General features: G+C 42.8%; 1 protein-coding gene across 1 annotated transcript; it reads left to right on the top strand.

The window, feature by feature from the left end:
* Positions 1-26017: 26017 nt before the first annotated feature.
* TM4SF20 (transmembrane 4 L six family member 20) lies at positions 26018-50497 on the top strand. The gene is made up of 4 exons (XM_073629063.1): positions 26018-26275; positions 43874-43939; positions 45816-45967; positions 49992-50497. Exons 1-4 carry the CDS (start codon positions 26093-26095, stop codon positions 50299-50301), a joined length of 711 nt encoding a protein of 236 aa, XP_073485164.1. The 5' UTR covers positions 26018-26092; the 3' UTR covers positions 50302-50497.
* The last annotated feature ends 8933 nt before the right edge of the window (positions 50498-59430 follow it).

Below are 59430 nucleotides of genomic sequence, written 5' to 3'. Positions count from 1 at the left end.
CTTGCAATGATCAGCTTTTATTTATTTATGTAAAAACTTTATCCCAAAAGAAAAAAAACTGTTTGCTGTTACTGCTTATAAAGCATTAGTTAGAGCAGTGTTTCTCAACCTTTTTTTTTCAGTCAAAGCACCCTTTAAAACTTATGTAAAAACTAGAGGCACCTTATTCTAAAATGTAAAAACTATTCTAATAGTTTTATCAGCAACATCCACAAGTCCAAGTAGGACACCCAGCGTAATGCCCCATACACACGGTCGGACATTGATCGGACATTCCGACAACAAAATCCTAGGATTTTTTCCGACGGATGTTGGCTCAAACTTGTCTTGCATACACACGGTCACACGAAGTTGTCGGAAAATCCCATCGTTCTGAACGCGGTGACGTCGGGACTATAAATGGGGCAGTAGCCAATAGCTTTCATCTTTTTATTTATTCTGAGCATGCGTGGCACTTTGTGCGTCGGATTTGTGTACACACGATCGGAAATTCCGACAACGGATTTTGTTGTCGGAAAATTTTATAGCCTGCTCTCAAACTTTGTGTGTCGGAAAATCTGATGGAAAAGGTGTGATGGAGCCTACACACGGTCGGAATTTCCGACAACAAGGTCCTATCACACATTTTCCGTCCGAAAATCCGACCGTGTGTACAGGGCATTAGAGGTGATTTATTCTTCCAAAGCAAATACAATTTTGCAAATTGGTACTGACTAGTATTCCAATGTTTCCTCTTTTTCTCCATCACTCAGCTAATGTGACCCCAACACTGATGGAGAGGGGCAGGGGAGGGTTAAACAAGGATGCTATGCAGGCAATTGACATCCCCCTTATCAACTGATGATGCCATTGGTCGTTAGGACGCCGGCAGCTAGAAGGTTTTAATGGTGCACCCAAACCATCCTCTCCGCTCCTCTCAAGACCTCCTACTTTCAAACTCCCTTGTCTGCTCCTCCCATGCTCATCTCCAGGACTTCTCTAGAGCCTCTCCCATCCTCTGGAACTCTCTACCTCAATCTGTCCAGCTATCTCCTACTCTGGCTGACTATTCAGACAGGGAACCCAGTAACAACCTCCTGTACCACTTTCCCCACCCTATAAGATTGTAAGCTTTTCTGAGCAGGGCCCTCTTAATCCTCTTGTATTTTATTGTATTGTAACTGTTTTGTCTCCTGTTTATATTGTAAAGTTTTGCGTAAACTGTTGGCGCTATATAAATCCTGTATAATATTAATAATGTAACTAAAAGGCAGCCTTCATCCACATGCCGGCTTGTATAGAATTTTTGGAAATTTTTAGGCATTTTGCCAAGGCAGCCCTGAACAAACATGAAGGGCACCCTGGTTGAAAAAGGCTGAGCTAGAGTTTGGCATGCAATTTGTTATTGTATTTAAGTGTACCAATACATCTAACACTCCCCTACCCCCAGACTGACAATGCTGCTATCTAAAGGTTCCCCCCGTGCTCCTTCATCCTGAGTGGGGGCACTCTAATGCAGGAGGTGTGTTACTGACCAGATTACCTGGTGAAAACAGATGGGAAAAAAAGGCCTAAAAACAAAAACAAATGCAGCCACCACATCTAATAATTGCATAGGCGTGCGCGCGCACACACACACACATATTATATTGTCAAGAGTATTGGGACGCCTGCCTTTACACACACATGAACTTTAATGGTATCCCAGTCTTAGTCTGTAGGGTTCAATATTGAGTTGGTCCACCCTTTGCAGCTATAACAGCTTCAACTGTTCTGGGAAGGCTGTCCACAAGGTTTAGGAGTGTGTCTATGGGAATGTTTGACCATTCTTCTCAAAGCGCATTTGTGAGGTTGGGCACTGATATTGGATGAGAAGGCCTGGCTCGCAGTCTCCATGCAAATTCATCCCAAAGGTGTTCTATTGGGTTGAGGTCAGGACTCTGTGCAGGCCAGTCAAGTTCCTCCACCCCAAACTCGCTCATCCATGTCTTTATGGACCTTGCTTTGTGCACTGGTCCAAATCATTTGGTGGAGGAGGGGATTATGGTGTGGGGTTGTTTTTCATGGGTTGGGCTTGGCCTCTTAGTTCCAGTGAAGGGAACTCTTAAGGCATCAGCATACCAGGACATTTTGGAAAATGTCATGCTCCAAACTTTGTGGGAACAGTTTGGGGATGGCCCCTTCCTGTTCCAACATGACTTTGCACCAGTGCACAAAGCAAGGTCCATAAAGACATGGACTTAGCAGGGGTGGTGGAAAAAGAATTTCAAGTGCAATAATTCACATTATAATAGTAACTAAAACATATACAATTTAGTGTAACAATCTTAAAAAATTTAAAATCCAAAGTGCTATAATGACGTAAACCTCCCAAGTAAAAAGTTGTTGCATTTGAAGTTTGTATTGCAATTATCTGTAGAGGGGTTTCCACCATCCTTGCTAAGTATAATTTGTTAAGTCTTCAGTTTGATGTGTATTATATGTGAAATTACATATCACATAGACCGGTATTGTGGTCATATTGAAGTTTATTGAGATTTCCATACATCAGAGGGTTCCACCATTATTGTTAAGTTATTGATTAATAAGTTAGCGCTACACTTTTTTTTTGTAGTGTGGGAACACATAACAGTGCTTAGCGACAGGACTTTCACTGACACTTTTTTATTATACCTCCAGTAGTTTATTGTAAATAGTAGTGTGGTGATTACCTTTTATACTAAAGATCGGCATGTGGCATTATGGGTACTGATTGGCAGCACTGATAGGCAGTACAGATTGTTAGCACTGATTGGCAGCACTGATGGGCACTGTTAGGCAGCAATGATTGCCACTGATTAGCAGCACTGATTGGCACTGATTGGCAGAAATGATGGGCATTGATTTGTAGCACTGATAGGCTGCACTGTTGGGCACTGATTGGCACTAATAGGTGGCACTGATTGGCAGTATTAATGGACACTGATTGGCAGCGTTGATGGGCACTAATTGGTAGCAATGATAGACACTGATAGATGGCACTGATAGGCAGCACGGATTGAAACGGATAGGCGGCACTGAATGGCAGCGCTAATAGGCGGCACTGATAGGCGGCACTGATAGGCAGCAATGATAGGCGGCACTGATAGGCAGCAATGATAGGCGGCACTGATAGGCAGCACTGATAGGCGGCACTGATTGTCAGCACTGATAGGCGGCACTGATAGGGGGCACTGATGGGCTTTGATTAGCGGCACGTATGGGCACATATTGGCACTGATATACAGCACTAGGGATGAGCTTCGTGTTCGAGTCGAACCCATGTTCGACTCGAACATCGTCTGTTCGCCCGTTCGCCGAATTGTGAACGATATGGGCCATTCGTGCGAAATTCGTGTGGCGCGTCACGGCCCATAATTCACTGCGGCATCGCAGTGCATTGCTGGCTGATGATTGGCCAAGCATGTACTATGACCCGCATGCTTGGCCAATCACAGCGCCGTCAGTAGTGAGAGCTGTAATTGGCCAAAGCCAGGGTGGCTTTGGCCAATTATGGCTCAGGGGGTTTAGAACACGCCCCACACTATATAAGGCCGTCTGCACGGCGGCCCAGTGTAGTGTGTTCCGCCGTGCTGAGAGATAGAGAGAGAGAGAGAGAGAGAGAGAGAGAGACAGTGTCATTTCATTTGAGTTAGCTAGATTAGGCAGGACAGTCAGTCAGTTAGCTGCACTTACAGTGTATTGTGTATATATATGCATCCCAGGTGTTGTATATATATATATATATATATATATATATATACACTGTATTCAGTTTAGCTAGATCCGTTCCTGTTATCCTCCTACTGACAGGCAGGCTTGTCTTGTTACAGTATTTACAGCTACCCGAAGAAAATTGCTGGTGTTCTTTTAATCCTATTAGTACCACAGTCAGGCAGCTGGACTATTTACAGTTAGTGTAGTGCGTCCTCCTCACAGTGTTCAGCTAAAGCTACAAGTTAGTTTAGTGTGACCTCTGCACAGTGTTCAGCTAAAGCTACAAGTTAGTTTAGTGCAACCTCTGCACAGTGTTCAGCTAAAGCTACAAGTTAGTGTAGTGCGTCCTCTGAACAGTGTTCAGCTAAAGCTACCTGTAGAAGGTTGGTGGTGTTCTCATACTGTAGGCAGGCAGTTGATTTTGCTAGCTGCAGTATATATATATATATATATATATATATATATATATATATCCCAGCTTAGTGCAGCTACAGGCCATTAGTATGTCTGGAAGGCCAACAAGGAGAGGCAGACAGTCACAAGCCAATAAAAGAGGGCAAGCAGGCTCTGTGTCTAGAGCCAACGGTGCTGGTCGTGGAGACGGTGCATCCTCATCAGCACGTGGCCGTGGGTCACGCTTGGCCTTTTTTTCGGCAGCTGGCTGTGTTGAGCCACAACATGCGGAAGACTTGGTCGAGTGGATGACCAAGCCGTCCTCATCCTCCTCATCCTCCCTCACCCATGCTCAGGGTACTTTGTCTGGCAAAGCAGCTGCCAATGTGGCCTCTTCACTCGGCTCAATGGCATTAGTGACTCCTTCCCTAGCCCCACCATGTCCTCCTGAGGAGTCCCTCGAACTGTTTAACCACAGTGTTGGGTACTTGCTCCAGGAGGATGCCCAGCGTTTAGAAGGCTCTGATGATGATACTGAGCTAGATGAAGGCAGTAACGTGAGCACAGACAGAGGGGGTGCCCAAGAAGGACAGCAATCTGGCAGTCATGCTCCCCCTGCTGCAGCATACTGCCAGGTTTGCTCCAGTGATGAGGAGGGAGGGGATGATGAGGTCACTGACTCAACGTGGGTGCCTGATAGGATAGAGGAGGAGGCACATCACCAAGGAGGCAGGATGCCCTCCAGGGGCCAGCCTAAGGGCAGCACACTGACTGCATCACACTGCAAAGCTCCGCATGTGCAGGGCGCTGCTGTCTCTACGCGTTATTCCAAAAGTTCTTTGGTGTGGGCCTTTTTTGAGACGAGTGCATCAGATCGCACTGCTGCTATTTGCAACATATGTCTCAAGCGTATCTCGCGTGGCCAAAACATCTCCCGCTTGGGCACCACATGCTTGACCAGACATATGTTGACCTGCCATGCAGTTTGCTGGCAAGCGTATCTAAAAGACCCACACCAAAGAACAAAGAGGACCTCTCCTTGCTCCTCATCAGCTGAGATCTCCAACCCCACTATACTTTCAGTCCTCTCTGAGACCTGCACTGAGAGGAATGAAGGTGTAGAATTAGGTGTGTCACAGCCAAGTACTTGTGGGCAATCTGCTTTCGGTACACAGACGTCAGATTGTACCAGGCAAATTTACCTGCCCCAGCTGCTGCACTCCAGCAGGCATGGACAGGGATGTTACCTAAGTTTCACGGCGCAATGGGTCACTCTGCTGGCAGCTGGGAAGGATGCAGGACAAGGTGCAGTAGTGTTGGAGGTTGTTCCGCCACCACGCCTCCAAAATGCCACTACTAATGATTGTGACACACCTCTCTCCTCCACCCCCTCCTCTCCTTCTTCCTCCATGGCCTCTTCCTGTGCCTCGGAACCAGCGGTGCTCCGTAGCCATTCAAGGGGCTACGCAAGTACGCAGGCCAAAAGATGCCATGCGGTGCTTGAGCTGGTGTGCTTGGGGGACAGGAGCCACACTGGGGAAGAGGTTCTGTCAGCTCTGCAGGGGCAGGTTCAGAGGTGGTTGACGCCACGCCAACTTAAGGCAAGAATGGTGGTTTGCGACAATGGCACCAACCTCCTCTCCGCCCTCCGACAGGGACAACTGACCCATGTGCCCTGTTTGGCTCACGTCCTTAACTTGGTGGTGCAGCGGTTCTTGGGCAGGTACCCGGGCTTACAGGATGTCCTGAAGCAGGCCAGGAAAGTCTGTGTGCATTTCCGCCGGTCATATAATGCCAGTGCTCAGCTGGCAGACCTCCAAAAGGAATTTAACCTGCCCAAGAACTGCCTAATCTGTGACATGTCCACCAGGTGGAACTCAACGTTGGCCATGCTGCAGCAGCTGCACACGCAGCAGAAGGCCATCAATGAGTACCTGTGCGACTATGGCACCAGGACAGGGTCAGGGGAGCTTGTTTTTTTTTTTCCCACGCCAGTGGGCCATGATCAGGGATGCATGCATTGTCCTGTCACCATTTGAGGAGGCCACGAGGATGGTGAGCAGTGACAGTGCATGCATCAGTGACACTGTCCCCCTTGTCCACCTGTTGGAGCACACGCTGTGTGGAATAATGGACAGGGCACTTGAGGCAGAACAGAGGCAGGAAGAGGAGGACTTCCTTAGCTCTCAAGGCCCCCTTTATCCAGACAGTGTTCTTGCGTGCCCGCCGATCACACAGGAAGAGGACGAGGAGGAGGAGGAGGATTGTGTCAGTATGGAGGTGGAGCCTGGCACTCAGCATCAGCAGCAATCTTTAAGGGATCATTTAGAGTCCCAAGAAACACATGGAATTGTACGTGGCTGGGAGGAGGTGGCTGCGGATCATGTCATCCTTAGTGACCCAGAGAACTCCGGACCGAATGCCTCAGCAAACCTACGCTGCATGGCCTCCCTGATCCTGCAAAGCCTGCGGAAGGATCCTCGTATTCATGGTATCAAGGAGAAGGACCAATACTGGCTGGCAACCCTCCTTGATCCACGTTACAAGGGTAAGGTTGCGAGCCTTATCTTGCCGTCGCAGAGGGAGCAGAGGATGAAACATCTTCGGGAGGCCTTGCAGAAAGGTCTGTGCAACGCGTTCCCAGAGACTGGGAGGTTAAAAACTCCTGTTTCTGGACAACGTGCTGCTGAGGCTTCGGTCAGTCAAAGAAGGAGCGGTGGAGAAGGTGGCCGTCTGACCGATGCGTTCAGACAATTTTTTAGTCCGCAGCCCCAAGGTATGATCGGTTCCAGCAACCATCGCCAGCGTCTGTTTTACATGGTGCAGGAATACCTAGGGGCAAGATCTGACTTGGACACCTTTCCCACAGAAAATCCTCTGGGTTACTGGATCTTGAGGATGGATCACTGGCCATAGCTTGCACAGTATGCAATTGAGCTACTGGCCTGTCCTGCATCCAGTGTTCTTGCGGAACGCACATTCAGTGCTGCTGGAGGCTTTGTAACCGATCACAGGGTGCGTCTGTCCACCGACTCGGTCGATCGACTGACCTTCTTAAAAATGAATCAGTCTTGGATCACCACCAGATACCAAGCACCTGATGCTGATGTAACCGAATAATTTTTTTTGGAAATGTCAGATCCCTTCAAAGACTGCCTATGCTGATGCTGAGTGACTATCCTGAGTAATTATCCTCTTCCTCCTCAATGATCATGCTGATAGCTTGTAAGAACATTTTTGGTTCTGGGCGCTGCCACCAGGGCCTAAGGCCCAATTTTTCAGCCCCTGTTTAACAGGGGCATGTAATTACAATTTTTGATGCAATACTTTGCAGCAGGGCTCGTTCCTGCGTTCCAACTAGAGTATCTGTGAGGGGTTGCAGTGTTGTGGCACCAGCACCAGTGCCTAAGGCCCAATTTTTCAGCCCCTGTTTAAGAGGGGCGTGTAATTACAATTTTTGATGCAATACTTTGCAGCAGGGCTTGTTCCTGCATTCCAACTAGAGTATCTGTGAGGGGTTGCAGTGTTGTGGCACCAGCACCAGTGCTTCAGCCCCTGTTTAACAGGGGCGTGTAATTACAATTTTTGATGCAATACTTTGCAGCAGGGCTCGTTCCTGCGTTCCAATTTTTCAGCCCCTGTTCAACAGGGGTATGTAATTACAATTCTTGATCTAATATTTCACAGCAGGGCCCGTTTCTGCGCCCACCAAGATTAACTGTGAGGACTTACAGTGTTGTGCCACCAGCACCACCACCACCAAAGGCCCAATTTTTCTGGCCCTGTTCAACAGGGGCATGTAATTACAATTTTTGATGCAATACTTTGCAGCAGGGCTCGTTCCTGCATTCCAACTAGAGTATCTGTGAGGGGTTGCAGTGTTGTGGCACCAGCACCAGTGCCTAAGGCCCAATTTTTCAGCCCCTGTGTTGTGCCACCAGCACCACCACCACCACCACCACCAAAGGCCCAATTTTTCTGACCCTGTTCAACAGGGGCATGTAATTACAATTCTTGATTGAATATTTCACAGCAGGGCCCATTTCTGCGCCCACCAAGATTAACTGTGAGGACTTACAGTGTTGTGCCACCAGCACCACCACCACCACCAAAGGCCCAATTTTTCAGCCCCTGTTCAACAGGTTCATGTAATTACAATTCTTGATCTAATATTTCACAGCAGGGCCCGTTTCTGCACCCACCAAGATTAACTGTGAGGACTTACAGTGTTGTGCCACCAGCACCACCACCACCACCAAAGGCCCAATTTTTCTGGCCCTGTTCAACAGGGGCATGTAATTACAATTCTTGATCTAATATTTCACAGCAGGGCCCTGTGAGGGCTTACAGTGTTGAGGCCACAACAACACCTAAGGCCCAAATTTCTGCTGAGTATATAGGGCAGGTCCCTACTTTCAAACATCCAACTTACAAACGACTCCTACTTGCAAACGGAAGGAGACAACAGGAAGTGAGATGAAATCTACCCCATAGGAAGGGAAGTTCTCTCCTGTTATGCCCTGTACACACGATAGGATTTTTCGACGGAAAATGTGTGATAGGACCTTGTTGTCGGAAATTCCGACCGTGTGTAGGCTCCATCACACATTTTCCATAGGAATATCCGATACACAAAGTTTGAGAGCTTGCTATAAAATTTTCCGACAACAAAATCCATTGTCGGAAATTCTGATTATGTGTACACAAATCCGACGCACAAAGTGCCACGCATGCTCAGAATAAATTAAGAGATGAAAGCTATTGGTTACTGCCCTGTATATAGTCCCGACGTATGTGTTTTACGTCACTGCGTTCAGAACGATCGGATTTTCTGACAACTTTGTGTGACCGTGTGTATGCAAGACAAGTCTTAGCCAACATCCGTCGGAAAAAATCCATGGATTTTGTTGTCGGAATGTCTGATCAATGTCCGACCGTGTGTAAAGGGCATAAGAGTTAATATGGGAAAAACTTTTCTCCTTTCCACTGATGCTTTATCACCAATCCTTGTTTCACTAAAAACCCCAAATTTTCAAAAAACATTTGTCATTGGGACAAAAAGTGAGGTGAAATCTTCTGAAGAGGAGCACAGACAGCAAAACAAATGTCACAGGGGTGATAACCATTCCCTATGTTTTCCAGAAAGCTTAAAAACAGATTTTTTCGCTGGAGCTACACTTTAAAAATGTACCAGTTCAAAATTATAAACAGATTCTACTTAACAACAAACCTACAGTCCCTGTCTTGTTTGCACCGCCTGTATACTGCTGTTCAGAGTATATAGGGCCTGGGGGCCCCACTCCTTTCCTTTTTTTAATTTGGGTGCGGGGTTCCCCATAATGTCCATACAGGACCCAAAGGGCCTGATAATGGACTGGAGGGTACCCATGCCGTTTGTCTCACTGATTTTCATCCATATAGCCGGGGCCTGACATTACATTAAAGAGGCAAGCAGTTTTTAAATTACTTTTTTTCCTTTAAAAATGTCATTTTGTGCAGGGACTGTTCTAAGCACGGGAAACACGCGCCACTTTACAGGCATACTATAGACACCCGCAGGTACGATATTTAAAGGAATATTTTTTTTTTTTTTTACTTTAAGCATCATTAAAATCACTGCTCCCGAAAAAACGGACGTTTTTAAAAGTTTTTTTTGCATTGATACATGTCCCCTGGGGCAGGACCCGGGTCCCCAAACCCTTTTTAGGACAATACCATACAAATTAGCCTTTAAAATGAGCACTTTTGATTTCGAAACGTTCGAGTCCCATAGACATCAATGGGGTTCTAACAAAGAAGTATGGGGAAAATTGGCGCTGCCCTATGAAATTTGTGTTAGTTGAGGATCTAAAAATTAAATTAAATAAATAAGTGATTATATTAGTGACTACAATTGTGTATATGAGAGAGTGTATGGGTGTGTAGTGACTGTCCCTCTATATATGCACCAAAAATAATTGATGTAAAATCCTACAAAGTGAATATATTTTGTATCATGTAGGTAAATGTAATTGCTCCACTACCGGTGAGGTGCTAAATTTACATAATAAAAAAAATAAAATAAGATGAAATAGAAAATGTTATATAGTATGTTTGTACAAAGGGTCCGTGAAACTACCCACTGGTTAAATGCTCGTGCTAACCATGTGTGGTTATCAATTAGCTCCACTAGATATAGTGATTAAAGTGCACTGAGTGTAAAGTGAACAAAAGTGCGACAACCTATAAGTTGATATAAATTACCTCAAATTCCATATATATACACACTATAAAAAATACAATTTAGAAATACAAATATATATGCAGGAATCAAAGCAAATGATATATATAAAAAAGGCACCAAGTGTAAATACACCATCTGTAGACCAGTCCCTGTAGTTGGCAAATACTGGGATGAAATGTCTAGTATATAGAGATCAGGATCAGTTGACTTGCATTCAGGAATACTCAAAGGGTAATGTAAGGTGACTTCCGTGCAGATAAAAAATGGAAGCTGGTGACTCCAAGTGCTCCCCCCCGGTGCTCCCCCACTCACCAGAATCCGTCACCCCCGAGGGGGTATTAGGCAGAGGAGTGGGTGTCTTTGGGTAGCTCTCTCAGGTGTCCCTCTTAGGCTCCACTCACCATAGGTGTCTTCTGCTTAGACTGTTACTGTGGGTCCCTTATGCTGGTCCAAATCCGGATACCTTCACTATTATCCACCTCCGTGCTGTAAAGTCCTCCTCACACACAGAGAAATAAACAGGGGGCTTGCATGGTGAAGTATGTCCGGTTTATTAAAGGTTAGTTATACAATAAACCGTATCAACCGTAAGCAGTCGCGGCTAATGGCTGAGTATGAGATCAGGAAGTAAACAGAATCCTGTGTCCCAGCGTGCGTACCAGCCGGCTCTTCCGGGTATGACGTGTGAGCGTGACTCCGCCTTACGCGTTTCGTCATCAGACGTTGTCAAAGACGGTGTCGACGCATCACGCTTCACACAAAGAAATAGTCCTCCCGGGAGGACTATTTCTTTGTGTGAAGCGTGATGCGTCGACACCGTCTTTGACAACGTCTGATGACGAAACGCATAAGGCGGAGTCACGCTCACACGTCATACCCGGAAGAGCCGGCTGGTACGCACGCTGGGACACAGGATTCTGTTTACTTCCTGATCTCATACTCAGCCATTAGCCGCGACTGCTTACGGTTGATACGGTTTATTGTATAACTAACCTTTAATAAACCGGACATACTTCACCATGCAAGCCCCCTGTTTATTTCTCTGTGTGTGAGGAGGACTTTACAGCACGGAGGTGGATAATAGTGAAGGTATCCGGATTTGGACCAGCATAAGGGACCCACAGTAACAGTCTAAGCAGAAGACACCTATGGTGAGTGGAGCCTAAGAGGGACACCTGAGAGAGCTACCCAAAGACACCCACTCCTCTGCCTAATACCCCTTCGGGGGTGACGGATTCTGGTGAGTGGGGGAGCACCGGGGGGGAGCACTTGGAGTCACCAGCTTCCATTTTTTATCTGCACAGAAGTCACCTTACATTACCCTTTGAGTATTCCTGAATGCAAGTCAACTGATCCTGATCTCTATATACTAGACATTTCATCCCAGTATTTGCCAACTACAGGGACTGGTCTACAGATGGTGTATTTACACTTGGTGCCTTTTTTATATATATCATTTGCTTTGATTCCTGCATATATATTTGTATTTCTAAATTGTATTTTTTATAGTGTGTATATATATGGAATTTGAGGTAATTTATAACAACTTATAGGTTGTTGCACTTTTGTTCACTTTACACTCAGTGCACTTTAATCACTATATCTAGTGGAGCTAATTGATAACCACACATGGTTAGCACGAGCATTTAACCAGTGGGTAGTTTCACGGACCCTTTGTACAAACATACTATATAACATTTTCTATTTCATCTTATTTTATTTTTTTTATTATGTAAATTTAGCACCTCACCGGTAGTGGAGCAATTACATTTACCTACATGATACAAAATATATTCACTTTGTAGGATTTTACATCAATTATTTTTGGTGCATATATAGAGGGACAGTCACTACACACCCATACACTCTCTCATATACACAATTGTAGTCACTAATATAATCACTTATTTATTTAATTTAATTTTTAGATCCTCAACTAACACAAATTTCATAGGGCAGCGCCAATTTTCCCCATACTTCTTTATTACCATTTTCAATTGATTCCTCATTAGGAATCAATTTAGGGGTGGCTGCAGCCCTTTTTAATAGTTACTTTCCTAAGCGCGGACTTTTCAATTAATGGGGTTCTAACGTTCATGCAAATTTTCAGTCCATTCGCAGGTTCTGGTTTGAACCGAACCGGGGGGTGTTTGGCTCATCCCTAGACAGCACTGATGGGCTCTGATTGGCAACAGTTATGGCCACTGATAGGCAGCACTGATGAGCACTGATTGCCACTGATAGGCAGCACTGATGGGCACTGATTGGCAGCACTGATGGGCACTGATTGGCAGCATTGGTTGGCACTGATAGGCAGCAGTGGTTGGCACTGATAGGCAGCACTGATTGACACTGAATGGCAGCATTGGTTGGTACTGATTGGCAGCATTGGTTGGCACTGATAAGCAGCATTGGTTGGCACTGATAGGCAGCATTGGTTGGCACAGATAGGTAGCATTGGTTGGCACTGATTGGCAGCATTGATTTGCACTGGCAGGGGAGAGGAGGAGTTTCACATGCAGCAGACAGACTTGCCAGAGCCGCTCGGTGTGTGAAACTGTCAGCTAATGTAACTACTTGCAGGGAGGAGCTGTCACAACTCAGCCAAGATGTCGGGGATGGGCAGGACCAAGCAGCTTTCAACACCAGCCAATGATTGGGCAGCTTAAGAAAGGGGGCGAGCCACATAAACATAGCGGCCCACCCAGACCCCATCCCATTGGCTGGTATTTGATAGCCGTTCGGTCCCGCCCACCCCCGACATCACCACTGAATTTTGACAGCTGGTCTCTCTCTCTGTCTGCAAGCAGTGACATTATATGACAGTTCACACACTCAGCGGCTCTGGCAAGCCTCAGGATCTGCTGCTTGTGAAACTGTTTCACAGGCAGCGGGGGGGGGGGGGGGGTTACACACTCTCTTGAATGCAACATTTTGGGGCAGATCACGGCACACCCCGTGCACACGTCTATGAATAATTGGTAGGCAGCAATATGTTCACTTTTGGGTTTATTACTGCTTTAAGACAATATGTAAACAATATGTATGTAATCAGGGGGTCTGCTTCTTCTATTTTCTCCACTTGATTCCACTTGTCTAATGACTAAAATTAAATATACTAACAACAACATACATAGACATCCACAACTCTGCCCAGAGCTACATCACCAACCTCATGCTGATTGTTAGAGATCTATTGATTTCTCCCTAAATTTGGCCTTGTTGCACTTTTCTCTTCTACCACTAGGTGCCTGGGTACTTGGTGGTACTAGATACGAGAAGGGCAAAGCAAGGTCAGGTTATGGGTATATGGGGTATCTCAGCCAATGGGCAGGGGTTTTCTTGAATCCCTTGGCCTGCTGGGAGAGCCTACAAATTCGGGTGGAGTCAGGTTATCTATGTTCTGTGCCACTTGGACAGCTGTCTGGGTGGACGTGTGTTGTATTGCCTGGGCTGCTAGGCCGGAGATTGGGCCTATCCCAGGCACATCTGACTGCTAGGCTGTCTGAGTGCCTATCCAGAAGCAAGAGAGCAGCGCAGGGTTGGGACTGCGGCTTGCAGTCCAACCAAAAGTGAATGTTCTGCCGGCTGGAGAACCTGTCTTGGTCAGAGGTAGAAGGGAAGCTGTCGCCACTAAGGGACCAACCACCTTGTTACCAGGGACCACAGTGAGTAACTGAAGCAAGTATCGGAGCAGTATTCTCACCAACTGGGGGCGGTGAAGAATCAGGAACCTTCAGTGGGTATCAAGCCAGGGACCCAACCAGCAGAGGTGACGCTTGCAGAGCAGCCCTGTGTGTCAAGCCAGGGACTGAGTAGGCCAGCGTGAGTGAAGCTTGAGAGGTATCTAGAGTTGCCAAGCTAGGGACCCAGCAGAGAAGCGTGGGTGATGCTTGAGGAAGATACTACCGTGAAGATTGAAGGAACTCAAGGGATTCAGTGACAGTGAATAAGCGGGTCTAGTGAGAGACCGGGAGCTCATTGGGCTGAAGAACTACAAGGAGTGATTTTAGTGGAATAGAAAGGAACTGTTAAGCTTTGTGTTAGGAACTGTTAAAGACTGTTGCCATAGTAGACAGCATTCCTGCACAGGCAGATGTGGCGTCTTACTGGATGCCTTTCCCTGCATGGATGTCGAAATCTCAGAGTCTGCCAATTGAACTTGCAACTACCTAAGGGTGTCCTGGCCCTAACCCTCTTTCCCCCAAAAGTCTGTTAAGAGAAATAAATTCTCTTTTGCATTCAAGAAGTGTCTGGCACCCAACGACTTTAATCATCTTGCACCCACCATGCCTCACAACCCACTATACACAGAAGGATGTCAGCTATCTCTGGCCCTGGAGGTGCTCAATAGACCGAAGGAGGCCTGGGACCTTGCTACATATTGTATAGTGATTCTACTGTCTCCCTTTATGTTGTAAAGCGCTGTGCAAACGATTGAAAATATATAAATGCTTTATAAGAATAATAATAATGTAATACATAGCCTAAAGAGGTCAGCACTGTGTAAGAGACGAGATAGCATATAGAGTGCTGCAATCATAAGTAGGTAATAAACAACATAGCATTTACTTTTTAAAGGGGAACTCCACTTTCGTGGGAAAAAATAGCAAATACAAAAAAAATTATAATCTAGTGTATACAATTGCTACACAAATCATATTGTAATTGAATGTTATTAAAACAGACTTTTCCTTTTCAATCTGCAGCTCTGTAATTTTCTGTAAAATTCAATGCAATATGGCTACCTGGAGGTGTTCTGTACAGGGAATGTGTACAGAAAGCCCCCCAAAAACATAATTTCCTGCATGTGTAATTGGCTCACTGATTTTCCCAGAACTCTACACTAACATACAAGTCAGATATCAGGCATCCCCTGCAGCAAAAATGTCATTTTTGGTGAGATACTCCCAATAGGAAATCACGTCTGGGATGCCGACCCTGCAATTTTCCTCACTGGAGCCCTGCAGGTGCAGCAGCTGATTTAAAATTATGAAGCCACTCCCATTAGATTCACTTTACACATGGGCAAATATACAGGGATTTCTTCAGAATAACAAAAGGTAGGAATCTGCAACAAAGTTTGTTAAAATCCTTGCAATCTACAGAGACTACCAGAGGGGAATGTTTTTTTTTCCTCAACAAAAGTGGAGTTACTCTTTAAGTAGTTACAGCAACAGTTTTTGTTCTTTTGGAATAACGTTTTTACATAAATAAATACATAAAAGCTGATCATTGTAAGCACCCCTGTCAGGGTTAAATGGTTTGTCTCAGCCTTCTAACTGCTGTATCTGCATGAAAAGCTTGGTCTTTTCAAAAGCAACAGACTTACTGGCAGAATCACAAGGTGACAAGAAAGAAAGAAAACAGTATAAAGAAGGAAACTAATGCAACCATCATACCCCCTGCACAGCTATTGATATCCAGTGCAATCTCGGGAACACTGCACAGTACAGGAGGGCATTCTTCCCTAAGCTCACAGTCTAGGACATGGCTGAGGATGGGGGAATGACCAGTATCTGAGATTCTATGAGAGCAGTCTCAGTCCAATAAACCTCTTGAACCTATATCTCAAAAGCACACGCGGTCACCAGGAATCAGTTCAGGGTCATTATTCACAAAGTCAAAGTCTGGCAGTCAGTTCCACAACAATTCCAGGTCCCAGCTCTGTCAGTGCTGAGACCTCACAGAATAGCAACCCAGCCCACATGCTGCCTCAGGGGTGATAGCCACCTGAAGCTTGGAATTCTGCTTGCTGATGAAAGACCCACCTCTCCAGGGCTCCAGACTATTTATCAGCTTCCCATCCACCATTTGGGCACACCTCCCCAGGGATTGGCTAGGCCCTGACCAATATTCAGGCTGATTTATTTGAATTCTCCCTCCCTAAGCTCCAGTAACTTCTTCTAGAGGCAGGGGGAAGCAATCAATCTACTAGCCTATACCAGCCTGTGAAACCCTAAACAGACCAGACCAAACAATCACTGCTCGCTTGGTTGCAGAAGGAGCCACAAACTAAATATACCTATCACCCTGGAGTAGGAGGATGCTACATAGGAATCATTAATTTTACCAGAAAATATAATGCTTACAGAAGGGGCTGTGCAGAGAAAATGATCATTTACTAAAAGCAGTAAAAGGTTTCATAAAAATATTATACAGGTAAAGCTTGGGAAAATCAGACAGTACGCACTTCACAACTACTGCGTTTGTTCACCTGGGGGAAATTCCGAAGTATTTATGACCTTCATTTGCATGTTTTGGTTTTTTTTTCAAAATGCTGTAATAATTTATATTAATGTACAAAGGTAAAAATGAAATATACATCCTTATGACAAGTAAGGTTGACTGGAAAAAAAATAGCCGATTGCTTCCTTCTGTGTTTATGTATTCTGACAGTGGGGAGAATTCCTCGCTGTCAGAATACAGTGATCAGTGTTGCTGGCTATAGCCAGTGGCACTGATCAATCAGGAAAAACCCGACAGACTGGTTGTACACAAGTCGATCAATAGATCAATTTGTGTACAACAAGCCTGCCCATACATGGATGGAAATGTGGCCAGTCTCCGCTGAACCATGTGAATTTTGATCCATGTAAGGCCACCTTAAATTTGGCCATGAACCACTCAAATTTTTTTCTTGTGCTGCTTGCTCAGATGAAATGTGAACAGCGTATGGCCCTGTCAGCACTGCTGTTTGATAAAAGTAAATTGTTCGTTTGACTTTTGTTAACGGTGCCTCTCAGAAAATTGTAAGCCGAACAGAGCCTGCATCCAATCAGATGCACACATTGTTTAGGTACTCTGACAACCGGTAGCATTGGCTGTCAGAATACAATAGCCCCGAAGAGAAAATTGGTTCATCCACATGGTTAGCGGGGATGGAGGAATCTGTTAGATTTCTTTAGTTCAGCCTTTTTTTCTAGTTTTGTATAAAGTATGGAAGAGTTAGAACCCCTGTCAAGTTGTTTTGCTCTCTAGATTCCCTCTAGGGAGATTTAACATCTCTGTTTTCCTAATGATCATTGTAATTGGAACAGAAAAGTGTTGGGAAATCCAACATTTTACAGTTGTCACAAGAACCAGAGGTGAGGATACATTTTCCAAAAGGATGGCAAGTGGAGGGGAGCTGAGAAACTCCACAGCAGTCCATTAGACCCCTTTCACACTGGGTCGTTTTGCAGGCGCTATTGCGCTAAAAATAGCGCCTGAAAACCCATCTGAAACAGCCGCTGCTGTGTCTCCAGTGTGAAAGCCCGAGGGCTTTCACACTGGAGCGGTGCGTTTGCAGGACGGAAAAAAAACTCCTGCAAACAGCATCTTTGGAGCGGTGAAGGAGCGTTGTATACACCGCTCCTAAACCACTCCTGCCCATTGAAATCAATGGGGCAGTGCGGCTATACCACCGCCAAAGCGCCGCTTTGCGGGTGGTTTCAACCCCTTTTCGGCCGCTAGCAGGGGTTAAAACCGCCCCACTAACGGCCAAATACCGGTGCTAAAACAACGGCAAAGCGCCGCTAAAAATTTTTTACCGCCGACGCACCCACCGCTCCAGTGTGGCCTAACACCTCTGCCCCGTACACACGATCAGAATTTCCTCCAAAAAAAATGTTTTTTCCGACGGAATTCCACGCAAGTTTGCCTTGCATACACACGGTCACACAAAAGTTCTCTGAACTTTCGACCGTCAAGAAAGCGGTAAGGTACAACACTACGACGAGCCGAGAAAATGAAGTTCAATGCTTCTGAGCATGCGTCGCATTGTTTCCGACCATGCGTCATTTTTTGCGCGTCCGAATTGTATACAGACGATCGCATTTTCAGATAGGAACTTTTCCCGACCGAAAAATAGAGAACATGCTCCCAATCTTTTGCTGGCTGGAATTTCGCCAGCAAAAGACTGATGAAGCATACACACGGTCGCATTTTCCGACAAAGAGCTCTCATTGGAGTTTTGCTGGTGTCATTTCCGATCGTGTGTACGCGGCATTAGTGTGGATTCTTTCTGCTGTCTCCTTCCTCTGCTATCATTTACCCCGATGCCATGTAATCTGGTCCACCCTCTTCCCCAGCATACAACATGTACGTTTCCTCATTAGGCTGTGTAGAGAGGGGTGTGTCCTTTCCCTCCACTCAGGTTTCAGATTACATTCAGCTCTCTCTGCTTTACGCTGTACAGTGTGTGACATCAGATCCCCGCCTGCTGCCTGCTGGAGCTAAGAAAAAACACCTAAACAGTGTGCTTTAGAAGGCTGTATCAACAGATAATGTCTATATAATGACTAATGTTAGTCGATTTTATCCATCACTGTGTATCACATGAAGCTTGTCACTTCAGTGGACCTATGTAAGGGGTAATAGGATTAATTATCACTTAAGGTCTTGGTATCTTTGGTATCTATTTGCATGACTTATGCCGCGTACACACAATCGGAATTTCCGACAGGAAATGTTCGATGTGAGCCTGTTGTTGGAAAGTCCAACCGTGTGTATGCTCCATCGAACATTTGTTGTCGGAATTTCCGCACACAAATGTTTGAGAGCAGGTTCTCAAATTTTCCGTCAACAAAGGAAAGTCCGATCGTGTGTACACAAGTCCGACGCACAAAAGTCCACGCATGCTCGGAATCAAGCAGAAGGGGCCGCACTGGCTATTGAACTTCCTTTTTATAGTCCCGTCATATGTGTTGTACGTCACCTCGTTCTTGACGTTCGGAATTTCCAACAACATTTGTGTGACTGTGTGTATGCAAGACAAGTCTGAGCCAACATCCTTTGGAAAAAAATGCACGGTTTTGTTGTCAGAAAATCCGATCATGTGTACGGGGCATAAGTCTCTCCTTTATATTTTACAGAAAAAAAAAATATTGTGTTTGTGTGCACAACATTTTTTTTCTCTTACTGAAAACTGATTTGATAAACAGCTGCATTTAAGATCGTGTTCAACTATATATAATGTTTTAGGGTTTTAATTGCACAAAAAAGTGCATGTTACCATGTGTGCAAAAAAATGAAAAATGGCTTCTGGCAGCAGAAGGGTTGACTCCTTGTTTTTTTTTTTTTTTGCTGTGGCACAAAAAGTGAGGGGAAATAGTTGCACTTGAATAAGAGTCCCCATTGTAACCTTGTAACCTCTTCTCCTACCTGTTGTTCCAGTGACAACTGTAAAATTTGGGATTTTCCATTGCTTTTTGTCCAGGGACAACAGTCACTAGAATAAATGGAGAGGGTAGACTCACCCTAGTGGGGACACAGACAGCAAGGAAAGCTCTTCACCCAATGCAAAAAAAAAAAAAATCTTTTACTTTAGATATACTTTAACCAGTTCTGGATCGCCCACCGCACATATCCTGCGGCAGGGTGGCTTGGCTGCGCGAAACAACATACCTGTACGTTGTCCGCGCAACCTGGTCTGGCGCACGCACGCGTGCCACCAGCGACTCACTCCTGCTGTGATTGGACACAGCAGGAGCCAATCAGCGGGCCTGGTGGCCACAATGGCGGCCGGCCTCCCGCGATCGCTCTGGGGAATGACGGAACGGCAGTCTGCTGATGTAAACAAAGCAGACTGTCCTTCTATCAAACAGGAACAGAGAGATCTGTGCTTCCTGATAACCGGGAACACAGATCTCTCTGTTCCTGCTGTGAGTCCATCCCCCATACAGTTAGTAAGCACACTGAGGGAACACAGTTAAGTCCTGCTGAGGAAGCCTATCATTTGGTGATATGCGTGTAGGGGAGGAGTGGAGCGTAATGACGTGCATCTGAGTCTCACCCGGCGAGGTGGTGAGCTGTATTGTGCTATATGCGTGTTACATCTTTAGTCTAGTAAGTGTTTCTGTATAGCGGGGTGTTATAATAAATATACCTATGCGGAACACACTATGGGGTTGATTTACTAAAACTGGAGAATGTAAAGTCTGGTGCAGCTCTGCATAAAAACCAATCAGCTTCCAGGTTTTGTTGTCAAAACTTAATTGAATAAGCTGAAGTTAGAAGCTGATTGGCTACCATGCACAACTGCACCAGATTTTGCACTCTCCAGTTTTAGTAAATCAACCCCTATGTTTGCCTTTTTTGCTTTTTATATGATCCGATGAGAGTTGTGAGCATCAGATTATCTACTACAAAATACGTGAGATAAGGATTGGAGCCATTATTTTGGTGAGACACCAGCCTGCTGCTTCTATTTTCCATATGGAGCGAGGAGAGGATGAGATCCATTATTCCTTCTAATTAAAGGATAAGGAGGGGAGCTGCCTGGTCTGGATGTGAGGAGGTATTGGCTTTTTTATCTTTTACAAGAAGTTGAACAGGCAATTTAACTGACAGAGGTTTGACACATTGGGGTTAATTTACTAAAGGCAAATCCACTTTGCACTACAAGTGCACTTGGAAACGCAGCCGCTGTAGATCTGAGGAGGACACGCAAGGAAAATTAAAAACAGCATTTTTGCTTGTACATGATTGGATGATAAAATCAGCAGAGCTTCCCCTCATTTCAGATCTTCCCCTCAGATCTAAAGCGACTGCACTTTCAAGCGCACTTGTAGTGCAAAGTGGATTTGCCTTTAGTAAATGAACCCCATTGCTTCTTTCACTGGTTGCTGAACTATCTACTACTGAACTATCTACAGAGGAATTTATTCACAGAGATTTTTTTAAATAATTTTTTTGTTGTTTTTAATGATTTTAATGTTGATTGTTTATGCTGCGTTACACTGAATTATATTTTATTTCTTTTGAGGTCTTGTGAAATCACTTTCCAGTGGTTGACGGGACAGCAAGTTATTAAATATTATTATATACACACAAAATGTTTTTTATATTTTTTTTTCCTTTTCTTTCCGCTGATTGATATAATTTTTATTTAAATGGAGAGGGTAGACTCACCCTAGTGGGGACACAGACAGCAAGGAAAGCTGTCATTTTATTAATTTCACCCAATGCAAAAAAAGAAAAAGGTTTTACTTTAGATATTCTTTAACCACTTAAGGACCGAGCCTCTTTCTAAGATTTGAAGTTAAAAACAGGTTTTTTTTTTGCTAGAAAATTACTTAGAACCTCCAAACATTATATATTTTTTCTAACACCCTAGAGAATAAAATGGCGGTCATTGCAATACTTTCTGTCACACAGTATTTGTGCGGCAATCTTACAGGCGCACTTTTTTGGGAAAAACACTTTTTTGAATTAAAAAATAAGACAACAGTAAAGTTAGCCCAATTTTTTTGTTACACCGAGTAAATTGATACCCAACATGCCACGCTTCAAAACAGCGCCCGCTCGTGGAATGGCAACAAACTTTTACCCTTACAAATCTCCATAGGCGACGTTTTAAAAAAATTCTACAGGTTGCATGTTTTGATGTACAGAGGAGTTCTAGGGCTAAAATGATTGCTCTCACTCTACCGATCACGGCAATACCTCACATGTGTGGTTTAAACACCGTTTTCGTATGCGTTCGCTTATGCACGCGAGCTCGGCGGGATGGGTGCGTTTAAAAAAAAAAAATGTTTTCTTATTTATTTTACATTTTTTATTTTTACACTGTTCTTGTAAAAAAAAAAAAGCATGACAGGACCTCTTAAATATGAGATCTGGGGTCAAAAAGACCTCAGATCTCATATTGACACTAAAATGCAATAAAAAATGTTTTATGTCATTTAAAAAAGAAAAATGTCTCTTTAAGAGCTATGTGTGGAAGTGACGCTTTGACGTCGCTTCTGCCCTGCAATGGTATGGAGACGGGTGGGGGCCATCTTCCCCTCACTCATCTCCATACCAAGCCAGGGAGAGGACGCGATCGCCTCCGCCACTACCGACGGCTCCGTTAAGCGGCGGAGGCACCGGAAAGAGGTGGGAGGTGGCAGGGCAGCCCGGCTGCACGAAACAACATACCTAAACATTGTCCATGCGACCTGGTCTGGGGCACGCACAAGCCTCCCGCGATCGCACTGGGGAATGACAGAATGGTGGTCTGCTGATGTAAACAAAGCAGACCGTCCTTCTATCTAACAGGAACAGAGAGATCTGTGCTACCTGATCATCGGGAACACAGATCTCGCTGTTCCTGCAGAGAGTCCATCCCTCACACAGTTTGTAAGCACACTGAGGGAACACAGTTAACCCCCTGATCGCCCCTGATGTTAACCCCCTCCCTGCTCATTTATACAGTGTCAGTGCATTTTTAGCACTGATCACTGTATTGGTGTCACTGGTCCCCAAAAAGTGTCACTTATGTGTCCAATTTGTCCGCCGCAATGTTGCAATCCCGCTAAAAATCCCGCTTTGTCTTCAGTACATCAACCCCATCAGTCATGAATATCCAACAAGTTGCATCCAAAACTGCCTGTTTATTGCACGGATTTCATTTAGAATGTAGAGCTATTTATACATGTTGCATATACTGTACCAGTTTTAAGCATCTTAGATCCTGTGAACACAAGATATGGAAAGCATGGTTTTACTTGAGTAGCACTAGGGAAATGTATAAAATATTACATTATGCCAAAGGGGGCCTGTGGATACCAAAAACCCTCAACCCTTCCACTAAATACTATGAAATACAGATTTACACAGTGGTTGTAATTCTATACATTAAGGTAAAAAATCTTCTGTGTGTAGCTCCCCCAGCCTCCCACATACTTACTCAAGCCCATTCTTGATCAAGCACTGTGCTCGACAGCAGTGTCTCTCACTCTCCTTACAGGGGAGATTCATAGCAGTGGGAGCCATTGGCTCCTGCTGCTGTCAATCAAATCCTGTGACGTGGATCTGGGCCGAGCTGCATTGCCTGCGTCCATAAATGCAGTGTGGCTTGGGTTTCGAGCATGCAGGTGTGCCGCCAATAGAAAGCAGCTTCCAATGGTGACACACTGAGAAGAGAAGGAGCCAGGAGCGCTGGCGGAGGACCCAAGAAGTGGAGGATCGGGGCTCCTCTGTGGAAAACCATTGCACAGAATAGGTAAGAATAACATGTTTGTTATTTTAAAAATAGCATTTCCAGTCACTTTAAAACAAACCATTTGCACATCATCAATTCTACAACAAATCTGGAAAACAAGATTTTCATTCCTCATTTAAGGATAATGGACTAAATCATGCAAATCATCATTATGCAAAGAGTCATAAAATTAATATTAAAGGGCAACATCTGATCAGCTTTACCCCATAAGGAAATTTTGACACACATATCCCTGCTAGGAGGCAGTCACGCCTAAACAGCCAGATGCCAAGGCCAAACACTGTCACGTGAGGGTGGGGAGGAAGCCATTAACCCTGTGTAAGTGCTGACCTGGGCATTGCTTTTAAATAGGTGTAGCACCCTGGGGTTTAGTCAGGGAGCTCCTTACCAAATTCCTTGTCAGGGGTAGCTACCATAGTTAAATTGTTAGAGATCCACTGATTTCTCCCTAAGTTTGGCCTTGTTGTACTTTTCTCTTCTACCACTAGGTGGCCAGGCACTCGGTGGTACTAGATATGAGAAGGACAACTCAAGGTCAGGTTATGGGTATATGGGGTATCTCAGCCAATGGGCAGGGTTTTTCTTGAATTCCTTGGCCTGCTGGGAAAGCCTATAAATTCGGGTGAAGTCAGGTGATCTGGGTTCTGTGCCACCAGGACTGCCGTCTGGGTGGATGTGTGTCGTCTGCCCCAGACTGCTAGGCCGGAGATTGGGCCTATCCCAGGGGCATCTGGCTGCCAGGCTGTGTGAGGGCCTATCCAGAAGTAAGAGGGCAGCGCAGGGTTGGGACTGGGGCTTGCAGTCCAACCAAAAGTGACGGTTCTGCCAGCCAGAGAACCTGTCGGAGGTAGAAGGAAAGCTGTCACCACTAAGGGATGAAACCGCCTTTACCAGGGACCACAGGGAGTAACTGAAGCAAGTACTGGAGCAGTATTCTCACCGAATGGGCACGGTGGAGAATCTGGAAACTTTTTTATGGTGATCAAGTTAGGGACCCAACCAGCGGAGGTGACGCTTGCAGAGCAGACTTGTGTGTCAAGTTAGGGACTGAGCCGGTCAGCAGGGGTGAAGCTTGATGGTATCCGAAGTGCCAAGCTAGGGACCCAGCAGGGAAGCGTGGGTGACGCTTAAGGAAGATACCACCGCAAAAGCCTTGAGGAGCTCACAGGATTCAGAGTTAGTGAATCACAGAGTCCAGTGAGAGACCAGGAGCTCAGGGGGCTGAAGAACTACAAGTAGAAGTTGTAGTAAAGCTGAGAGAACAGTTTTGTTTGAATTAGGAACTGTTAAGTACATTAGCCATAGAAGACAGCAAACCTGCACATGCAGAAGTGGCACCTTGCTGGGGCCTTTCACTTTCTCTGTACGGCTGTCCTCCTATTGAAGCCTCGAAGTCTGCCTATTGAAATTGCAACTACTTAAGTGTGTCCTGGCCCCAACCCTCTTTCCCTTGCAAAATATAAAAGGACTATTAAAAGAAATAAAACCTCTTTTGTATCCAAGAGGTGTCTGGCACACAATGACTTTTACCACCTTTGCACCCACTATGCCTCACAACCCACTACATATTGAAGGATGTCAGCAGTCTGTGGCCTCAAAGGCTCTCATTAGACTGGAGGAGGTTAGAGATTCTGCTACATAGGCAAAGTGACAGCCTCGTTAAGTCACTTGCAGCCCATTAAAAATGTGCCATGGTCACTAAATCCTCGCACACACTAGTAGTTTTTTTTTTTCCCGCTCAACCCTGCAGGTCTGAACAAAAAAAAACTGACATCTCAGGAGGAGCCGCTGTATCAACTATGTAATGTTAATACAGAGTCTCCCCTGCTGTGCTATTGTGTTTTGACAGGGGGATGCCCCCTCCCTGCCAGAACACTCTGGTCAGTGTTCTCAGCCATTGGATGAGCGCGCTGAACTGGAGTCGATTGGCAGACCTTTTCAGTCAAGCCCCTTCGACAGAAACCGGCCTTTTGTCGGACCGACTCCACTACACAGGGGCTGAATGTCGGTCGGTTTCTATTGAAACCAGGGTACCCCCATTACAATGAAAATCCCAGGGGGCACTTAAGCAAACAACCTGATCCCTCATGGTCACTGTCTGTCCCATCTCATTAACCTTAGCTCACTATTGGTCAATGAGGCTATCCATCACACTCTCAGGGTTATTCACTAAAAGGTAAATTCAGGATAATTGTTAGGAGAATTGTAAAATCTAGACCATGACAGCTGATTTGGAAAATGAAGAATTTTCCAGTTCGGCCATTTTGACCTACATTTTCCAATTTTCCTGACAATACTCCTTCATTCGTCTTTTAGTAAATAACCCTGTAAGTGACTAATGAGGAGCCAAAGAGAGCACAAAGAAGTGCAACATCATGTGACCTTGAGAAATTAAATCACTGTTTTCTTAATAAGCTATCTCAGATTCTTGGGGTATGCTGGAAATAGACTTGGTGTACTTGGTGACGGTGTTTACTTTTTATCAGACGTTCTCAGAAAATCAGGAAAGTATAGGAAAGTTAGATTCACTTTATTATTGGAACAAAGTACAGCAATAGATAATATGCATTTACATAGTCAAGTGCTATGCAAAGCAAGATCTACAGCAGGAATTTATAACTTAATTTCATGTCAATTACAGAAACACACTTTTTACTTCCTTGTGGCCTCATAAATTCTATTTAATAATTGATATACTTTTCTGGTAAATGTTAACTTTGTCCCTTTGAGGTATTGTTCCAGATCACACTGTTACCAGTCTGTCTTTGGAAGACATCAGTTCACAATCTCCCAACATGACCTGTACAGAGAACTGGTCTACTTGTAATGGCTTCTTTCTGTTGGCATTGTCTCTACTTGCTATTATTTTGAACTTGACCCCACTTGTTGCAGACTATGTAGAAGATGGGAGACTCTTTTATAACTCCATCTCTTGTTATGAGTGGTGGCTTCCAGGACTCTTTGGAGGAGGATTGCTTGTAAGTATTAATTCAACCTTTTTATAGAATTTGGAATCTCATACCTGCTGTACTTTAAATATTGACAATGCATAGACTATATGTGGCCAAATAGGCTTTTAGTCATGTGTCAAGCACTAGAGATATGCTGAAACAGCTTTCTTTCCAGGAAGGATAGTATACCATCCTGCTTATTATTTTTTAGTCATCTTATTCAAGACAGTTAACAGGCTTGTTCTAATCCTTAGACTACATTGATCAAATTTGTTGCACTGATTGTCAAATACACACTTGTGACTAAATATTAAAACAGCAATACATTTAAAACACTCATGAAAAATCTATTGTTATATACAGCATATACAATATACATATATATATATATATATATATATATATATATATATATATATATTTATTTATTTATTTATATTATATCACAAAAGTGAGTACACCCCTCACATTTTTGTAATATTTTATTATATCTTTTCATGTGACAACACTGAAGAAATGACACTTTGCTACAATGTAAAGTAGTGAGTGTACAGCTTGTATAACAGTGTAAATTTGCTGTCCCCTCAAAATAACTCAACACAGCCATTAATGTCTAAACCACTGGCAACAAAAGTCAGTACACCCCTAAGTGAAAATGTCCAAATTGGGCCCAATTAGCCATTTTCCCTCCCCGGTGTCATGTGACTCGTTAGTGTTACAAGGTCTTAGGTGTAAATGGGGAGCAGGTGTGTTAAATTTGGTGTTATCACTCTCACTCTCTCATACTGGTCACTGGAAGTTCAACATGGAACTTCATGGCAAAGAACTGTTGCTCTACACGAAGATTGCCAAGCCAAGTGTGTCTTGCCTGCAGTCAAGCATGGTGGTGGGAGTGTCACGGTCTGGGGCTGCATGAGTGCTGCTGGCACTGGGGAGCTACAGTTTCCATGAGGGAACCATGAATGCCAACATGTACTGTGATACTGAAGCAGAGCATGATCCCCTACCTTCAGAAACTTGGCCGCAGGGCAGTATTCCAACATGATAATGACCCCAAATACACCTCTGCTGCCTTGTTAAAGAAGCTGAGGGTAAAGGTGATGGACTGGCCAAGCATGTCTCCAGACCTAAACCCTATTGAGCATCTGTGGGGCATCCTCAAATGGAAGGTGGAGAAGTGCAAGGTCTCTAACATCCACCAACTCCATGATGTCGTCATAGAGGAGTGGAAGAGGACTCCAGTGGCAACCTGTGAAGCTCTGGTGAACTCCATGCCCAAGAAGGTTAAGGCAGTGCTGGATAATAATGGTGGCCACACAAAATATTGAAACTTTGGACCCAGTTTGGACATTTTCACTGGGGGGTGTACTCATTTTTGTTGCCAGCTTTTTAGACATTAATGGCTGTGTGTGACAGCAAATTTACACTGTTATACAAGCTGTACACTCACTACTTTACATTGTAGCAAAGTGTCATTTCTTCAGTGTTGTCACGTGAAAAGATAGAATAAAATATTTACAAAAATGTGAGGGGTGTACTCACTTTTGTGAGATACTATATATACATATACACATATATAAATATATATATATATATATATATATATATATATATATATATATATATACATACTAATTTTTCAAAGTCTCCCCTTTTCTGAATGAAAGATGCTTTGAGAGAATGCTAGAGGCTGATTTACTAAAGGAGTTGAGAATCTTCATTCAAACAGAAAAGCCAGATTCCTGTTAGTTTTGAATAAAAGATCGTGTGCAGAAGATTTTCCCGATCGGATAATTAAAGTGAGTATTTACATGCTTTTTTGAGTGAAGATTCTAGGCTTCTTTAGTAAATAAGTCAAATGGTGCAGACTGGTTAATTTAAATGATGAGACGCATATACCAGGTTGTCATGATAGTTAATGTAAATAGGCATTAAGTTTTAAGAGTTTTTGGAGAGTTACAAAACCAATACAAAAAATTGCAATCATAACATATAGTTTTTGGCATATTGGGCAAATACACTCAGGGTACACCTCTCTAGTACTGGGTTGGACCTCCTTTTGCCTTAATTCTTTGTGGCATAGATTTAACAAGGTTGAGGTCCATATTGATATTATATCACGCAGTTGCTGCATATTTTTCAGCTGCACATCCATGTTGTGAATCTCTCGTTCCAACACATCCCAAAAGTGCTCTATTGAATTGAGATCTGGCAACTGCGGAGGCCATTTGAGTACAGTGAACTAATTTTTATGTCCAAGAAACCAGTGGTGAGATGATTTGAGCTTTGTGACATGGTGCATTATCCTGCTGGAAGTAGCCATGAGAAAATGTGTACATTGTAGTCATAAAGGGATGGACATGGTCAGCAACAATACTCAGGTAGGCCGTGGCGTTTATATGATGCTCATTTGGTACTAAGTGCCGGTTCACACTGCTGTGCTGCGAATTTGTTCCGTTTTTTTGTCCTGTGTGAGGTGCGATTTTACAGCGAATTTACCGCAATTTTACCGTGATTTTACCGCGACTTTCAGGAGTTGGTCATAGCTGCGATTGATATTCTAGCCAATGGAATCATAATGGAAAAAAAAAAGGGTGTTAACTTCCTGTGTATTTCCTGGTTTTTGTGGAGAGTAGTGTGGTGGAATTCGCACATATCTGAACCAACAATGCGATTCCAGAACGATTTACATTGATGTCTACGGAGGCTAAATTCGCAACGCAACGCTGTAAACTCGCACAAGACCCTTTTTTTTATCGCATCGCATTCATAGAGGAATCGCAACGCATGTATGTGAACGACGGTCATAGAAAACAATGACTTTAGGGATGACATGCGAATTTAGAATGTTTTTGACGCATCAAATTCGCCATGAACTCGCATCAGTGTGAACCGGCACTAAGGGGCCCAAAGGGTGCCAAGAAAATATCCCCCACACCATTACACCACCACCAGCCTGAACCATTGATACAAGGCAGGATGGATCCATGCTTTCATGATGTTTAGGCCAAATTCTGACCATTCCATCTAAATGTCGCAGCTGAAATTCGAGACTCATCAGACCAGGCAACAATTTTCCAATCTTTTAGTGTACAATTTTGATGAGCCTGTGTGAATTGTAGCCTGAGTTTCCTGTTCTTAGCTGACAGGAGTGGCACCCAGTTTGGTCTTCTGCTGCTGTAGCCCATCTGCTTCAAGGTTCGATGTGCTATGCGTTCAGAGATGGTTTTCTGCATACCTTGGTTGTAACAAGTGGGTATTTGAGTTACTGTTGCCTTTCTTTCATCTCAAACCAATCTGCCCATTCCCCTCTGACCTCTGACATCAACAAGGCATTTTTCCCCACACGACTGCCGCTCACTGGAAATTTTGTCTTTTTCGGACCATTCTCTGTGAACCCTATGAGATGGTTGTGTGTGAAAATCCCAGAAGATCAGAAGTTTTGGAAATACTCAGACCAGCTCATCTGACACCAACAACCATGCCACTTTCAAAGTCACTTAAAGTCACTTACTTCCTCTTTCTTCCCCATTCTAATATTCTGTTTGAACTTTAGCTAACGTCTAGATTCTTAAATGTATTGATTTGCTGCCATGTGATTGGCTGATTAGCAATTTGTGTTACCAAGCAATTGAACAGGTGTAACTAATAAAGTGGATGTTGTACCGGGGGCACAGTCTGACACACCGCAACTCCGATCTAGGTAAAGAGTCTCTGACGGACAGTGTCAAACAATGCCACTCATCAGTGTCCATCAGTTCCACCTATCAGTGCCCATCCTTGACCATCAGTGCCCACCCATCAGTGCTGCCTATCATTGCCCATCAGTGCCACCCATAAGTACCCATCTGAGCCACCTATGAGTGCCCATCAGTGCTACCTATCAGTGCCCATCAGTGTCGCATATCAGTGCCCATCATCGGTGCTCATCAGTGCCACCTCATTGGTGCCACCTCATCCGTGCTCATCAGTGCCACCTTATCAGTGCCCGGCAGTGCAGCCTCATCAGTGCCCATCAGTGAAGGAGAAAACGTACTTATTTACAAAATGATATAACAGAAACGAAGAAAAACTTTTTTTTTCAAAATTTTCGGTCTTTTTTTATTTGTTTAGCAAACAAGAAAAACCGCAGAGGTGATCAAATACCACCAAAAGAAAGCACTATTTGTGGGAAGATAATGATAAAAATTTTAAAATTGGCTTGGGCAGGAAGGGTGGAAAGTGCCCTGTATTGAAGTGGTTAAAGCTGTATTAAACCCCAAAGCAATCATGAATGAATGAGTGAGTGAGTGACTTGTATAGTGCTACCTATGCGAACTGAATCGCCTCAGGGCGCTTTTTAACATACCAGCATGTGTTTTGGAGTGTGGGAGGAAACCGGAGTACCCAGAGGAAACCCACGCAGGCACAGGGAGAACATGCAAACTCCAGGCAGGTAGTGCCGTGGTCGGGATTTGAACCAGCGACCCTATTTCTGCTAGGTGAGAGTGCTACCCACTACACCACTGTGCTGCCAATCATGTAAAATACTGCAGCTTACCAATTCATAGATGTGGTGGCTGCTTTAGTTTTCTTTAGGCTTTTTTTCGCTTGGTGATCCAGCCAGTAAGGTATCTTTAGGCGTGTAGCCACGCTGCAAATTCCAGCAGAAAGAAACTACTGATTTCTGTAACTAAGATTGAGATCTGTGTGAATATAGCAGCGGCTGCGTCATTCATTTACACAGCTTGTATGTGAAGCACACAAGCCCCGACATCCCTTGTGGTTGTCATCTTGCAGTTCTCAATGAACTACCAATGGCACTGTGGAGCACTGTGGTGGTTAAAGTGGAAGTAAAGTTCCACACATTACGGTTTACAACCGCTTTAATTGGTTTCTTCCTGTCAGTGTATCTGCCTGCCTGCAAGGGATGTAGGGCTGGGGAAAAAATCGATTTGAACCTTGAATCGAGTTGAGAGGTCAAATCAATTAAAATTTTCAGAAAATCGATTTTTTCGTTTGTTTTTTTTTTTTTCACCAGGACCGGCGCTGACACCGCACCAGTCCCGAGGAGCTGCGGGCAGGAGTTTTTAGGTGAGGCCGCGGCTTCGGCCTAGTCCGTGAGGCCAGATGCCGCTGACTAGGCCGAAGCCGTGGCCTCGCCTAAAAACTCCTGCCAGCAGCTCTTCAGGACCGGAGTGGTGTCCAGCAAAAAAAAACTTGATTCGAATTGTGAATCGAGTTTTTTTTTAAATCGCAGATTTTTTTTTGGGAGAAAATCGCCCAGCTCTAACAGGAGGTATGGTACACAGATATACTGACAGATCTGAAGGAGACCTACATGGCACCAGCAGTCTGCTGACCCCTGGTGAAATCCTTTACAGGCTCCAAAAAAACTAAATAATAAATGCATTTTTTTACCTGCAAAAAAAGTGTATTTATCATTTTTTTCTAAAAGGTGAACTTATCCTTTAACACTACCCTCTCCCAGGTTACATAGTTAGTAAGGTTGAATAAAGACACCCTGAGTGAGCGTGTCTACAATTATCCCTCTTTATTCAAGGTACCCATATAGCACCGTCAACTTACGCAGTGCACCACACATACATTGCACACTCACATCAGTCCCTACCCTCAAGGAGCCCACAATCTAAGGTCCCCAACTCACCTTCATATACTAGGGCCAATTTTGGACAGAAGCCAATTAACCTACCAACATGTCTTTGGAGTGTGGGAGGAAACCAGAGTACCCGGAGGAAACCCACACAGGCAGGGGGAGAACATGCAAACTCCAGGCAGGTAGTGTTGTGGTTGGAATTCGAACCAGTGACCCTTCTTTACTAGGCGAGAGTGCTACTCACTACACCACTGTGCCACCAGTACTGCTGTCCAAAGGTGTATCCATTGCTCATTCATCCAGTGTGGAGACACCATAAGACAAGAAGTATGTTACTGGCCAGATAATCAGATCAAAATAAGGGGAAAAAAAGCAAAAAAAAAAAATGAAGCAGATACCATATCTAAGGACTGGTAAGTTGCAATAAATTACATTTTGTTTTTGAGTTTAATACGACTTTAAAGTTGTGCTGCAATAAGTATGAACAGCGACAGTCCATCCATAAGGGCCACAGGGGCGATGCCCCCCTAATCTCTGGCCCATAATCTCCAGTTTTTTTTTTTTGTGAAGCACATGATTAGAGCCAGAAAAAAAAAGGTAAATGTGCTTCCCTGTTTCTAGTAAAAAAGAAGGGGAATTTGGGACTTTAAATGAAGCAAATGAGTATGACTCAGTGAGATTTAATGATGTATTGACATATTGAATAAATATTAAAATACATAGCATAAGCATACAACATGTACATAAGTAGTTTCATAAATGATTCACTATAATCTGCCCTTACCTCAAGTGAAATCAAATAGCAGGGCTAAAATTAAATAATAACAAAAAGAATATATATGTGTGTATATATTAATAAAACTAAAATGTGACAAACTATTAAGTATCACTCACTTAAGAGCAGAATATATTCTAGTGTTATCAAAAGCCATACAGTATATATTAAATTAATACACATAAAAAGTCCAATAAACAGTGACGTAGTGATGTAAGTGATGATTCATAAAATAATATGATATAGATCTTCAGTGAAAAAATCTTCCACCACACCGCTGTGAAATGTGATCTCCACTCCCCTTCAGCGAGCAAACTCACCAGCTACTTTTGCCTTACACTCTCGTGTTCGGCTCACAGGCTATTCCCACACAGTAGGGGGCACAGTGATAACCTCCACTCAATCCCTGTTGGGTGTCCAGAGTATATATACAAGCGTACTCTCCACATGAAAAAAAGAAAAGCGATCCAATAGTGCAGTAACGCAATAAACTTTAATACAAGCAACACTCTCCTCCACCATTGAACTCACATTTCATAAACTTGAAGCAAGCAAAGAAGCACAGCAAACAGGGTTATCACCAAAAAAAACACTCTCCAAATGATGGACGGACGTATGGTGGTCACGGCGGACCCAGGCAGCTAGGTGTTCGGTAACACTCTCACCCATTCCCTAGAGTCTCCTGGAGCCGCTTCCCCGCTTCCTCGTATGGCGCTTCCTGTCACAGTGTCCTACATCAAGCGCGTCAGATTGCCTAGTAGCCACGACCCGACATGTTTTGTCACAAGGGACTTATTCATGGGATTGGCTAAACAGTCTGGCAATCTTTCTTAATAACCCCCCTCTCGTATGACGCGCGGCAATGATGACACCGCGCCTGCGCACTACCCGTGTCTCCGCTCGCACCATACGTGTACATTGCTTTGTGTGTAAAGGTCAACATACATTTAAAATCCTCTATTACTGCAAATGTTAAATATGCCACTATACAGCAACAAGAAAACTGATTGGTAGTCCCGCAAAGCCATCTGTGGACAGCGCAGATCACCAATCATACTCACGTTTGTTCTATATTGCAGGTATAAAGTGACACTTTATAAGACATCTTATAAAAAATAGAAAATTTTAATACTGTAGAAAATAAAATTAACATTAAAACTGAATGGTTGAAAAAATAAAAAAACTTAACCCATTACGGTCCACCCCAGATTATTGTATCACCTGGGCACCCTAAATAAACCTCGACGACACACATTTCTTATCTCAGATTCCCTTTCTGTAATTACTAAAGTGCAATATGTTATCATATCCAGCCTGTCCTCCCTACCTGTCACTCCCACTTATAGGTGATCTCATGATTGCGTTGGTGTGGCAGATTCTCAACCTATCAATATTTAAGATTAGGGTGACATGTATAAAGGACCTCAACTGTTTACTCAATAATCATTAATGAAACAGTTGAGGTCCAATTCTATATTTAAACCCCCAGGGAAAAGACATCTAAAAAGGTATATCCATCGGGTTTCTCGTTGAGAAAGATCCCTTATTCTGTTTGAGCCCCTCCATGATGGATATACAATGTCTATCCCACAGAACTGTAGTACACTGGGGTCCTGGTTATGATATTCCTTAAAATAGAGGGCACGCTGTGATACTTAAAACCATTTTTTATATTGGTTAAATGCTCAGAAATACGGACCCTCAGTAGTCTTTTCGTGCGTCCTACATAGAACAGGCCGCATGGGCACCACATCAAGTACACCACAAATGATGAATTACATGTGATGAACTCCTTTATTTCAAATGTCTCATTTACTCGATTAGTGATGCTCTTCGTGCTCCTGCTCCTGTTTTTCACTGTTCTGCAACATATGCACTTATTGCACGGGAAAAAACCTTTTAGATTGATTTTAATTGATGGTCGGCCTGGAGGGTCAAGGATTTTTCTTACCACTTTGTCTCCAAAGTTGGGGGCCCTTCTGTAAATAAACTTGGGAATTTCTGTTAACATCTCTCCTAAATGTCGGTCCCTACGGAGTATGTACCAATATTTTTTGAAAATGTTCTCTATCTCTCTATACTGACTGTGATAGTTCGATATAAAGCCCCATTGGTGTTTTTCCTCAGATCTAAACCTTTCTTTATTTTTCAAACAGTCCTCCCTTGGTATATTAGCAACCCGCTCTATGACCTCATCCATGGATTTTTCTGAGTATCCTTTCTGAAGGAATCTCTCCTTTAAAACATTTGCCTGCGTGTAATACTTCCCTTGTTCAGTGCAATTCCGGCGGACCCTCAAAAATTGTCCCTTCGGGATGTTCTTTATCCATACAGGGTGATGGCCACTCCTGATGGATAAAAAACTGTTCCGGTCCGTCGGTTTAAAGTATACACTAGTTACCAGAGACTGTTCCTTCCTTTCAATGGTCACGTCCAAAAAATTAACGCACGTCTCGCTGATCTGGGCATCCAATTTAATATTGGTGTTGAGGTATTTTAAAAATTCATCGACAGAGTCCCTAGATCCCTCCCAGATGAACAGGAGGTCGTCTATAAACCTTCGATAAATTTCAGTTGGGGAAAAGACTTACTAAAGATGAACCTGTCCTCCCACTCAGCCATGAACAGGTTGGCGAGGCTAGGGGCAAATTTAGCCCCCATAGCTACGCCAACCTGCTGAGAAAAGAAGTGCCCATTCCACCAAAAATAATTGTGTGACATGCAGAAGTTTAGGGCCTGGCCCACAAATCTCTTCTGCATGTCAGGAATGTCCTCCCTTTTACTCAGGGCCCAATTCAATGACAGAGATGCATCCTCATGTTGGATGATCGTGTATAATGAGGACACGTCTGCTGTCACTAAAAGGATATCGGCGGCAGGATTCAAACACACCTCCCCCAGTCTTTGAAGAAGGTCAGTGGTGTCTCTCAGATACGCCTTAGTGGTTTTCACACTTGGCTGGAGAAACCTATCTAGGTACTCTCCCAACCTTGCCGTGACGGATCCTATCCCGTTTACAATCGGGCGCGCTGGGGGCAATTTAGCATCCTTGTGGATTTTGGGAAGTGTATATATTACTGGAATTCTACACGCACTAGGGACAAGGTATCTTCTTTCTCTGAGATTCAGGGCATTACTAGCATAACCCCACTCAACCAGTGAGTTTAATTGTTCCCTATATTTCTCAGTAGGGTCAGTGGTTAATCTCTCATATGTGGAGGTCAGCGAGGGAGGAGGGGGAGAGGAGGGGGGACACAGAGAGGAAAGAACCATCTAGTAAACAACAGGGAAGTGATGAAGGGACCACAGCCATATACAAACAGGGCAATGGGACCATTTCCAGGAGGCGAAGGGGCTGTCGGGCAGGACGAGGGCAACAACCCAAAAAAGAGATTGAGGGATATGTAAATACGGGTGTATTGAGGGTCCGCCGGAATTGCACTGAACATGGGAAGTATTACACGCAGGCAAATGTTTTAAAGGAGAGATTCCTTCAGAAAGGATACTCAGAAAAATCCATGGATGAGGTCATAGAGCGGGTTGCTAATATACCAAGGGAGGACTGTTTGAAAAATAAAGAAAGGTTTAGATCTGAGGAAAAACACCAATGGGGCTTTATATCGAACTTTCACAGTCAGTATAGAGAGATAGAGAACATTTTCAAAAAATATTGGTACATACTCCGTAGGGACCGACATCTAGGAGAGATGTTACCAGAAATTCCCAAGTTTATTTACAGAAGGGCCCCCAACTTTGGAGACAAAGTGGTAAGAAAAATCCTTGACCCTCCAGGCCGACCATCAATTAAAATCAATCTAAAAGGTTTTTTCCCGTGCAATAAGTGCATATGTTGCAGAACAGTGAGAAACAGGAGCAGGAGCACGAAGAGCATCACTAATCGAGTAAATGAGACATTTGAAATAAAGGAGTTCATCACATGTAATTCATCATTTGTGGTGTACTTGATGTGGTGCCCATGCGGCCTGTTCTATGTAGGACGCACGAAAAGACTACTGAGGGTCCGTATTTCTGAGCATTTAACCAATATAAAAAATGGTTTTAAGTATCACAGCGTGTCCCTCCATTTTAAGGAATATCATAACCAGGACCCCAGTGTACTACAGTTCTGTGGGATAGACATTGTATATCCATCATGGAGGGGCTCAAACAGAATAAGGGATCTTTCTCAACGAGAAACCCGATGGATATACCTTTTTAGATGTTTTTTCCCTGGGGGTTTAAATATAGAATTGGACCTCAACTGTTTCATTAATGATTATTGAGTGAACAGTTGAGGTCCTTTATACATGTCACCCTAATCTTAAATATTGATAGGTTGAGAATCTGCAACACCAACGCAATCATGAGATCACCTATAAGTGGGAGTGACAGGTAGGGAGGACAGGCTGGATATGATAACATATTGCACTTTAGTAATTACAGAAAGGGAATCTGAGATAAGAAATGTGTGTCGTCAAGGTTTATTTAGGGTGCCCAGGAGATACAATAATCTGGGGTGGACCGTAATGGGTTAAGTTTTTTCATTTTTTCAACCATTCAGTTTTAATGTTAATTTTATTTTCTACAGTATTAAAATTTTATATTTTTTATAAGATGTCTTATAAAGTGTCACTTTATACCTGCAATATAGAACACACGTGAGTATGATTGGTGATCTGCGCTGTCCACAGATGGCTTTGGGGGACTACCAATCAGTTTTCTTGTTGCTGTATAGTGGCATATTTAACATTTGCAGTAATAGAGGATTTTAAATGTATGTTGACCTTTGCACACAAAGCAATGTACACGTATGGTGCGAGCGGAGACACAGGTAGTGCGCAGGCGTGGTGTCATCATTGCCGCGCGTCATACGAGAGGGGGGTATTTAACAAAGATTGCCAGACTGTTTAGCCAATCCCATGAATAAGTACCTTGTGACGAAACATGTCGGGGCGTGGCTACTAGGCAATCTGACGCGCTTGACGTAGGACGCTGTGACAGGAAGCGCCATACGAGGAAGCGGGAAAGCGGCTCCAGGAGACTCTAGGGAACGGGTGAGAGTGTTACCGAACACCTAGCTGCCTGGGTCCGCTGTGACCACCATACGTCCGTCCATCATTTGGAGAGTGTTTTTTTTGGTGATAACCATGTTTGCTGTGCTTCTTTGCTTGATTCAAGTTTATGAAATGTGAGTTCAATGGTGGAGGAGAGTGTTGCTTGTATTAAAGTTTATTGCGTTACTGCACTATTGGATCGCTTTTCTTTTTTTCATGTGGAGAGTACGCTTGTATATATACTCTGGACACCCAACAGGGATTGAGTGGAGGTTATCACTGTGCCCCCTACTGTGTGGGAATAGCCTGTGAGCCGAACACAAGAGTGTAAGGCAAAAGTAGCTGGTGAGTTTGCTCGCTGAAGGGGAGTGGAGATCACATTTCACAGCGGTGTGGTGGAAGATTTTTTCACTGAAGATCTATATCATATTATTTTATGAATCATCACTTACATCACTACGTCACTGTTTATTGGACTTTTTATGTGTATTAATTTAATATATACTGTATGGCTTTTGATAACACTAGAATATATTCTGCTCTTAAGTGAGTGATACTTAATAGTTTGTCACATTTTAGTTTTATTAATATATACACACATATATATTCTTTTTGTTATTATTTAATTTTAGCGCTGCTATTTGATTTCACTTGAGGTAAGGGCAGATTATAGTGAATCATTTATCATTTTTGCACTGTTTGAATTTTTAAGCGGCAGCTGTCAGTGAGGTTTAGGTCTGTGAGCGCAGCGTTTGGCACATAGGAAGGGGCGGTGATCCTGTGGACCATATCAAGTGATAAGTAGTTTCATGCATGAACATTAACGTGGCATAATTAAGTAAATCCATATATATATACATATATATATATATATATATATACATATATATATATATATATATATATATATATATATATATATACACATAAGTTGACAGCACAATCAACTTAGCAGCACAAAACAATCCTGAATATAAAACCTTGGGAAACATGGGAAATGAGGCTCTAATTGGCTTCAAAAAGGGTGGGCCAGGGGCGCAGAGCACTGCACCCTGAGCTCACCCATTTATGACAATATCAAATCAATATTCGCAGATGTCTTCCTGCTTCTCTTCCCAGCCAATCAGGATAGGAAGCGAGTTCAGAGACTGAATTGGCTGGGGGGAGAAGCCGCATAAGCTGGGGAAGCCACCCAGGACCTGGATGGGGTAAGTGCGGGGGCTGGGGAGCTTGCGAGCGGGGCTGGTTCTCCATTTTGGGGGGGGGGCAATTTGTTTGTTTCTACATCCTTGGGGGTGCCATTCAGAATGAATGGCAGCCTTGCGCGATTACGAAGAGCGGTGCGTTTTCACTGCGGGTGGTTGTGGGTGCAGGAATTGCTGCGATTCCCGGACCCGCAGCCATGCACACAGATGTGATGTGATGTTAGTGATGATTGCTGTGAATGGGTTTTTAGTGATGAATTGCGGGCAGGTGATGGGTAGATCACGTCATTAACTTGCTGTCCCTCAGAACCTGGACAGGAGTAGGGGTGGCATTTCCTGGAACCCATCCTCTGTATTTTTCTCCTATAGCAGCTGAAAGACGGTTTCCCATCCTCTCCCTCCCACTGGCATTCAGCTGCCACATGAAGAAAATACAACAAATCGCTTCCAGTAAATGCTGGAATGTAATTCACTCCTATAAGCAAACATAATGTGTAACAAAAAAAATCCTGATCACTTCCCCAGAGCAGTACAATGTTACTATGGTAAAAAAAAAAAGAAAAAATGTAATAAAAAAATGTAAATTGTTTTTTTTTTTTTTTTTTAAATGATAACTTTTTTTTTTGTACTGTCACCAGTCAGTGTCCCTAATTACCACCACACCAGTGATATGATGACACTGCACTGATGACAGTATGTAAAAAAATATTTTTTTTTTTTCATTTCTTCATTTTTCAAAAAATCATGACAAAACATTACAACTTCAAAAAACCCGCCATGCCTCTTACTAAATACCTTGGACTATCTACTTTCCAAAAAGGGGTCATTTGGGGGGTGTTTCTCAAAGAAATGTAGCAGAATACATTTTGGGCTAAATTTATGAAGAACAATTATTTATTAGCAAAAATTTTTAAAAGAAACAAAGAAAAACAAAACAAAATTTTCAATCCTTTTTTTGTTTAGCAAAAAATCGAAAACCCAGTGGTGATTAAATACCACCAAAAGAAAGCTTTATTTGTGTGAGAAAAATGATAAAAATTTAGTTTGGGTACAGTGTTGCATGTCCGCGCAATTGTCATTTAAAGTGCGACAGCGCTGAAAGCTGAAAATTGGCCTGAGCGGGAAGGGGGTTAAATTGCCCAGCATTATAGTGGTTAATCCCATTATAAATTGCCTTTCAGCAAAAAAAAAACAAACAAAAACTGGCATTCTGGAAGCAGCAAGATCATGTGCTAAATGCCTGACAATGGCTGCTAAGCCACACTTTGGAAAGTGATTGACGGCAGAGCACTTTTTGGAGTGTTGGATAGTGTCAACCTAGCCTAATAGATTACTCATGTGAAATATACTTGGCAAATTAATGTATCCATGCACAGAAGGTGGTGGTTAAAAATTCTACCTCTGCAAAGTTGGGCTGTAGGAAAGTCATTGCATAAACATACCCAATATTGTCTGCACTAGTTGGTGTTAGCCCACAGACATACAATCATTTACAGATCCAACTGCTATTGGCCAAAATAACCATCAGTTTATTTGTTATGGGTACCTTGAGACTTTTGCCAATTCCCTACTCAAGAAGAATAAAACTGTAATAAAATGTTTCTCCACTGAAAACTTTTCTTATCTATATTAAACTCATAAAAACACCTAATTATGATGTTATGATGACGTGTGCCTTATAAACACTGGTTACTAAAAGCAAGCCGCTAATGACCTAGAAATTTGTTTGCTCAAAAACATGTTGACGATTAACTGGCAATTAGCCTTTGCTTACATGGTACAAGGTTTAGACTTTATAGTTGCTATTCCTTAAACTGAAACCAACTGGGGTAAAAAATCACAGGTAATGCCATAAAAAAATGCTGAGTCAAGTGAGAGTACAGGTTCTTCAATTATCGAGTTAGTACTTCCCAGCTGGATCAACTCCCATATCATGAAATTATCACTGTAATAACTTCCCTTTTAAAATAGATTGCTGGTAAGTAGTCAAATTACCACTATATACCAAAGTAATCAAAAGTTTATTATGCCACTGCAAGGTCAACAAACACTTAAAGTGATTCTAAATTCAATTTTTTTTTCCACATAAAAATAACAAACATGTTATATTTACCTGCTTGTGTTGCAGTGGTTTTGCACAGAGCAGCCAGGATCCTCCTCTTCTCAGGTCCCTCTTCTGTGATCCTGGCCCCTCCCTCCTGTTCAGTGCCCCCACAGCAAGCAGCCTGCTATGGGGGGACCCGAGCCGAGTCACAGCTTTGTGTGTCCATTCAGACATGGAGCCCCGACCCCGCCCCATCTCTCCCCGATTGCCTAGCTGACTTTAATTGACAGCAGTGACAGCCAATGGCGCCTCTGCTGTGTCTCAGCCAATCAGGAGGGAGAATTTCAGACGGCTGAGACAATCGTGGACATAGCAGGGAAGAGAGGGGGCTCAGGTAAGTGTTAGGGGGGCTGCTGCACACGGAAGGCTTTTTATCTTAATGCATAGAATGCATTAAGATAAAAAAAACCTTCTGTTTTTACAATCACTTTAAAATCACATTGATCCTGCACGGTTCACGTACAGTATGTACTGTGTATCCAAAGGATTTGGCTTTAAATAGAATCTACTAACACCTTATGTCCTTACTTTTTTAAAGACACAGTGATCAACTTACCTGATGTAATTTGCAGTTATTCACTTTAAAGGGTAACTCCACTTTCGTCAGGGAAAAAAATAGCAAATAGAAAAAAAAAAAAATCTAGCGTATACAATTGCTCACAAGTCATATTGTAATTGAATGTTGTTAAAAAAATTACCTTTCCTTTTCAATCTGTAGCGCTGTAATTTTCTGTAAAATGCAATGCAATATGGCTACCTGGAGGTGTTCTGTACACAGAATGCATACAGGAAGTCCTCCAGAAAAATAATTTCCTGCTTGTGTGATATGCTCACTGATTTTCAGAAGTCTACACTAAGATACAAGTCAGATATCCGGCATCTCCTGCAACAAAAATGTCATTTTTGGTGATATACTCCTAATAAGAAATCACATCTAAAGGGATGGAGACCCTGTCATTTTCCTCATTAAAGCCCTGCCGCTGCAGCAGCTTATTGATAATTATGAATTTACTTCAATTAGATTCACTTTCCACATGTACACAGGCAAACAGACAGGGATCTCTTCAGAATAACAAAAGGTAGGAATTTGCAACAAAGTTTGTTAAAATCCTTGTAATGTACCATAGATCACCTGGAGAGGATTGTTTTTTTCTCAACAAAGGTGGAGTTACTCTTTAATTTCCAGGCAGAACACCATGCCAGATCCACTGCAAATATTCTACATTATTCAACATGAATTCCAGAAGCAATATTACACATAAACCAGTGAGAAGCTTTCTCTTGATTTCCTTCAATTGGTTTTTAAATTCCTTTCAGTCAGTGTGGCAGTTCCTAGGCCAGTGTTTCTCAACTCCAGTCCTCAATGCGCCCCAACAGGTCATGTTTCCAGGCGTTCCATTATTTTGCACAGGTGATTTGATCAGTTTCACTGCCTTATGCCCCGTACACACAGAAATGCCGCCAGCAAAATACGTTTGTCTGTATGCAATTCCGACGCGCACAAAAAACACGCATGCTCGGAAGCATTGAACTTCATTTTCTCGGCTCGTCGTAGTGTTTTACGTCACCGCGTTCTTGACGGTCGAAAGTTCAGCGAACTTTTGTGTGACCGTGTGTATGCAAGGCAAGCTTGAGCGGAATTCCGTCGGAAAAACCATCCAAGATTTTTCCGACGGAAATACCGCTCGTGTTTACGGGACATAAGTAATCACCGCAGCTGTTTCATCCAAGGGAAATCCTGAAAACATGACCTGTTGGGGCACCTTGAGGACTGGAGTTGAGAAACACTGTCCTAGGCATATCCACCACCAATACAGCAAAGGAAAATGTTGTTACTTTTGTATATAGTGGTAATTTGATTACTTCCTAGTTCTGTTATCTGTTTCCAAAGAGAGGTTATTACAAGGATAGCTTAAAATAATAAATGACCTGCTGCCCCATAAAACAATAAATGACCTGCTATAAAATAAAAAAGAATCTGATTAAAAAAAAAAAAAAAGTTACCTGCTGCCCCATGGGAAAATCATCTCAACTCCTGAAACATGGGTACAGACCTCAGCTCTGTCTGGCTGTTGAACGACATCCAGCGTAAATCAGGGTAAAACGAGACATAAAGCCTAATCCAGGGTCTAAAACCTTTATTTTAAATCAGCAGCACAAGATAACAGTCAGCCAATGAATGCCTTCATTTGTGGGGCAATAGGTAAGCACCGTGTTGCAAAATGCATCAAGATGCTCTGTGGATGACTGCTGCCTTATGCCATTAATTTGAAATAAAGCTTTTGGGTGCTAGATTTAGCTTGTATGGACCACTTTATTTATTCTGATTAGAGTAAAATGGTAGTTACTTCACTCAAATACTCCTTTAGAATTATTATTAGGAATCTAAGAATTTGCGTCAGTGATCACTTTTTTATGCTTAAAGTGAACTTTCCTACAGGTATTCTAAAATGCCTCCTCCTTTGCTATATAATGATAGCCCGCTCTCCCCTCAAGCTGGAAAAAGAGAGAGAGAGAGAGAGAGAGAGAGAGAGAGAGAGAGAGCAGCTGGGGGGCTTTTAACCCTTTATATGTCCACTAGCGGGGGGTTAAAAGCGCCCCGCTAGTGGCCAAAAAGCGCCGCTTTACCACTGACGCCCCCCACGCCTCAGTGTGAAAGTGCCCTTACAGTTTACAGTAGACCAAGATAAAACAACCTCCTAAACAAATCCTAACCTCTTCATGTGACTAACCTGCAATGTGAACTGTTAGAGCACATGACTTTAGTTAGGATTTAGTGTATGCCCTTCTCTATCAAAATGTCATCACTTGCAGCTCTAGGCTCTAGTGATTGGTATATGTTTATGTATTATAGAATGCTGCTTTTTAACCTTTGCTATTGCTTCCCTTAGGTATTACCAGCTGTGTCAATGACCCTGGCAGCAAGGAAGAAAGGTAGCTGTAACTCAAGATGTGGGGTAGGTATACTTTGAATCATTACCAAGGTAAAATGAAATAACTGGAAGATAACAAACACATATTTGTAGCGCACCCCGGTAGGAGCCGTTGGTGAATTGGCTCCTATTTCCCCCTTAGGGCACACACAGCCAGGCACACTGCATTTTCAGCACTCCTCCACTGGCTCCAAATAACCGTTTTCCTTTTTTTTCCTTTTTATTGGAAACGATGAACTTAGATAGGGGTAGGGAGCATGAGATACACCGATGAACTAAAAAACTGAACAACTTGAGAACTTAATTTCTCTCTGCGCTTCACAAAATTGCTGGCTGCAACTGCACAAGACTGAATGTCCCACAGGATATCTCTTGGTGAACTGTACTCTCTCCAGAGCTTAAAAACTGCAGAGTCACTGTTCTTCAGCACTGGAGTCTTGTACTCACATAGCCACAGGATCATCAGTTGCCTCCTGCCAATATCCACCAGGCTCTTCCTAGTGAGGGATGTAGATTCACACCACTATAGGACAGCTGGACTCTTCCCCACCAACTTCCTCCTGGCTCTCTCCAGTGAGCTTCTCCAGACCCAACTTAATCCCTTGACACAGATCTTAGATAAGGCCCCCCTAAACTTAGCTGGGAGCTCCATGTCTTTCTCAAGGCTTCCTCTAGGTTCCCCTGGCAAAGAACATATCAAATGCTTTTCTAAAAAATACAAAGCAGATGGAAAAAGGGTGTCAGAAGCACCTTCTCTTAAAAAATCATGACTTTAGCAGTTTCTCAAAACCTGTCTCCACTTGTGTACTTCAAATTAGGGTTCTTGGGTGGAAGATGCTTAATTGGAAGAGGCTTGTATTGGATGTGAGGGCCTTAGGAAACAATCCAAGTTTACATATTGCTGAGGATGGATGGATTCAAGTCCAAAAATTAAATACTCTTCTAATCATGTAACAATGTAAATTACATTTTTTAGAAAATGTATTTATTGGCTAACTTTAAATAAGTATATAGTTATTCTAGAAATCCACAAAAATAACTGATTGATTGATATTTGCCCAATGAAGGGAATCAAAGCATTATTAATATATAGTATACGCTTTAAGAAGAAAATATGGTAAGATCACTTCCCAATCCAAAAACTTACTCTCCTCGTTCCCCAAGGTAGGTATACAGGTTATCGTATAAAGCAACACGGGTTGTTCCCATTGATAGTCCCCTGACCTTCAAGGTAGTGGAATTCATTAAACATGAAAATATTGAACTAAGGAAATGATATATATCTTTAATCTAGGTTTACGTGAACCCAATGTTTAATATTTGAAATTTCATGATATTTACCTATATAAACCCTACTGTAAAACAATGAGCTTACTTTATAGATCCTTGTAAACTTACTTTATGTATCTTTATAACATTGTATACTCAATAAACTTCTTTTGACAAGGAAAATATTGTGAGTGGCTGTATTATAATGAATTACATTTAAAAACGAGGTGACTTTTTCAGAAGAAAACTCTGTTTATGTCCTCATCAATTTAGCTCCTATAGCAACAATCTGACCTCAGATGCAGTGCGGTCCCTATATAGACTATCCGGCTTTCTGCTGCGTTGAACAGAGTTTACTTTCAAATGCATGGACTTACTCTGCTTGCATTTTATAAAGTACATTGATGTATTAAAGATAACATTCACTCATTTATTTGTGCCATTTATATCCAGATTTTAGGTTTAAAATGTAAGAGATCTCCAGCAAAACTATGGTCATGTTTTCAATAAAGCAATAACAAAGGCTTTCTTTCCAGGGATAATGTTAATTACCTTTACAAATGCTTTTATATTATTGTCCATACATCTTCTATGGAAACTGTCAAAAGATCTAACCTTCTGTGTCCTGCAGATGCTGTCCTCCTCTCTGCTATGTATTTTCAGTATAATTGGTGGCCTCTACTGCACTCTTATAGCGCTGTTTGCTATCAGTAAAGGACCTCTGATCTGTGAAAAAGGAAGCATTACCTTGGATCGCTGTGATTACAGCCTGCGAAACTTCAGGTAAACTTACCGCTCTCTGAGAGTAACCTATGTGTGATTTTATTTATGGCTTTCTAGTCCTGTTTTATACAACAAGCCATATCTGTGTGACTGGTGGAGCACATAGTTTCATTATATTTTGACTTATTCTTATATATTGCTTATTTGTCTTGAATTATTCTATATGATAATTTTGTCTTTCAAATATAACCATAAGATTATTACTCCCATCGTAAAGGATGTAAGACACAAAATATAAAGCAATATGTCAAAGCCCAATTAAAGCCAAAGCATTTTATTTCTTCATAGAGAGAAGATTGGAGAAATTTCTGATTACTTCTTGTCAGGACAAGAAATGATGGGAAATCTCTCAAATAAAGACACAGACAAATCATTTTTTAGTTAGGTAAGGTAGGCCTAGAACGTCTGACAGTGCTTTAAATGCTGTCTGTGCTTTCCTGTCCTGATGACAGCTGCTCCCATGGTTTCTTGTATGGGTGTCATAGGGACAGGAAGACCCCTTTCACACTGGGGTGCTTTGCAGGCGCTACAGCGCTAAAAATAGCCCCTGCAAAGCGCCGTGAAAGAGCCGCTCCTGTCTCTCCAGTGTGAAAGCCCAAGGGCTTTCACACTGGAGTGGTGCGCTGGCAGGATGTTAAAAGTCCTGCTAGCAGCATCTTTGGAGCGGTGAAGGAGCAGTGTGTATACCGCTCCTGCCCATTAAAATGCTGCAGCAGCGCTTTGCGGGTGGTTTTAACCCTTTCTCGGCCGCTAGCGGGAGTTAAAAGCGTCCCGCTAGCGGCCGAATACCTCCACAAATACGACGGTAAAGCGCTGCTAAAAATAGCAGCACTTTAACGCCGACGCCGCCCCCGCCCCATGAACATGAATAGATTCTGGACAGCCGCACTCTTAAATTAGCCTTGTTTATTTGGAAAGGTTCACATCAAAATCAAAGGTAACAGCAGACAAAAGAGAGCTGACGTTTCGCACTAACGTTAGTGCTTACTCATAACTGACAATTAAAAAAATGCCCTCAATAGGACCAAGGAGAGAGATAAAAACCTGATCAAAATTTGGCTTGAGTTTGTCATTCAAGTATAACTAAAGACAAAACTTTTTCTTTGTCTTATTTTGGAAAGAGTGGAAATGGATTAGAACACCTGTCAGGTTTTTATTGCTGTCTGAGCCCCCCCCCCCCCCCTTGGGGAGATGTATCCTCTCTATTTGTCCTGTTTACCATTATCATTAAAAATATACAATTACAAGAAAATCTAAATTTCAGGTCCTCATCAGAACAGTAACAGAGGAGAAATCTATCAAAGGAGACAGTAATTCTGGTGTCAACTTGGGATTCCCTAACTTTCCTCTCACTTTCTGTTTTGACATGGGATAGCAAATGAGAGTAATTCTCCCCCATGGGACACAGATGGCAAAAAAAACTGGCAGGGGCTATAACCTATAATCTACCCTTACTCTATTCAAATGAAAAAAAAAAGTCCTTAAAGAACTCAGTTTAATGCCAGACCGCTATTCCTAAACGTCAAAGGACAGCATACTGACAGGATTGGTACCAGCTGATTGGCGAAAAGCCCATTTGGTACCAATATTCAAAAAAGGGCAGAGATCTATTCCTGAGAACTATAGGCCTGTCAGTCTAATGTCAGTACTTTGTAAAGTATTTGAGGGAATGAATTTGCTGATGAAAACCGTATCATTAGCAGTAATCAGCATGCATTTACGAAAGGTCGCTCTTGCTAAACCAACCTATTAACATTCTACGAGGAAGCGAGCTGGACAATGGTTGGCCGGTGGATGTGCTGTATCTGGATTTTGCAAAACCATTGATACAGTCCCCCACAAATGCTGAGGTCTGTAGGCATGGACCATAAGGTTTATTCTTGGATAGAAAACTGGCTACGGTGGCGTGTCCAAAGAGTTGTGATAAATAACCTATACTCAGAATGGTCTAGAGTAGTTAGTAGGGTACCCCAAGGCTCTGTCCTGGGACCAATTCTGTTTAATTTATTTATAAATGATATAGAGGATGAGATAAATAGCTAGATCTCAGTATTTGCTGATGACACAAAAATATGCAGGGCAATAACAACACAGTAGGACATAGTAACTTTACAAGAGGACCTGAATAAATTAATGGAGTGGGCTACTGCATGGCAAATGAAGTTTAACACTGGAAAATGCAAGGTAATGCACTTGGGGGGTAAAAATATGAACGCAAGTTACTCATTAGGGGAGAACCCCTAGGGGTTTCCAGGATGGAGAAGGATCTAGGGGTCCTAATAGAACACAGACTGAGCAATAGTATGCAGTCTCAAGCTGCAGCTACCAAAGCCAGCAGAATATTAGAATGCATTAAAAAGGGAATTTACTCCAAAGATAAAGCGATTATTCTGCCACTTTATAAGACTCTGGTTCGGCCGCATCTGGAGTATTCTGTCCATTTCTGGTCACCAGTCCTCAGAAGAGATGTGCTGGAGCTGGAGAGAGTCCAGGGAAGGGCAACTAAATGAATATGGGGTCTGGGGGACCTCAGTTATAAGGAAAGACTACAAGCACTGAATTTATTTCTTCCTGGAGAAGAGACGCATGAGAGGAGATTTGATAGCAATATACAAATATCTCAACGGGGATCCCAGCGTAAGCATAAAACTTTTCAGTCCCAGGGAGTGTAAGAGGACATGGGGCCACACAATGAGACTGGAAGAGAAGTGGTTTAACCTTGAGCTGCGTAGGGGTTTTTTACAGTCAGGTTGGTAAGGATGTGGAACTCTCTTCCACATTCGGTGGTGTTGGCAGGAAGAATGGATAATTTAAAAAAGACTCTTGGAAGTACATCTTAACGAAAATGATATACGGGGATATGGGAAATTATTTTTCTACACAGGTTAAACTGGATGGACTGTTGTCTTTATTCAACCTTACCAACTATGTAACTATGATTGTGCCACGTTTGCGTTTTCTGGCAGCTGGCAGTCAAGGCGTTTCTTTCCTGAATGGGATTCTTCCGTGTTCAGGAGAGGGAGCTTGAAGCTCCCCTAACTGCTGCATGCTCCTAAACTCTGGTAAAAGCCTATGTGTACATTGACTAATGAGCTTTTATGGAGCTGAGTTAAGGAGCTTTGGCAAAAAAAATGCCAAAGACTCCTAAACTCAAATTTAGGAGCTGTAATGTACATAAAGCAAGTGGTTGTAAACCCTTACATATACCCAGTGAAGTGACTGGCCACAGACATCAAACAAATCCACCTACATAAGTTGTACCTGCTTATCTACAGACGTCTTTCCCCTACATCTATTCAAAGTGCACAACTTAAAAGCTTGTCTGAAAGTTCAAAAAAAGGGGGGCGGAGAGCTGAAGTCACACTCTGCAGAGCTCAGTGAGGAGATCTCTGAAAGCTGATTGGAGGGAAGAAACACACCCCCCTGTACACAGCTCACAGAAACAGAGCTGAAGCTGTCAATCAGCTGGCGGTCCCTCCCCTGTCACCATTTTTCTTATGGTGTCAGGAAAACTTGTCAGAAGTGATTCATGCTGATAGCAGAGGAATGAAGGAGCAGACAGAAAACTTGAGACAAGTACACACTATAGAGTGATATGCTTTATTCATATTTCTGATGTTTATAACCAATTTAATCAGATGTCATTGTCATCTTAGTGAAAGTCTTAGCGGAATAGCCCATTGGCTTGAATACTTTCTGTGTCACTGACCTGGAACAAGTAAGCAAATCAGTATAGTCAGAAATCCTTATCTATTTATTTTTATTATTATTATAATAAATGTATAGGATTTATATAGCGCCAACAGTTTACGCAGTACTTTACAAAATAAAGGGGAACAGCAGTGTTACAATAAAATTCAACTTGTACTGGGTTATTGAAGTCAGAGGTTGGCATGATAACCAGCATTTATTCATAAAAATGTCACCAAGAACCGCCCCCATGCTTCTTTCAGGAAAGGTTCTTTTGCATGTACCATGCAGGTTTTTTTGGTTTATTTAACGCTGTCTATTGTTGTCTTCACAGTGACTTCCAAAGCCTGGATTTTGACCTAGTTTGGTTTACGAATACTACTTGCTCTCCCAAACAAATTAATGACAGTGTGACTGTCCATGGGAAGAATTCTTTTGACTTTAATCTGGACCTGGACTTTGACCTGAACCTAACGATTGATGAGGATTCTCAGAAGATTATTCACATCGCAGTATATGCGCCTCTCGCTGTTGTGGGATTATTAGAGGTGGTCGTCTCTGTTAGCCAGATAGTGGCTGGTTTGTTTGGCTTCCTCTGTGGAACATCCAAACGCCAAAATAACCAGCCACATTGGCGGGGATAGGTCATTTTGTTGACAAGACTAACAATTAATGGGTTCCACATTTGCAAGTGGTGAGGTGCAAGTAAAAATTAAAGGGGAAAAGGGGAATGTTTTGTCTATTCTATTTCCTGTTTTTTATTTCAGATACAACTGTAAAAGAGATCTGTTTAACGTAAATAGTCTAATAAATACGTGTTAATGTTATTGGGTTGAAACAGTACCACGTGTGCAGCCCTTTCATGCTTTGCAGTGCTACATTTGCTCCAGCTTTGCTCTCCTGCTCCTACTCACAATTCAATTATATTTGTTAGGTAACTTGATGACAACATATTTGTTTGGCTGTCGCAGTGGTCACATGATCAGGAGCCTGTCCAGCCGGGTCCCAATCATAACAAGAGGCAGGGAGCTGTCTGCAACAGCTCAGTCACTGTTCTCTCAGCACTTGGCTACCATGGACGCATATGTGCAGTGTAGGGGCATTAAAGCCCACCCTCCTTGCAGGTGCACATGTGCATTATGTGGTTGGTAAAAGGTTAAAAAATAATTCCAGGCAACACATGAAAGTAATCAATTATTGACCCATGACTGGCAACAAATGTGGTCCACGGTTATCAACATCACTTCTGTACCATTGGATTTTCCTTACTCTGTGGTATATAATTACCCTCCAGTTTGGCACACCTCCACCCTGAACAATCCAATAAATGTTTTTGTAAATGTAATGCCACTGGAGATGTCATGCGTTTATAGTAGACTTTTTCAATGTTAATGTGGGCCCACTGCATCACAACACAATTGGTCCTGTATTGTACCTAATGACAACAGACCTGTGACCTTTGGCTGGAGCTTCTTAGGGAAGTGGCTTCAGGAGACCTGGTCACAAGGAATTTGGTAAGTAGATCCTTTTTTGCATAGTACAAAAACAAGCATTGAAGAGTGAAGAGCCCCACTGCAAGGGTGTTTTTTTTCCCCTGGAATTCAGCTTTGTGTAGGCTCTAGACCAAAATGTAAAACTCCTACAATGTTTATTTCATATCTGTATCACAATGGACCCCTAGATGGTGCTTCTCCACCTCCAATCCCCTCCCACTGTAAACCTCAGCAAAACTGGCTACTTAAAGTAGAACTATAGGCAAACCTTTTTTTTTATTTTGCATAGAGTAGGGATGGTTATAAGTCCTGCCTGTTTATTTTTTGCCATCTGTGTCCAATTGGGGAAAATTCCCTTCACTTCCTGTTCTATAACCAAAACAGAAAATTAGGAGCAATCCCTGCAAATTAAGAGAATCCCTAGGGACCCCCAGGTCACCAGAACTAGTATCCCAATTGGAAGATTTCCCCTCTATTACCTTTCTGGGGACAACCCAAAATTTGGGATTTACTTTCACTTGCAGAACAAGACAAATAGAGAGGGTGAATTTCCCTAACGGGGGCACAGACAGTGATGAAAAATCGGATCCATCTGCACTTTATCCAACACTAAAAAAAAAGTTTTGCCTTCAGTTGTACTTTAAGCCAGCCATACATGGAGTGAAAATCAGCAGGGACCTGCCAAGATGCGATCCATCCATCGATCGATTTGGGTACAACCAGCCTGTCTGATTTTTTTTCATATGATTATTGCTGGCAGCAATAGCCACTGTGTTCTGCCAGCAGGGAAGACTCCCTGTGCCCCCCCACCCGGCAGAACATAATAGTGCTGCGGGAGACACAGTCAATTTGCAAATTGAGCAATTTTCTTTCCTTCCACCCATGGCGGAAGGAAAGAAATTCAAATCATCTATGGCAGTGATGGCAAACCTCGGCACCCCAGATATTTTGGAACTACATTTCCCATGATGCTCCACTACACTGCAGAGTGCATGAGCATCATGGGAAATGTAGTTCTAAAACATCTGGGGCGCCAAGGTTCACCATCACTGATCTATGGGCTGCTTTATACCCTATCAGCACCTAAGCAAACTATAGCACATGCCTAGAGGAATCAATTCACTCTGTTTGCAAAGATGAGACAGAGGACTGAGTCCTTCATTGATGACAAGCTTATAAGTATATTTATTGATTCACACAAACAGGTTGAGCCCTTAGATTCAATATGCTGGCCCCTTACTCTCTGCAGACAGTCCAACATTCTTACAGCCACCAATGCTATTGAGGGAGACAAACTGAGGGACTCCCACACTATACTCCCCTGTCCCAGTTCCCCCTTTTCCCATGCTTTTTGCTCCCTAACTTAAATCTTTCTTTTTTTCTTCTTTTATTACTCACAATACTTTGTCTCAAGCCCCAACATTTCAGTCCTCCCCACCAACATAATATCTACGTACATAAATTCTTCTGATTTTATTTTTTTTTTAGTTTTGCATGCTGGGGCCATAATATACACTTAATACAAAATGTTTGAACAATATGTAATGAAAAGTTTTGTCTTTATTGCTTGTCGCCAATGTATTACAACGTGAACGCTGTACTTTTAATTGAAAATTTTATTTAAAAAAAAACTATTGAAGATGAAAAATTATCTTTTGATTTCCATCTGCACTCGCTGTACTGTTCTTAAACTGCCCAAAAAAAAAAAAAGTTGCTTTTGGCAACCCAGATCTGTGCTGCATAACATGCCCTACGTAGTCTCATTACCTGTATGTGTGATTGGCTCATAGCTTTTCCAAAGAGTCTGCACTGAGATAAAATGCTAATGCTTGACATAGTAGTCCTGTTTTGGTGGGATGCTCCGTAGGACTTGTCCTTTCCTATAAGGATACAGACACTGCGTCTTTCCTCATTAGAACATTAAGATTTGCTCAAGAGGTTATGATAAAGGCTCTTCCCTTTTTTGATCGGTAACAGGTTGCAGGCAATGCACCTTGGTATCTTTGTTGTAGCTGTACTGTGTTATGTATGCAGGCACAATAAACACAGAGCAAGGAGAATACTTTATATTGGCAATAAAGGGGAAATCCACTGAAACACTTTAAAGCACATATGTCTACTAAGCAATGTATAGTTCTATCCATTCATACACCTCAGCCAGACAGCACAACCAGGAGTTTCCCTGTTGGTGTTAGTACAGAGTTAAATGCAGCCATGTCACGTCCCTGCCTGCAGTCTGCTGACTGGACAATGAAAGAGCAGCAAAGTACTTTTAAGTCATAACCGCTGTTCTCTCCTCCCATCAGTCAATGTACTGTGCATGCAGCTGTCTGATTAGCTCCCTCTCCTAGCAAGGCCACTGCTGTGCAGAGGATGATAGAGGCTGATAGTAGTGGCATGACAACAACCATTAGGGGTTATTCCCACGAGCATTGAAAATGCGATGTTTGCACGTGATCAGTGTATATTTTTGTACGCATCTAAATGTAGCACAATAGAAGTTAATGCAGCAATGCACACTGCTGTGTCCACCAATGAAAACGTGTGCTGCATTTAGAAATGTATAAAGTGCCGCTGATTACACAAAATTGATACTTACATGTCTGCTGATTGAAGGATTCATTCATTCGGCATTGTGTGGCAGGAGCTAGTGCTCCTCGTATGTGTTTGTATATTTACATTATCGCATCAGGTTCAATTAGAGCAGCCAGTCATCAGAGTGGCCCTGATGGGGCATGGGGGTGGAGCCTGCATGTTTCAGCAGTTTGCGGGTTCCTATCAGGTCTGCTTTGACAGCCGGTGGGAGGCAATAGGTGGCATAAACCACGTGTGTCCTACCATCTAGATGAGTAAAGAGGCCATTTAGAAAATATGTATGCATCGAAGATAATAGAATACTTGAAAACAAATAGAAAAGGCACCTACTATGGCATTATCCTTGGCTGCCCCATTTTCTTTCACTCCCATGTGGTCAGCTATGGGCAAGATTTGGACTGGCATATCGATTAAACAAAGGGGCGTGTTCAAATATTTTACACAACTCTGACAGAAATTGTGTATGCCACTATAGTGGTTGTTTTGTTACACACAACTTAGACATGCTGCGGAGGAACAATTTGGATTATGTAATGGTAATCTCAGTAGCTCAAAACTTGAACACACCCTCCTTTGCCCTGATCACACACGATTCATTTCTACCTATTATTCACTGCTTATGGATAGATAGGACACCCACCTCCAAACTATTCAGAATAAGTGATTAGAGGTTGTGCCTTTACACCTGATAATTGGCAGGAATTGTTTAGTTCTCACTCAGGGACAGTGATCTTGGCCAGGGATAAACTTATCCAACTACGTTATTTGCATAGAGTATATTATGTTGGAATAGCAACAGCGTGTAATGTAAAGTACTGTGAACTATATACTGTATGCATTATTCTTATCTATGCAGCAGGTGGCGCTGTAGTATTACAGTGTTATAATGTATATTCTATGATATGACAGGATGCACCATCTAAGTCCAGTGCACTTGTTTGTGGTTAGTTCCTGTTTCATGTTTCTCATGCTGTAAGACATGCATTGCTAATCCTCCATGAAAGCAAAGCTAATTGCTGTGGACAAGAAGCTTCAAGTGCATGATTTCAATACTGTGCACAACATATTATACCCCAGCTCGTTTGTTTACAATGCAAACGTTGTGACTTCTTACATATGATTTGAGGATGTAATAGGATTTGCCCCTTTTGCTCACAGGTGACAGCATTTATTGCTGATACCTTTGACCTCCCAAGGTATGCTGTCCTAAGTGGTGCCTGTTAGGAATTTTTGAAAACATGGAGGTGTCTGCAGTTAATAAGCACTGTCTTAGGCTCGATTCACACCTAATGCATGTTGCTTTTGAGCGTTTTTGGAGTTTTTTTGTCATGCTTGCCACGTTTTTGAGCAGCATTTTTGTAGCGTTTTTACAGCATTTTTGCCGTGTTTTGCGTTTTGCGTTTTTTTTTTTTACAGTTTAAAAAAAAAAAAAAATAAAAAAAAAAAAAAACCTGCCAAAAACGCATCAAAAACGCTGCAAAAACGCTGTAAAAACGCTGCAAAAACGGTGCACTTGCGTTTTTGATGCTGGTCCATTGAATTCTATTACATGCAAAACGCTGCATTTTGCATGAAAAAAAGTCCCTGACCCTTTCCAAAAATGCAGAGGTACAAAAAGGCATTGATGTGAACATGTTCCATAGGAACCCATGTTAAAAAATTCCCATGCATTTCTGCAAAATGCAAAATGCATCAAAAAAACGCGCTAGTGTGAATGGAGCCTTAGACTCTTGTTTTACTATGCCGTAAGACGATTCTGCTTAATTGGACTGGAACGGAGATTCTTCACATTGGGCTTTGAAAAAAGCTAATTATTTAGACTTTAAGTATGTATAAGCTGACATATGAAGCAAGAGGGTGCTCCAAAAAGTTTTATAAGCTTTGGGATACTAGCGACTTTTTGTTGACACTGATATCTGACCCTGGGTAGAGTAGTGTTAATTTAACCTATTCATATGATTGTAAAGTGTACCCCTACTCTAGGATGCAGATAATCTTCTACCACCCACTGCTCCAGCCACTGATTCATATTTCTCTCTCTGCTATAGGGGCAAGCACTAATTATAACTAAATGTACAACTGTTTGGGTAATGTACAGTATCTCACAAAAGTTAGTACACCCCTCACATATTTGTAATATTTTATTATATCTTTTCATGTGACGACACTGAAGAAATTACACTTTGCTATAATGTAAAGTAGTGAGTGTACAGCTTGTATAACAGTGTAAATTTGCTGTCCCCTCAAAATAACTCAACACACAGCCATTAAAGTGCTAAGTCTAAAGTGCTGGCAACAAAGTAAGTACACCCCTAAGTGAAAATGTCAGAATTGGGCACAATTAGTCATTTTCCCTCCCCAGTATTATGGGGACTCGTTAGTGTTACAAAGTCTCAGGTGTGAATGGGGAGCAGGTGTGTTAAATTTGGTGTTATCGCTCAAAGAACTCTCTAATGGGGCGTACACACGGTCGGACTTTTCGTCTACAAAAGTCCGACAGCCTGTCCGACAGACTTCCGGCGGACTTTCGGCGGACTTGCAGCAGACTTTCTAACGAACTGACTTGCCTACACACGACCACACAAAAGTCCGACGGATTCGTACGTGATGACGTACACCGGACTAAAATAAGGAAGCTCATAGCCAGTAGCCAATAGCTGCCCTAGCGTGGGTTTTTGTCCGTCGGACTAGCACACAGACGAGCGGATTTCGGGGTCCGTCGTAGTTACGACGTAAAGATTTGAAGCATGTTTCAAATCTAAAGTCCGTCGGATTTGAGGCTGAAAAAGTCTGCTGAAAGTCCGGAGAAGCCCACACACGATCGGATTACCAGCCAGCTTTAGTCCGTCGGCGTCCGTTGGACTTTTGTAGACAAAAAGTCCGACCGTGTGTACGCCCCATTAGGATTTGAAAAAAATAATTGTTGCTCTACATAAAGATGACCTAGGCTATAAGAAGATTGCCAAGACCCTAAAACTGAGCTGCAGAACGGTGGCCAAGACCATACAGCGGTTTAACAGGACAGGTTCCACTCAGAACAGGCCTCACCATGGTCGACGAAAGAAGTTGAGTGCACGTGCTCAGAGTCATATCCAGAGGTTGTCTTTGGGAAATAGCTGTATGAGTGCTGCCAGCATTGCTGCAGAGTTTGAAGGGTTTGGGGGTCAGCCTGTCAGTGCTCAGACCATACGCCGCACACTGCATCAAATTGGTCTGCATGGCTGTTGTCCCAGAAGGAAGCCTCTTCTAAAGATGATGCCCAAGAAAGCACGCAAAAAGTTTGCTGAAGACAAGCAGACTAAAGACATGAATTACTTGAACCATGTCCTGTAGTCTGATGAGACCAAGATAAACGTATTTGGTTCAGATGGTGTCAATCGTGTGTGGCGGCAACCAGGTGAGGAGTACAAAGACACGTTTGTCTTGCCTACAGTCAAGCATGGTGGCGGGAGTGTCATAGTCTGGGGCTGCATGAGTTCTGCCGTCACTGGGGAGCTACAGTTGATTGAGGGAACCATGAATGCCAACATGTACTGTGAGAAAAAAATTGACTCGCGCTCGAAACAAAAACTAACATGTGTATGACTGAAGAGAAGTACTCAGCCTATATATAAAAAAAATATAAACATATGATAAATGTGACAAACTGAATACTAGGTTGGGAGATTGATCCCATTTCCCCCTAAAGAAATATATTCAATAACAAGTCAAATTCATACATAAAACCATGAGGGATTGCAGTGTATAAAAAGGAATAATATCTTATTTGGAGAAAATATAAAAAAATTAAAAAATATAAAAATGGGGGGAAAGTCCATATGTAAAAAAAACACCCTACAAGTGCTGTGGTAATGCAAAAGAAGTGCAAAAAAGGTCCAATTTAAATGAAATCCCAGATGTGTGGGTCCACCACCATAAATGAAGTGCCTGGCCGCTTACCGGAACCCCATGACCCCCCGTTACAGAGGGTCTAAATGGGCATTGTAGTCCTGCTGCTTCGGACAGCTCGAGAACCAGAATGATGACCAGATTGGAAAAAAAGGCTGTATTGCGGATGGATCCACAGGGAAAGGCAAACCTCAGCCCTCAATGGAGTGTGGACATCATATAGGGGAAACAGAAGAAGGCTCCCATAGTGTAAAATCAATTGGTATTTATTAAAAAAAAACATAGTAAACACTCACATGTAAAAAGCAATTATCCTCTGATGAGAGGCAGTCTGTGACACCGGCCGGATGTTCACAGGCCGCCCGTCCTGCTGGAGTACAACGATGGAGGAAGGTGACGCGATGACACCGCTCAGCCCATCAGAGGATAATTGCTTTTTACATGTGAGTGTTTACTATGTTTTTTTTTAATAAATACCAATTGATTTTACACTATGGGAGCCTTCTTCTGTTTCCCCTATATGATGTCCACACTCCATTGAGGGCTGAGGTTTGCCTTTCCCTGTGGATCCATCCGCAATACAGCCTTTTTTTCCAATCTGGTCATCATTCTGGTTCTCGAGCTGTCCGAAGCAGCAGGACTACAATGCCCATTTAGACCCTCTGTAACGGGGGGTCATGGGGTTCCGGTAAGCGGCCAGGCACTTCATTTATGGTGGTGGACCCACACATCTGGGATTTCATTTAAATTGGACCTTTTTTGCACTTCTTTTGCATTCCACAGCACTTGTAGGGTGTTTTTTTTACATATGGACTTTCCCCCCATTTTTATATTTTTTAATTTTTTTATATTTTCTCCAAATAAGATATTATTCCTTTTTATACACTGCAATCCCTCACAGTTTTATGTATGAATTTGACTTGTTATTGAATATATTTCTTTAAGGGGAAGTGGGATCAATCTCCCAACCTAGTATTCAGTTTGTCACATTTATCATATGTTTATATTTTTTTTATATATAGGCTGAGTACTTCTCTTCAGTCATACACATGTTAGTTTTTGTTTCGAGCGCGAGTCAATTTTTTTCTCACTTGATTTCTGTGTGTTTGTGTCACATATAGGACTCTGCAGCATAGATTGTTTACATGATTTATTTTTGATGCGCAGTTATTTAATTATTTTTTCTTCAACATGTACTGTGACATACTGAAGCAGAGCATGATCCCCTCCCTTCGGAGACTGGGCCACAGGGCAGTATTCCAACATGATAACGACCCCAAACACACGTCGAAGACAACCACTGCTTTGCTAAAGAAGCTGAGGGTAAAGGTGATGGACTGTCCCAAGCATGTCTCCAGACCTAAACCCTATTGAGCATCTGTGGGGCATCCTCAAATGGAAGGTGGAGGAGAGCAAGGTGTGTAAAAACATCCACCAGCTCTGTGATGTTGACATGGAGGAGTGGAAGAGGACTCCAGTGGCAACCTGTGAAGCTCTGGTGAACTCCATGCCCAAGAGGGTTAAGGCAGTGCTGGAAAATAATAGTGGCCACACAAAATATTGACACTTTGGGCCCAATTTGGACATTTTCACTTAGGGGTGTACTCACTTTTGTTGCCAGCGGTTTAGACATTAATAGCTGTGTGTTGAGTTATTTTGAGGGGACAGCAAATTTACACTGTTAGAGCCCTTGCACACTGGGGCGGTTTTCAGGCGCTATTGCGCTAATAATAGCGCCTGCAAACCGCCCCGAAAGTGCCGCTGCTGTGTATCCAGTGTGAAAGCCCCGAGGGCTTG

This window comes from Aquarana catesbeiana, linkage group LG04, assembly GCF_042186555.1.
Source record: "Aquarana catesbeiana isolate 2022-GZ linkage group LG04, ASM4218655v1, whole genome shotgun sequence".
Classification (NCBI taxonomy): Eukaryota; Metazoa; Chordata; class Amphibia; order Anura; family Ranidae; genus Aquarana; species Aquarana catesbeiana.
This window is presented reverse-complemented; position numbering and strand designations above follow the sequence as displayed.

Bases quoted from the DNA above. Each gene is read 5' to 3' on its own strand.
- TM4SF20 (XM_073629063.1), top strand. From the start codon at position 26,093: ATGACCTGTACAGAGAACTGGTCTACTTGTAATGGCTTCTTTCTGTTG. The intron at 26,276-43,873 runs GTAAGTATTAAT...TGCTTCCCTTAG, and splicing joins TCTTTGGAGGAGGATTGCTT to GTATTACCAGCTGTGTCAAT. The intron at 43,940-45,815 runs GTAGGTATACTT...TGTGTCCTGCAG, and splicing joins GCTGTAACTCAAGATGTGGG to ATGCTGTCCTCCTCTCTGCT.